Below are 61,004 nucleotides of genomic sequence, written 5' to 3'. Positions count from 1 at the left end.
GATTTTGTCCCGGAAGTAAAAAATGAGTTCCAATTTCTGTTTCAGAAAAATAGGAATGCAAAAACTCATTTCTATTTCGTATCGGCGGAATTTCGAAAATATCATTAGTTTTTATAATTTCTTGTTCCAAATTCAGATATAATGCAAAATTTCACAATATTTTCAATCTTTTTTCGATTTTTTATTGGAAAATGCAAGAAAAATCAAAAGAGGGACAAAATAAATACAACCACTACGAACAACAAATTGAAATAGAGATTTTCTAATAAAGAAAAATATAAGATATTTTCTGATACCAATTAATATTTTCTAAGGTCTTAATTTACTTGACCCTTCGGTATTTATATATATTTTCATATATAATATAACATAAGTTATATTATAGAATTATAAAATATATCATAAAATTATATTACATTATATATTTTAAAGAACAATCAAACATATTTAGAACTAAAATTAGATCGAAAATCGGAATTTCCAGTAATTTAATATACCATTCAGATTTTGTTCCAAATGAATTCGGAAAAATTGAAAGTCGGGACTCCGGAAATCATAATGAAAAAGACGTTCCAAGTTCGGATATTTTTTTATTTTTAGATCGGAATATTCCAATTCCGATTTCCCTTGAGTAGAAGTAAAAATTTAAATCTTGAATACTTCTATATAGTCAACTAATTTAGATGCAAAGTCACATTGAAAAAGTCATCATTTTCAACTGCAAAGGACCTTATCAACTCCAATATTTGAAAAGTAAAATATTTAATTATTGCACTATAAATACATATCCACACCAATTGTAAAATCATAAAAACAAATCTTAAACTCAAACAAACATGGCTTATTCTTTCCTTCTTCCAATTCTAGTAATCTCAATAAATTCTCTTCTCATCCAAACAGCCCTTTCAGCATCCCCACTTTTCAGCATATGTTCCAGCACTCAAAACTTCACCACCAACAGTCTTTATGAGAGAAACCTTAACAAACTCTTAGGTGATCTCTATTTCAAGACCCCTCCAACCGGGTTCGGGTTTGGATCATCCGGTCAGTACACCGACCGGGTTTACGGGCTCTCCCTCTGCCGCGGCGACGTCTCGACCAACGACTGCAAGACATGTGTCGTCGAGGCAAGCAGCCACGTCACCAAGATTTGCCCCAACATCAAAGGGGCCGTCATTTGGTACGACAACTGCTACTTGAAATACTCCGATGTCAATTTTCACGGCACGATCGATAATCGGAACAAATTCTACATGTGGAACTTGAACAACGTGAGCACGAACGCTGAGCTGTTTAACCAGAAGACGAGAGAGTTGATCGGAAATCTGTCGACGAATGCTTCTCGAACGAGTAAAATGTACGCGAATGGGGAAACTGACATCGGGATAGAATCGAAAATATACGGAATGGCTCAATGCAGTAGAGATTTATCGAGAGATGATTGCAAGAAGTGTCTCGACGGCGCAGTGAGTGAGCTACCGAGTTGCTGTGGAGGGAAACAAGGCGGGAGAGTTGTTGGCGGGAGTTGTAATATTAGATATGAGATCTATCCTTTTCTCAATTAGTTTTCATGTTTATATATATTCAATAAATGATTTGTAATTTTGATTGAATTCAGTAATTTTATGTGTTTATTCAATAAATATTATTGCCTAATTTTAATTGATTTCAGTAATTTGTTTGTGGCAATCATATATTCACATTCGTTCTATAAAATTGTACTCTACCGGTATACAGGTACGAACGTATAAACATGTTAGTTATATGAATAAACAACAACTTAGTTAAAATAAACTGAACAACAAATTAAAACAATAATGAATACATCTCACAATGCATACACAACTTACACGTACAGACAACTTATAAAACTTATTTACAGAGTTTAGTTACATTAATGAGCAAAAATTTAGAATAGAACACGTATTTCATATAATTTTATTATGAACTTAGGCAGCTTAGAAAATTATTTGCACAACTTAGTTACACAACTTAGAGGGTGTTTGGCTAAGCTTATAAGATGTTAAAAGGAGCTTATAAGATGTTTTAGAGCTTATAAGCTCTTCCAAAGTGTTTGGTAATTTTTTACAAAAAGATCTTATTTTTTTTTTTAAATAAGCTGTTGGAGAGCAAATAAGATATTTTTAAATAAGTACCTCTACCCCACCTTTTTATTTAAGATCTTTTAATGAGTAAAAATAGGAAATAAGTCCATTATCCAAACACTTTAAAAATTATCCTAAAAATAAGATGTAACAGCTTATCAGCTCTTAAAACATCTTATCAAACGTAAGAGCTTATCAGTTGTTTAAAATAAGCTTAGCCAAACACCCTCTTAATTACACAGTTTATTTAAAATGAACTGAAGGAAAAAAAAAAACCTTAAATCTTTGGTGCGTACATCACCACCAACATAATCATCTGCCATTACCAAACAATTCTTCATATTTTTCCTTTTTGGTTTCCATAATTATTAGGTTACAATGAAGGGGAAGAGGAGAAACCAAAATTGTATATGTGTGTGGTTATGTGTGTAGAGCTTCGACGATGACAGCGACGAGAGCAGGGATAGAGTGAAGCGGGGTTGTACGAATCTGACAATGTAAAGCTGCGTTAAATGGATTAACGGAATAAAGGGGAGATAGAGAACAAATAACTTTTTAGCAACTCGCCAAAATCTGTCTGGCTTGATTTAAAACAGAATTAATCTCCAGAGTGTTATGCAAATTACCCCCAAAAAAATAGTAGAACCCGATTGTACGATTTAGCCTGTCCAAATGATTTTAAAATTATCATTTATTAATGAGAGTTGAAAATAGTAGTCAATGATGCCACGTTATAAGTAATTTAGTGACGTATTATTTCTAGAGAAAATTATTTTAGAACTAGAATCTTATGATAAGACCATTGCAAAATAAAATAAAGAAATCTTTGGGACAAAAAGAAAAAGTAACAATTAAATCACTTTAAATAAATTAATAGAGTTGAGGCTAATAAATTTTTGTTAATTTGGTGCAGTATTAAATTATTGAACTAATAATTTAATATGTTTTTATTGAATTGAGACCAAAAGAAAGTACTATTTAAGCGACGTTATTAATTTTTCAAACATTAATTTATCGACATTATGCTTGTATTTTAATTTGAATGGTTGCAACTTCACATGGAAAAGGTCATAAAAATCCAACACCTGATTACATCTTTAATGTCATTTAGAAGAGATCAAGTCATAGGTTTGATCTCAAGTTAGAACTAATGGATCTGAAATGGCTTTTCCGATTTTTTTTTTTTTTGAAGTAAAAATGGTTCCAATTTCTGTTTCAAAAAATAGAAATGCAAAAATTCATTTCAATTTTCGAACGCTTCGGAATCGGTGGAGTTTCGAAAATTTTATAATCTCTTGTTCCAAATTCAGATATTATGCAAATTTTCAAAATATTTTTCATATCTTTTTCGAAAATTTGCAGGAAAATACAAAGAAAAATCAAAAGAGGGGCAAAATAAATACAACCATGTGTAGGAACAACAAATCAAAATAGAGACTTTCTAATGAGAAAAAAATGCAACACAAACTTCTGATACCAACTAATAGAGTGGTGATATTTCCACCTCCAAAGTATTTTAATTAACCACCAAAATTATATAAAATACCATAAATACCCCTCAAATTTTATTCCACCACCCTTCTTTATATTCTCGGTTAACCCTCATGTGTTTTAAGTTATTTTTATTGTTTTGCCAATGAAATATTTATTACAAGATATTTAAACTTTCATATCAGATGACGTGCAAATTATGTAACTTTTTTTTTAGGAAACGAGATTTTATCAAGCCAAACTGCCCATTTTTCGAGGAAGTTCAGGACCTTCCATACAACCACTCTTAAGTTATTTCATTAAGAAAGTGAAATCCTGCTATTTTTTTTTTATCTTCGGAGATGTTTTTTTCTGACGAAGGTATTGTTCACTTAAGGTAGAGATAGTGGGATTTTGTATCAAAGATTTCAGTGAAAAAATGTAAATTTTTTTATAAATATTTTAATTAGTTTAGTGGTGGACAGTTGATGAATTTGTACAGAACATAGGTGAAAGAATAAGAAAATGGGTAAAATAGGAAATATATTTAATTTGGTGGTGAAATAAGATATTTTGAGGGTAGAAATAGAAAGTCTGCAATTAATATTTTTTAAAATTTTAATTTACTTGACGCTTCGGTATTTATATGTTTCATATAAAATATAGGGACTATTAGTGAGAACCCCCTCTAATATTATTTTAATAAGGATGGATCTAGCTCCTTTTCCTTTATTAGTGAGAGACCCATTACTTTTTTATTTTCAAATTTACCCTTCAACTATTCTCTACCAATTATCCACTAGTTTGATGTATTTTAAAAAAAAAAATATTTTAATTTTAATTTTCGATTTTTTTATTTATTTCTTCTTTAAAATATAATAATAATAATTAAATTTTCTTTTTTATTTTTTTAATATTTTTATTTAATTATTTTTTTACTATATATATTTTTTTGTTTTTCAGTTAAACAACTATATTTCAATAAAACAACTATTATTAAAAACAACTGTTATTAAAATAATTGGTATTAAAACAACTATACATTCCAACAACTATTTGTTAAAGTAACTATTTATTCAAAACAACTAAAAAGTAATGAAAACAACAATATTGTTTTGCGAAAACAACTATATTGAATCAAATGGAAATTATTGAAACAACTATGCATTCCAACAACTATTTGTTAAAGTAACTATTTATTCAAAACAACTAAAAAGTAATGAAAAAAACAATATTGTTTTGCGAAAACAACTATATTACTATGCGAAAACAACTATACTGAATCAACTAGAAATTATTAAAATCAACTAAAACAAAAGCAAAAAAAACACACTAGAACTCCAACAAAAACGACTATTATCGATACCAACTACAACCGTAACAAAAACGACTATTATCGATACCAACTACAACCGTAACGAAAACAACTATATATTTTTGACTAACATGAACACAGTTTCAACAAAGTAACATACATTCTACAATTAATTGAACGATAATCAGCCTCCCAAACAATACCAAACATAACGGACGAAGCAGATCCGCTTATGTTAAGCGCGAGGTTACGGTTGAGCGTCGGCGTTTGCGATTCTCACATGAAAATGCAGCCCAAGGAGATAAAGTAGAGAGGTAACGAGCAAAGTGCGAATAAAACGGTATAAATTCTGTGAAAAAAGGAAAATTAAAATTAAAATAAAATAAAATAGGAAAAAAGGAGAATTGAGAACAGCAGACTGATGAACAGTATACCACGGATTTAAAAAAAAAATCTAATCTTTCAAAATTCCGTAGAGAAATGGGAAAGAAAGGCAATAACAAAAACAAACCCCCAAAATAAAAAAAAAAAAAAAAAAAAACAGAGTACACACACAAACACGAAGAAGTGAGAGTAAAAATTACCAGTTCCGATGGAGATATAGATACAAAGGAGAGGATTGTTGAGTGAGAGAGCAGAGCTGCATAAAAGCTATGGTGTGAAAATTGAGAAAAATGAATTTAAAAGCAAAATAATTGGGAGTGTGATCAGCAATCAGAAGAAGAATGAATCAGACGCGAGAAATGAAACAGAATATATATGGCCGTTTGTGATGGACGATGTGATTCCTGAAAAGAAGAGAAAACATGAGGGAATTAGAGAACGGTGGTTTGTGATGGACGATGTGGCTAGGGTGTAAATATAAGATTTGGTAATTAGGGATAATATAGGTATAATATTTAGGGGCCTTAAGATATAAGTCCATCGTGACAAAATTAATTAGAACTAAATGACAAGTCCAATTAAATCTTTGCTTCACATCCTTTATTAAATTCATTCCAAAAATGCCCCTCCACTTACAAATTTAAAATTTGCATTAAATAAAATTCAAACTGTATTTATCATTTTTTATTATGCATTCCATCTAACATATTCTTTTTCATTTTTCACTCTAGCATTTTTACATTATTATAAGCAACTTACGTTTTTTTCCTTATTTTTAACATTTTATTAAAAATTACGAAAAATAATATTTTTCGTTTTTGTTAAATAGTACTGCAGATTTTAAAAGTAGTGTACTATCGTATACTATGGCGTACTATAGTATACTAATATTGAAAATTATGAATGTTTTTTAAACAAAATCGGCCGTAGTCATCGATAGACACATGTAGTAACCATAGTAATCCGTAGTCACATACTCTTAAAACCCTAGCTCCCATTTTGAACCCTAACCGCTACCCATTCGTAGACACTCATAGTAATCCATAGACATTAGTAGTCATACGCACTCATCCAATATGAAACCCTAGATCCGCCACAACCTCCACCTATGAAAATGGATCTCCGAAATCTGCCCATAATCATCGAACATTTTTTCTCTTCTTCTATGTCTCACTTTTCATTATAATTAGCCTTCCTCTCCTCCAAACACAATATCAAATTACGACTACGTTGGAGTATTAAAGAATACACTAAAAAATCTAATTCTGACCTACGCAAACTGACTAATGTGGCGAAAAACAATCTTGAAATCAAGAAATGATTAAGCTACATTTAAAAGTCCCAAAACAAAAAAAAAATAAAAAAAACTCGTCGGCGTTGAAGAAAATCACCACCGACGTAAGCGTCCAAAACCGCCTCCGCCTCTAACGACCACAATCACCGCCGCTACCCGCGACTAAAAACTGCCGCCGTTCGCCGCCCCACATCGAGATCCGATCTGAATAACTTCTCCTATAACGAGTACCTCCAAGTCAGGACCACTACTCCAGAGAGAGAGAGAGAGAGAGAGAGAGAGAGAGAGAGAGAGGGGGGGTGTGGGGCCGATGAAACAGAGAAGAGGCCATGGTGGGATGAAAAAAAATTGAAAGAAAGAGAGAGAAGTTGATGGTGGGCGGCGGTTTAGAGAGAGAGAGAAATAGAAAATGACGGAAAAAATAAGGGTTTGTTTTTTATTAGGTATAAGGGTATTTTTGGGTTAAATAAAAATAAAAGGATGAGAGTCAAATTTTATTTTCACGTAAGGATTTAATTAAAATGTTTTATTTGAGGTTGTGCCCCACATCTAATTATGTTTGGTTTGAGGGGTGTCTCCAATATTAACCCTAATATTTAATAATTGTAATATTATAATTTAATTAAATAATTAAGGGGGTTCTCACTAATATTCTAAAAGGGTATAGATCCGCCTTAATATAACCTAATTAGTTGGGGGTTTTCACTAATAATCCATAAAATATAACATAAGTTATATTATGGAATTACAAAATATATCTTGAAATTATATTATATATTTTAGAAAACAATCAAAATATTTGGAACTAAAATCAGATCAAAAATCGGAATTTCCTCTGATTTTATATACAATTCCGATTTCGTTCGAACTGAATTCGAAAAAAATGGAAATCGTGACTTCGGATATCGAAATAAAAAATAACATTCCAAATTCGTATATTTTCTGATCGGAATCGACAGAATTTGGAGATTCCGTTCCAATTTCCACCATTAATTAGAACTAAAAATTTAAATCTTGAATACTTCTAAAGTCAACTAATTTAGATGCAAAGTCACATAGAAAAAGTCATCATTTTCATCTGCAGACCTTATCAACTCCAATATTTGAAAAATAAAATATTTAATTTTGCACTATAAATACATACCCACATCGATTGTAAAATTATAAAAACAAATCTTAAACCCAAACAAACATGGCTTATTCTTTCCTTCTCCCAATTCTAATAATCTCAATTAATTCTCTTCTCATCCAAACAGCCCTTTCAGCATCCCCACTTTTCAGCATATGTTCCAACACTCAAAACTTCAGCACCAACAGCCTCTATGAGAGAAACCTTAACAAACTCTTAGGTGATCTCTATTTCAAGACCCCTCCAACCGGGTTCGGGTTTGGATCATCGGGTCAGTACAACGACCGGGTTTACGGGCTCTCCCTCTGCCGCGGCGACGTCTCGACCAACGACTGCAAGACATGCGTCGTCGAGGCAAGCAGCCAGGTCACCAAGATTTGCCCCAACCTCAAAGGGGCCGTCGTTTGGTACGACAACTGCTACTTGAAATACTCCGACGTCGATTTTCACGGCAAGATCGATAACCGGAACAAATTCTACATGTGGAACTTGAACAACGTGAGCACGAACGCCGAGCTGTTTAACCAGAAGACGAGAGAGTTGATCGAAAACCTGTCGACGAATGCTTCTCGAACGAGTAAAATGTACGCGAATGGGGAAACTGATATCGGGATAGAATCGAAGATATACGGAATGGTTCAATGCAGTAGAGATTTATCGAGAGATGATTGCAAGAAGTGTCTCGACGGCGCCGTGAGTGAGCTACCGAGTTGTTGTGGAGGGAAACAAGGTGGGAGAGTTGTTGGTGGGAGTTGTAATATTAGATATGAGATCTATCCTTTTCTCAATTAATTTTCATGTTTATATATATTCAATAAATGATTTGTAATTTTGATTGAATTCAGTAATTTCATGTCTTTATTTATTCAATAAATATTATTGTGTAATTTTAACTGATTTCAGTAATTTGTTTGTGGCAATCATATTAACGTATAAGCCAGTCGTGGCGTCCCATGCCAATACTTCTTCAACTACAAATTATAAGTATATTCATCATTATTGAAATACCACTCATCTTGCTTCCTGAGCTGCAATTTTTTTTTTTAATAGATAACAATATAACATAGCCAATCCATTTAATTAATCTCTCTTGACTCATATCATTGACCGAAGTAAGATTTAATGAATTTGAACTTTGAGAAACTTCTTTATACTTACTTTAATCAATTTCCACTTTGAGAAACTTCTTATGCAGGGGTAACTATAACTCATTAACCTATAAAGTTGAAACCTAAAATACACCATATGGTTTTACTTCAATAAAGTGATTGGTGCAATACATATATTACACAATTTCAGCTATTTTAATTGTATTTTCAAAGATTAGTTCAATGAAGTGATAAGGAGAAGGATTTGTGAAATTTGAGTTGTGAAGAATGCGAAAGATGATATAGGGTGAAAAAATAGAGATTATGAAGGGAAGTATCGTTATAAAACTAACTAATGGATAGTGATTCTTATCTTTATATTTAAAAGAAAGGTTTGCCCCGAAACCCTAAAAGTAGGGGTTGTCTAGTTTGTACTTCTCGAACCGTAACGATTGAATCTGGGACATAGAAATTAGTTAAATTTTTATATCATCCGTGGATTGACTTGTACAACATAGTACGACATAGTACAACACTAGGGATTTGAAAATTAGAGTACGAACACAGTAAATATAGATTCGTAGTACGATCTATTAAGAAATATTATAATAATTGATAATTAACAAAATTATAAGTGAAATAAAAATCAAAACCTCCCAAATCTTCTTCCCAAAACTAAAATATGTTCATCGAGACTAAGGAGCCCTAGTTTCTTCACGCTGCTTCATCTTGCCAACCCTCAGTTTTGGTTCCGTTGAGCAATCTCGATGTAAGTCTCCGTGTCTTCTTATGTCTGGTGGATTTCGACAAGTCTTTTGTCCCCATTTTTCGAGCATTCAAAGAATGAACCTAATGACAGGGATTACTTATGAAATGATTCAAATGAAGGCTTGTTGTTGCACATAGCCTGAAATTCCGTATATAGAGTTGGGATGATCAGTTTCTGGCCAAGGATATTTATTTTCATAATGAATATGCAGTTTCCGAACGTAACCGTTGATATAAAAAACGAGAGATAAAAGAAAAATAGATCCACATTGAATGCAATAATATATGCAACAAGTTTCATATGTAACAAACATATTTTACCCTCATGATCCAAGGAAAAATCACATCATAACTGGGTATATTATATGCAAAACTCAGGCCGATGCAGCACACCCTGCTCCAGCTTAGACATTCTGCTGACTGAAACTGATTTAGCTTCTTCACAATGACCTATATACAATTTGTTATATTAGATCTAATGAAGGATTATTGTTCTTTTTTCATTTATCTAAATATAATTTTTCATTCAATGAATATTAAAAGACTGGTGATGATCATAATTTTTTTCAGAAGATCCACGATGATAAATAGAAAAAACAATAATGAAGATTATGGTTTAAAGTTTAGGAAGAATATACTTAATATGATTTTACTTTTTTTTTAAATTTGTAATTAGCTTTTAAATTATTGATTTTCTAATTACAATTTTATGTTTAATTAAAAGGGTTTTTTTAAGTCATTTTATTTGTACCCTAAGGGTCCTTATTTTTTTTTACTATGTACGTATTAATCCTATGAGGCACATTCTTATTGGTTGATTACGGTTCGAGAAGTAAAACCCTCTCGGATCCTAGACAATCCCCTAAAAGTAGGGATGACAATGGGTACGGATTTGCCGGCCTTAGATCCAGAACCGGCCCGTTTGGGGCGGATCTGGGTAAATTAAATGGTTTTGGGTCGAGTAATTGATTTAAATTTGTAGAATCGGATAGTTCTAGGTCGGGTTACAGTCTTATTTGAACCGACCCGTATAAATATATTATATTTTATAATTAATCTATATATACAAATTAATTTATGATTTCATTTATCAAACTTTCAATTTTTATCGTGTCTATTCTAAGTAACACATTTTTCACTATTTCATTTTTTCTCAATCTCGTTTCTCGTAACTAAAATCTATCACTTGTCAACCACCGCTAGCCGTCTTGCATTTTGAACTTTACTTATCATAGCAGTTATATATAATTAATTATATAATTTTATTATTCACTTTATATCACTTGTAGAAGTATTTAAAATATTGTATTTTAATTTTTTGATTATTTTGTTAAAATATAGAAGCAAAATATTATGAAAGTTAAAAAATAATAATTATTTTTTATGTTAACGGGTCTAGTGGGTCTGGCGGGTCAGAACCGTTTAATTCGGGTATGGGTTGGGGCGGGTATGAGTTTTATATATTTTTTACGGGCCGGGTCTCGGGTTTTAGGCAAATTACCCAGCCCATAACCGACCCGTTGCCATCCCTACCTAAAAGAAGTTTTTTTTTTTTTTTTTTTATTATTTTCGTTAAATATTTGTTTCCTTTATTTTCTCCTTTTTTTATAGCACATTCAAAATTATTTTTTTTCTACCTTGTTTATAGAACACGTTTAGGTTTTTTTTATGGTTTAATGGCAAAGAGGCCCATGACAATGTCATTTAATTAAAAAAGGGACATCCAACTTTCTTCTCTTTCAAATATTTCCAGCTCAGTCAAACTTATTTGCAAATAAGGAAAATTCTTTTATATATACCAAAATTACCCCAGTTCATTGAAACTCAATTCAACTCCAATTTCATGATTTACACCCCAATTTCACCAATTAACCAATTTTGACCCCAATTTTGACCCGCCACCACCGATGCTCGGCAATGTCCGACGGTCACATTTACTTTTTTTTTTTGAAAACTTTTTTTTTCGGTAGGTCAACCGCCGTTGACCACCGGGTCACGGGCGTTGACTTTTTTTTTTTTCCTTAAAAAAAATATTTTAATTAATATTATTGTCTTGAGTGCTAAATTACTGTCTCCAGTAGTTATTTAACAGTCGGATACAGTAATTTAACTGCTAATTGACTTTTTTTTTTTTTTTTGAAATTTTGTTTTTTCTGAAAAAAAATAAATTTAATTAATATTATTGTCTTGGTTGCTAAATTACTGCCTGAGATAGTAATTTTACTGTATTAATTAATTTTATCGTCTTGGCCTGCAATTTTGTTGTCTTCGTCTGTATTATTACTGTCTGAGGCAGTAATTTAGCAGCCAAGAAAGTAATATTAATTATAATAATTTTTTCTAAGAAAAAGCAAAATTTCAAAACATAAAAATAGTAAAAAAAAAAAAAAAAACGCAATGCCGTTGATCGGCGGGGAAAAAAATTTCAGAAAAAAAAAGGATTTAAAAAAAAATAAAAGGAAAGTCAACGCCTAAATCTGGCCGAAAAAAAATTCAGTAAAAAAATTATTTCTTGAAAAAAAAATTCAAAAAATTATTAAAATTGGGATTAATGTGATATATTTATTTAAATCCGGGGTCAATGTGTAATATTATATAAGTTAGAATATAATGGATGGAATTGGTAAAAAATATATTATATACGGTATTTTAGACTAAAAATTATATTATATAGGGTATTTTAGACTAAAATGTTATAATTTTTATCAATTCCATCGATTGCACTCAAACTTCCTTAATATTACTCATTGACTCCTAATAAATATATCACATTAACCTCCGTTTTCATAATTTTTCGAAAAAATAACTATTTTTTCAGAAAATAATTTTTTTTTCTGATTTTTTTTCCCGCCCAGATTCCGGCCTTGACTTTTTTTTTCCTGAATATAATTTTCTTGAATTTTTTTCCCGCCGGTCAACCGCCGGCTCCGACATTGATTCTTTTTTAAAACTTTTTTTTACTGTTAAATTATTCTGTAAAATTGTAATATTGAATACCAAAGCAGTAGTATTACTAATATTGTAGTCCCAAACAGTAATATTACTAATAATATTACTGTCCCAAACAGTAATATTATTGTCCGGAACAATAATATTACTGTAGCGAACAGTAATAATATGAATTACTTTCTCAACAGTAATATTACTAATATTAATGTCCTAAACAATAATATTTTTGTATGAGACAATAATATTACGGTCGGGGACAGTAGATTAAGTCGAAAACAGGAACGTTGCAGGCTAAGACGACAAAATTAATCGATACAGTAAAATTACTATCTCAGACAGTAATATTATTGTCTCAGACAGTTAAATTACTGTTGGAGACAGTAATTTAGAAGCCAAAACAGTAATATTAATTAAAATAATTTTTTTTAAGAAAAAACAAGTTTAAAAAAAAAAATAGTCAACGTTGGACATCGGCGATTGACCTGTCGGAAAAAAGAATTCAGACTAAAAAAAAGTCAACGCCGAAGACCAGAGGTTGAGCTGGCGGAAAAAAATTTCTGAAAAAAGAAAAAAGTGAACGCCGGAGATCGGTGGTCAACGACGGCTGACCGCCCGTCTGCGGCGGTGGCGGGTCAAAATTGGAATAAAGGTCAAAATTTGTTAATTGTCGAAATTGGCTAAATTGGGGTGTAAATAGGGATGGCAACGGGTCGGTTCTGGGCCGGGTTTGCCTAAACCCAAGACCCGACCCACGAAAAATATATAAACCCAAGACCCGCCCCAACCCGCTTTAGCTTAGACCCAGACCCGCCCCAACTCAAACCCTAACTAAACGGTTCCGACCCGCCAGACCCGCTAGACCCATTAACATACAAAAAAATTAATATTTTTTTAACTTTCATAACATTTTGCTTGGATGTTTTTATGAAATAATTTCAATACTAAAATACAATATTTTAAAAAATCTCTACAAGTGACATAGCATGAACAATAAAATTACTATTAATTATATTTAACTTCGATAATAAGTAAAATTCAAAATGTAAGACAATTAGCGGTGGTCGACAAGTGATAAATATTACTCACGAGAAATGAGATTCGAAAAATAAAATAGTGAAAATAGGTAAATGAGAATAGTCAAGATGGAAATCGATAGTCTGATAAATGAAACTCAAAATTATATATATATATATATATATATATATATATATATATATATATATATATATATATATATATATATATATATATATATATATATATATATATATATATATACGGGTCGGTTCCGGGTCGGTTCCAATAAGACCCATAACCCGACCCAGAACCATCCGGTTCTATAAACTTAAACCCATTACCCGACCCAGAACCATTTAGCTGACCCAGACCCGCCCCAAACGGGTCGGTTCCGGGTCCAAGACCCGCCAAACCCGTACCCATTGCCATCCCTAGGTGTAAATCATACATTGGAGTTGAATTAGAGTTTCAAGGAATTAGGGGTAATTTTGGTATATATAAAATAATTTTCCTTATTTGTAAATAAGTTTGAATGAACTGGATTTATTTGGAAGATAAAAAAGTTAAATGTCCATTTTTTAATTGAATGCCTTGTTATGGCCCTATTTGCCTTTTACCCTAAAAACAAACAGTCACAAGTTTGATATTTATGATAACACCATTTATCACGAGCGAGACTTCGAAATACAAAACACCGCAAATTCTACTAATCACCTCATTCAAGAACTCAGACGACTTAACCATGCTAGATTTGATCCCCCCATTTGCGGTGCTCCATCAGAGTTTCCAAACATGGATTTGAAAGTCGAGGCCTACGTAACCAAAGAGAAACGAGCCCCACCCACGGATGGACAAGAGAAGAAGAGGACTCGAACCAATCTATCTGATGCACCGTTATGTCCCGTTTTAGGCACAACCAGTTATTTATGGCTTGGTGCTATAATCTCATCTTCCTTCATCATCGACCTTATTTTCATCGGTATTTTAACTAGTTAATATATATACCCCATTGATCATAACACTAACCACATATACCCATCTTCCTCAAGAGCATTGCTCCACGTGTTATTCTTATCCATCGGTGTATTATTCTGCCATAGTGGCTTTCTTGATGAACAAGAGTACAAATGCAAAGGACAAAATACACGGGTACACAATTCGTTGCTTTATAAAGGTGATAGAGAGTTGGAGAGTTTGCCTCAACAGTCGATATCTCAGTCGATTAATTTGCATTATGGTGAAAGACCAGACCTTAAAAGTAAGTAACTAAAGATCATGGAATGAAAATGCATATATAAATATATTTTTTAGTATTTGTTTCTTACGATTTTTAATTTTTGGTAGGATTTTTGTTCGAGCGAAAAAAGAATCGAGCATTGGGGTTCTCGTTTGCGGTCTGAAGAAACTGAGACGTGAAGTTGCGTATATATGTTCATCTGGTTTGGGTGATAATCTTCATTTTGAGTCCATTTGGTGATTTGTTTCATCATTTTCACTATAAAGTGATTGTGGTATTAGGATTCTAGGGTTATATTGTAGTTATGTTATCTAGATTAGTTTAGTATAAATCAATTAACTAGATTAATTATGATTCGATTATTTAGATTAGTCTATTACCTACTATTAATTTATATTATTTTCGTACATATAATTAATGCAAATCAATCCATAGATCATGGGAGTTTTCTATTATTTCCTCTCAATTCTAACATGGTATTAGAGCCATGACCACCACTCTAATTTTCTCTCTCCCCCGATAGTGGCCCTCTTCTATTCTAACTTATACTTTTTGTTTAACTATCTTTCTTTCTATCTTTTCCGGCATCTTGTTCGTTAGGCATGCTCTTACTCTATCGTCATAGCCGGTTAATCTATTTTCTCTCTCTGTTTGATCTTATTCTTTTTTGTTTTTTTTTAATATTTTCCTTCAGTACAAACAACAACAAAAAATAGAGAAAGAAACAAAGGTTATTTTTTTTCTCTACCCCGTTATTTTCTTCTTTCTATTTTGGTTTTATCAATTTGGCAGATATTTTCACAAAAGGGTTTCTCTACTATTGTGTTTCGTAGGTTCTTGTCTTTGTCTTCACGTTTGGTGTTTACCCGTTTCGACTGCTGGAGCGTGTTGGCAAATAATTGTCCAGTTTTCAAGTTCTCGTGTTTCGACTGCATGGGTGTGTTAGAGTATATTATATTATAGAACTCTTGTAATATTATAATTCTATTGTAATTATGTTACCTAGATTAATATGATTGAGTTATCTGGATTAGTTATAATTCAATTATCTAGATTAGTCTATTACCTTGCAATATTTATCTATATATAACCAATGCAAATCAACCCACAGATTATGGGGTTTTCTATTACTTCTCAATTCTAACATATTATTTTTTGTTTTATTTATTTTGCTTGTTTGTTTTTCTTTTCAGTTTTTTTTTTCTTTTTTTTTTTTGAGAGGAAGGAAGAACATTCAACATAAAAGAGCCTTTGTACGGCAGCCTAGCAATTTCATGGGTTGCGCGGTTTGCTTCTCTCTTACCGTGACGAATCTTGAACATTTCAAATGTGTAGACTAAGCATTACGTTTAATATCGTCAATAACATACCCATAGACCGTGCGACTACCAAACTCTCCAACAATAGCAGCAACTATAGTGCTAGGATCACATTTGAGAACTACTCTACTCCACAGGTGGTCTTAGGCGAATTTCACATCTTTGAGAACCGCCATAGACTCGGCTGAAGTAGCATCAGTGAAAAGAGGACAAAACTAGGCTAAGCAATTTCCATCAGAGGTCCTTGCCAAACCCCCTAACCCGCAGCCATGTTCCACCGAAGAAAGAGAAGCATCAACATTAATTTTCATCTCGTGTCTTAGTGGAACCTCCCACTTGATACTCGATCTTTGCATTTGTAATGGAGGTTTTGAACAAAACACTTCAGAAACAGACCCTCGCATCTCCTTAAGAAAATTCTTTGCGAGCAACATAATGCCAAGAGTCGAATGGCTGGCCTCCTCAGAAATATTTTTGTTTCTTGCATGCCAACTGGCCCAGCAAACCACAACACAATATTCAAATTCAGTTTTATCAAGCTTCTTCTTCATTTGCAAGAACCAATCCATAAGTGAGTAATTATTCGGCCAATGGATCGACCATGCCATTCCACTTAACGCCCAAACCTGCCTCGCAGACGAACATAAGGATAAACAATGCAAAACATCCTCCTCTTCAGCCCCACATATTTTTCATAATTTGTTCTCTAACATCTTCTGATTAATAAGATTTTGGTGTGTCGGAAGATGATTATTACAAGAATGCCATAGAAAGATCTTGATCTTATTCGGCATATTCAAGTTCCAAAGTCATTTCCAAGAACTCGGCAAAACGAGAGATAAACCACTTGCAATATTAACTCCCGTTTGCTCTTGCTCTAAATTAACCGTGGCATGGTAGGCGCTTCGAACGGAGAACAAGTCATTCTTATTATAATGACATATAAGACGATCTTTATTAATCGTGCTTCCAATTGGTATGGAGGGAATGCTTTTTCAATCCTCCTCATAGAATGCAATCATATTAACTTTCCATAGACATGTATCACCATCAATAAGACTTTGTACCTTCATATTATTCGGCCAATTGTCTCGATGAATGAAAATTCTAAATGTTCGTTCTCTTGGAAGCCATTTGTGTCTCCAAATGTTCATTTTCGCCGCATTTCCAATTCTCCACTGTGAGCCTTTCTCCACCAGTTCTATCCAAATACTTCTCCACTTATATGACGGATTAGACCCTAAAACGGAGCCCAAAATGTCTGAATGTGGGTATTATATAGCCTTAAAAATTCTTCTCAGTAGGCTATGTGGAGATTTCAACAACCGTCGGACTTGTTTGACTAGTAGAGCTGTATAGAAAGCGTGTAAGTCTCGAAAGTCAAGACCCCCCCCCCCCCCCCCCCCCCAAAAAAAAAAAAACAACACCAAGAAAATTACTCCGAAGAAAGCGAAGAGTTTTTGTTTTTTGCTAGTCAATTTCAAAATAATAAGAAGACTGCAAATTCGAAGAATCTTTGAGCTGAAGAAGAAAGCACATTAAGAAGGAGTGTTGGAATATTAATGCACTTTCTAGAATATCCACATGCATGTACAATGTATGATAGGATACATGAATAGGCAAATACATGAACACTTAGATACATGTATATCTAGGATTCATGATGAATATATGTAATATGATGCATGTACTTCATATGCCTAGACTAGTATAAATAGGTCATGAGTTTGTACATGTAATTAAACATATATTAGCAAGAATAAAATACGCAGGAGATACGTGTTCCTCGATTATTTCCTTTGTTAATCTTGTTCACATATTTCCGCATTATATCCAACAGCTTTTACATAATTCATGCCCAATGAACTTTTGCCTTGACTGTCTTCCCACCAAAACTTAGCCATCGACCTTTCTATTTCTTCGAGTCGAGATAGCTTGAATCACCACTTTAATTAAAATTTATTTTCCCTCTTTTGAAAGCCATTTTCTTTCCACCATTAAAGACATTGGCAAACTCGATCACGAATATTCATGAAAGCTTCTCGTATAGACTTTCCTAACCCGGAAGGCAGGCCTAAATACTTATCATGATTGTCCACCACTTCCATTAGTGGTTTTTTTTAACCCGGTTAGACTGATTCTATAGGTTGTAACCGGCGGTTAGCGGTTCCAAAAATGGGGAATCGAAACCGAACCGATTTTTCCGGTTCCAGTTCCGGTTCGGTTAAAAAACCATTGTCGAACTGACCCGGTGGTCATGTCTATTTCGGGGGTTCACCCCTTTGCTTTTAAACAAACAGTATGTTTCATTATTTTAGAAAACAAGATGGCTAGTGTATTTGGTTAACCTCTATTATACATAAATTGATGATGATGATAATTCACATAGACTGCTGACTTTATTCCCATATTTTTGACTTTAAAAATGTTACATGCATGGTGCTTTGAACTTGAAGGCGAGTGGGTGCCATCCCATGCCTTTGATATATATAATGATCATTTGATTGAAGGTTGTGGTTGTTAATTGTTATATATTATTCTATGTTTTGGGTAAGAAGCAGTCATTTGAAGGCCTAAAACAGGTGTTTATCTAATCTTGAATTGATTCATATACTATTGAAAACTAAATATATAGCTAGTAAAGATAATTCATATCATTTATTTATATGTAAAAAGAAAGAAAAAAAGAAATGAAAAAAGAGGTTTACCTTAATGAAGGCTACCCACTTAATTGAATTGTAGGGCCAGATGTTCTATTTGTGTTCAATAATCCTTTTTTTTTTCTTTTGAAAACAACGAATCAACTTTCATTTATAAAAGGGGTTTGCTATTATCATCTAACTTTTCCCAGTTACAGTGCAAAATAATTCATTTGGAGAGAAACTTTTTATTTTTTTCCAAATTCTCTCGACTTCCAAATATACCGAATTTTGTAGATTGTGATTTATTTTCGCCACAGTCAATTAGAATACAACAATTATCATGGAGGCTGTTACAGGGGTTAATTTATCACCGAAATTTTCCCACCGTACGGCCTGATTTGCCCACCAAATCAGTCAGTCTTCCTCTCGATTCTCTTCGCACAAAACGCACAAACACAAGTCTTTTCAAGCCAACGTAAACGAACACAAGAGTATGCAGCGGAAATCAAACACACAATCACGTTTACGGGCAATGCCCAACCTTTATATTAATTCCCACAAAGAATACAAAGGAGACTAAGGTGCACACACAAAATCCTCACTCAGAATGCCCAACAATTGCAATCTGAACTCTCTTATGCTAGATTATGCTAGATGAGTCGGATTTGTGCACTCATAGCCAAATAAATACAAGGAAAATGTAGTTTTCACATAAAACTACCTAGGGACAAATGGCAGCATACAAACATGACACTTGGCTAACTATTACAAGTAATAAGGGGCAGTTTTCATGCTTTTCCAGGCCTCAACCGCTCCGTAACTTCCCTCAAATCCGCCCACAAGGCTGATTTTCGAAGCCCATCTTGATCGGGCCCGCGGGCGCGCGCCAAACGGGCCAAACAGCCCGGCCGGTTGCTAGGCAGCCCATCTGCCGAGCAACGCCCGTGCCAGCCACTAGTACTTTCGATCACCGTTCCCACTTGAATCAAGCCGATCCTTGCTTTCTCGGACAAAAACCCCGCGAATGCTTGCCCGACACTCGACCACTCATTGGCCGATTCTGTGGCTGCCTTGTGCCAATCCTCACTTGGCACCATTTCTCGGCCATGACTCGGCCACACTCGAGTCATTACCGATATCACCGATTAAGGGGGTAACAGACCTCCCCCACCAACGGTGTTCGACGCCCTCGTCGAACCGAAACCATCGACTTCAGCTTTCCCTCGTTTCCACTTGTCTTGCCATCGTCTTCGATTGTGCTTGATCACCAGCACCACATCGAAACCCGAATTCCATGTCTGATCCCACGAACATCCCACATATTCTTTCAGCCCTCGGAAAAATGAACGCCAACCACATTCAAACGGCAGCACCCAACCACAAGTGAAAATGCTAGTTTTTTGGCACAACTAGCATTTTATCTCGATTGCCTCTCCAATCAAGAAAGGAGACCTCCAGCCCACGGAAATCACCCAAGCACGGCTTCCATTTCATCAACAACAGAAACCAGCCCAACAAAAACCCAACAACACGCACCCGAAATTCAGAAGATACCACATTTCGAACCCACGAGTTGTGCCACACACGGCAGCAACTTGGAACAAAAGTAAGGCCACAATGCCCATTCATAAGCCCAAATGAATACCTTAACTTGCCTTCGGCCCTCGTCTCATTTCTCGGCAATGCACGTACAAGCAAACCAGCCCGAGAACTCACCGTCTTGTTTCCAACGGCTGCAATTAGGCTCGATGACTCCTCGTCGTTCGATTCTGCCTCCAATTGCACCGCAGCCAACATTGCCACCGGTTTCTTTCCCACCTTTGCTTTAGTCACGTACGAGCATTCGACAAAGCATGGACACTCTTCGTCCATAATCATCAACCCACCGAGAAATGGTATCACCGCAGCCTTAGCAGCAAGTAGGAACTCTTGCCCCAATATCACATCGAAATCGTCTAGTGGTACGGCAGTCAATCCGCACTGTCCTTTCCACAAACCGATCACTAGATCGACATCGGTTCTGCCTTTCACCGGCCCCGCCTCTGAATTTACAGCCTTCACTTGACTTGCATGTTTTGAGAGAGTCAAGCCCAGCTTCTTGACTTCTCTCTCGGCAACGAACTTATGAGTTGCTCCCGAATCAACCATCGCCTTCACTTCTTTGCCATTGATCAGCACCGAGGCATACATCAAGCCCTTGGTGCCGTTGGGTGCCTTGTCCACGACCAAAGCACTCAGCAACTGAATCGGATTGGCACGCCTCGTCTCGTCCGAATCCTCTTCACTATCCGACTCCCGCATCAAAGCATTCAACTTGCTCCTCTTCGGACAGTCCCTCATCCGGTGGTTGCCATCACATAGAAAGCAGCCACGGTTTTGTTTGTTGACGACGGTTTGTCCACCGGTCTTGACCTGCACCGTGGATCCCTCGCCATCACCGCTCTCTTTTTGCTTCCAATTCCGGCCACCCTTGCCACCGAACTTCTTCCCCTTGGATTTATCCCTCTTCGAGCCTTCCTTATCGGAATCATCGGCCCCCATCACCTTGTAATCGACAAGTCGATCTGCTGCCGAGATGGCACTTGGCAGATCCTTCACACCTTGCCTCCGCAACTCGGTTTGGGCCCATGGCTGCAATCCAGCCATGAAGTTGAACAGCTTATCTTCATCGGACATATCTCGTATGTCAAGGAGCATAGAACTGAAATCCTTGACATACTCCCTCACGGTTCCCTTGTGCTTCAATTGCCGAAGGGATTCCCTTGCAATCCAGCCCACGTTGCAAGGTAGGAATTGCTCTTTCAACTCCCGTTTCAGCACCTCCCAAGTCTCGATCTTCACTCGGTTGGCACTTGCATCGTCTGATAAACGAGCACGCCACCACAACTTTGCATCACCCACAAGATACATACTTGTAATGGTCACTTTCTCACGATCCGGGACCTTGGCTGCCTCGAAGTAATTCTCCATCCACACGAAGTTCTCGACTTCTTTGGCACTTCGCACACCATCAAACGCAGTCGGTTCCGGCACACGAACTTTGGATCCCGATGTTCTGCCCTCGGAACTTGATCCTTCGTTTCGAACAGCCCTTTTAAGCACCGTCAAATCTGTAAGCATTCCCTCAAGCTTCGTCACAACGGCATCAATGAGGAGTCCCATCTCCTCGGAAACGGACGTGAATCTGTCCTCTACAAATTGGGGCAGATCGTCCAACGATCTTACCAAACGATCGATTTCTCGTTTCCCATCAGCGAGCCTTTGCAAGATTGGTTGATCCGTTGGATCTAGGGGCGGCCCAACCAAGGCTTAAAGACGTTGCAGCCTTGATTCCATCTCTAGCATCATCACACGAGTAGGATTTGGACTTGTCGAAGATCCAGAATCTTCAGCCATGCCGAACAGCAACACGTTCAGAACCCTTGAACCGGGCTCTGATACCAACTGTTACAGGGGTTAATTTATCACCGAAATTTTCCCACCATACGGCCTGATTTGCCCACCAAATCAGTCAGCCTTCCTCTCGATTCTCTTCGCACAAAACGCACAAACACAAGTCTTTTCAAGCCAACGTAAACGAACACAAGAGTATACAGCGGAAATCAAACACAAAAGCACGTTTACGGGCAATGCCCAACCTTTATATTAATTCCCACAAAGAATACAAAGGAGACTAAGGTGCACACACAAAATCCTCACTCAGAATGCCCAACAATTGCAATCTGAACTCTCTTATGCTAGATTATGCTAGATGAGTCGGATTTGTGCACTCATAGCCAAATAAATACAAGGAAAATGTAGTTTTCACATAAAACTACCTAGGGACAAATGGCAGCATACAAACATGACACTTGGCTAACTATTACAAGTAATAAGGGGCAGTTTTCATGCTTTTCCAGGCCTCAACCGCTCCGTAACTTCCCTCAAATCCGCCCACAAGGCTGATTTTCGAAGCCCATCTTGATCGGGCCCGCGGGCGCGCGCCAAACGGGCCAAACAACCCGGCCGGTTGCTAGGCAGCCCATCTGCCTTGCCTTTTCCGCACTTTTGCTTGCCTTTACCGATTACTTGCCAGTTCTTTGCCCACACGGTCTTCAGCACGCCCGCACATCGGGCTGCCTTCATCGACTTGCCAATCGGTCGTGCCACTTGCCCACACTTGTCAAGTCGTGGTCGATTTCCCTCGAACGTTCGTTTGCCCAAGTTATCGGCCACATGCCGATCACTTCCCACGCTTGTCCGCATTTGCTGCCGAGCAACGCCCGTGCCAGCCACTAGTACTTTCGATCACCGTTCTCACTCAAATCAAGCCGATCCTTGCTTTCTCGGACAAACACCCCGAATGTTTGCCCGACACTCGACCACTCATTGGCCGATTGTGTGGCTGCCTTGTGCCAATCCTCACTTGGCACCATTTCTCGGCTATGACTCGGCCACACTCGAGTCATTACCGATATCACCGATTAAGGGGGTAACAGAGGCCAACATCGATCCCGTTAATGAGGTAAAAATTACGTTTTTGTCTAATAATTGTCGATTTTTAGTCGTTTCATGTAAGATACCACGAAATTCTTCAATATATTTCGTGGTTTTCTGCACGAAATTAACATCATATTCTGTTTTACCAATAATTTCGTACAAGACACTACGAATGTTAACTCATAATTCGTACAAAACAATACGAAACAAACAGTAAACTATTTTTGTTGTGTGTTTCGTACATTTGTACACGAAATGTACACACGTAGTTCGTGTACTTATTCACGAAATTCCTAGTTGTTGTTTTTTTTTTTTTTTTTTTTTTTTTTTTTTTTTTTTATGTGTGTGCAAGTATCTAACTAATTTATCTTTTTTTAAGCAGCCATATGAAGACAACTAGTATTTTGATCCCGCAGTTTTAGAGCGAAACGAATATGAAGATTTCTCTCACTTGTTCCAAGTTGATATTGTGTTCGATAGTAGGGAAGAATTAATCAAGTGGGCCAAAGGAACTTCAATTAGTTTCTCACCGTTTGATTTGTCAGTCTAGTAGGGAAAATGCACCGCATTTGACGTGTGACAAGTACGGACATGGCCGACAAACGAATATCGATGTGGAAGATGCTACAAACGCTTGAACAAAAAATGTGGTTGTCCGTTCAAATTGATTGGCAAAACGTCAAGGTTTGATGAATTATGGCGGTTGACTGTCAGCGATGGCAAGCATACTCATCCTCCGGCTTTGTTTCCTTACGGACATGGTACGACTAGTCGTATAATTCCACAACAGAAAGAAAGAATTAAAGAATTGAGAAATTCTCACGTGAAGCCAATGTTAATCATGGATAGATTGAGAAAGGATGATCCGACGATACAAACCTCTATGAAGCATGTTTACAATGAGTTGGCAAACATTAAATCTGAGGAAATGGAGGGGATGACTGTTATTCAGTTTTTGATGCGTACTTTCAACCAGGCAAGTATCGATATTGGCATCGCGTCGATAGTGAAACGAGCAAACAACAACGGATGTTATGTTTGCATATCCCGAATCTATTAAGTTCTACGGCTATTCCCGTATGTTATATTGATGGACTGCACATACAAAACCAAAAAGTAAGTAAGATTTTACGATTGTTTAAATTATGATTGTTGGTTTATAATGTATTGTACTTAAATATGTAAAACAAACATCGATGTAAGTATGGAATGCCTCTTTTGGAAATAATTGGGATAACTCCTGTTGGGAGTAATTTTACGATTGTTGTTGCATTTATGTCGCATGGAGATACAGACACCTACAAGTGGACTTTGAATTGTTGAGAGAGTTGTTAGTTGGTGTCGAATCTGATGTGATCCTGACAGATAGGGAGTTGGGTCTCTTGAAAGCACTGCCAAATGTCTTTCCAGTTTCGTATCATATGTTGTGTATATTCCATATAAACAGAAATGTTGAGGCAAATGCTACAAATTTATAGGAGGCAACAAAAACCAAAGTCTAATATTCTGACGTGGGGTGTGGGCTAAGCTGGTGAAGTCAGAAACGGAAGAAAAGTATCATTACAATAACAATGAAATTGTTGGACGGTATGCAGGATATTCTAGACTAATACAATATTCGAATCATACGTGGTTGATATACAATGAGAAGTTTGTATGCGCCTATACCCGCAATGTGTATCATTTTGCCAACACGAGCACCAACAGGTATTACATGTTTTAGTAATTTAAATGATAAAATATATTATATAAAAATAATATGTATATTGTATTTTGATTGTCATTGTATAATTTGATTGTCGTTGTAATCGGATAGGGTGGAGAGTGCTCATTCTTATGCAAAGGGTTGGTTAAATGCTTTGACTGGAGATTTGGATAACGTGCAAGACAAACTTCGGGACAAAGTTTATATCCAAATTAGCAGCTGAAGTGCGATTTTTCATCATCATCCAAGATAAGGAAGCATACTGCAGCGTGGCCGTGTTTTCAGGGTTTGATTTGTTATGTTACGCATCTGGCATTGAAGAAATTGGATCAAGAGATGGAGTCCCCGGCGATGCAAGATCCGAGTATTTGCTCACACTGCCTTTGGAACACTCATGGGCTCCCTTGCGTGTGTAAAATTGTGCAGAAAATGGAAGATAATGACACGTTCATCATTTCAGACTTGCACCCATTCTGGAGTATCATGACAGTTGAACCTTCGGAGCTACCTAAGTATCAAGTAAACCGCGAGGCGATTGTGGATAGACAGATTGACGACTTGAATTGCCATTTGAAGAAGATGAATTACACGAGCAAGATAAATACCGTGGCCTCATTGTGTGGCATCGTTTATCCGTCTACGTCGCATCTGTCCGAGATATGATTTGTTAAGACCAAAGGACGACCAAAGAATAACTCGACAAAGAGAGACCCTTCCGGATGGCAGTATCGTATTGATGAGGAGACAATCAAGTCTTCTTGTGGTTCCAAGGGTTGCCAATCCTCTCTTGGTGCAAAGATTCCTAAAGCAAATATTGATAGAAACACTGACGGAATGCCTCAATCGAATATGAAAGGTCGTGGTTCTCGTATTCCCACACAAGAATCTGGTGCCCCTACAATACTTGCACATGAAGGAATCGACTTCTATTCTTTCGTGCCCAGATTTATGGTCCGTCTTATTCAAGATTATGCTAACATGACGGCAGATGGCAACTGTGGGTACCGATGTGTTGCTCAAGCCGTGTACAGGGATCAAGAAAGATGGCCGCAAGTGAGAGGGGAGTTGCTTATTGAGTTATACTAGCATGATAATGTGTACACGACGATGTTTGGCAGTACTGAAAATGTTAAGGTGATGCGCAAGTGTGACTGGCCTCAGGCCCTTGTCCACAAGCTTATTGGATAGACATGAATGAAATGTGATTGGACATTGGTACCAAATACAGTGCATTAGTGATACTTTTGACCCAAGTAGGGAGTATGAATTAACTTCCTATGTTTGGCAGTGGTCACTTATCATGTATGATTGTTGTGACATTGCACAACAATCATTTCATGGTTGTTAATTTGGTCGCGAATAGTCCTCTACCACTTACTCATCCGGCACGGGTACATCATAGAGCTAAAAACCTAAGGCACTTACTCAAAATTTTCAAACCCCGACTACTCTTGTACGAACAATTAAAGTCTGGCCGGTAGTTTACAAAATGTTCTTTTATTGTAATTTATATTTGTATTTGAATTTTAGTTCAATTTGTATTTGTATTTGAATTTTAGGTCAATTTGTTTTTTTACTTGAGTTTAAGAATATTGATGTTAATTTAGCATTTATTTGAGTGTTAACAGATAAGTTGGTTAAATAAAAAAAAAAACTCAATTAGTGATTTCGTATTATATTGTATGAATCTTTAGCTTACATTTCGTGTAAAAGACCACGAAATGTAAGTTGCTATTTTGTGTTATTTGTCACGAAACTAAAGAACGTTTTCAAACCCCTAGTTTCATCCTCCTTGTTCTATACTTATAAACATGTATACTTCGTGTACAAATACACGAAGTTCTTGAATGCATTTCGTAATATAACCCACAAAATAGCGGGGGAATTTTAATTTTTTTTGGGAAAGTTACAAATGAAATAAATTACACTGCAAACATGTAAAAAAGTTCTATGAATAGCATTTCAGTTTATAAAATGCTTTACGGATTACAATATCGGTATTATTGTTCAATTGTCATATTTTTTATTGAAAGGGGAAACTTGAGCTTAGCAATTTCATATTTTTTTCAATTTACTAAATATATATATACTCCATCCTTCTCATTTTATGTGCCTTTATAGAGATTTTTATTTATTTTAAAACAATTGTCACTTTGAATTTACCCTTATTACTCTTAATAACATTAGGTGAAACAATTGATGAAAGTGATTTAAGTCATTTTATTATATTTTTTCAGAATCCATGTACGTTTATTATTTTTTTTAATACGCGTGCATCAGTTCGAAACAACAAATAAAATGGGAAGGATAGAGTGATATATTTGCATGTTAAATCGAGTTATTGTTCAATTGTGACGATCGAATTTTATTGACTGAATAACTTCATACATCCCGCTTTAAATAATATTTTAGGTTGTCGCGCATATATTAAAAAAATCAATAAATATGAAATTATAGTAAAAAACATAGATAATTACTAAAATATCTTGACATTAATTGTTTTATAGATAATTAATTAGGAGTGATAAATGATAAATTTGAAAATATTGCAATTCATGCTTCATTGAAAATCTAAAAAGAAATAATTTAGGACAAGAAAAACTCTCTAAAACAAATAATATGGGACAAAGGGAGTAAGTAATATATCCATCCACACTAGTACAAAAAAATAGTTTTTACTACGATCATTAACCGTAACAAAATGTACCAAATTTGTAGTAAATCGGCTTTTGCTACGCACTTGCCCCGTAACATATACGGGCGTGATAAAATTTTTGTTACGGTAAACCGTAGCAAATACTTTTTTACTGAAATAAATCCTATAATTTATTTCGACTCAGAGATTTTCTCGTAATAAAAGATACCTTTTATTACGACTTTTTACCGTAGCAAAAAATATGGTACTAAAAAACCATTTTTCTACTAATACCAATTAGCAAAATCCACATTCATTCTTGGTAACAAATTAATTCAACTCATGCAAACAAGACCCCATTCCAATTACAACCACCAAAATATAGAAGAAATTCAAAAACAAAATTGGGGGCTTTTTTTCTTTCTTTCTTTCTTTCTCTTTTTTTTTTTTTTTTTTTTTTTTTGTTTTTTTTTTTTTTTGAGGAGTAAACTTGAATTTCATTAAGAACCAGAATGATTGAGTACAATGTTCAACATACTATCCAAAAGAACATATCTGGATGAGTTAGAAGCCTAGAAGAAATGAAATATGGTATTTAGCTAAAGAATGGCTAAACAATTTGCTTCCAAAAAATGGGACTGAGCTTCGAAATATCCACAAATATAAAATATAGGGCCCAAGTAACTGAAGTCGCGACTAGGAGTGTAAATGGAGATTATGTGTGTAAATGAGCCGAACTCGAATCCATTGTGACGAGCTTGAACTCCTCGAGTATTTTTTTTTTGGCTCGAGCTCGATCCTAAGCCTTTGTGTATTTTTTTTATGGGCGAATGGCAACAAGGCCCATCACATGGGACTTAAATGCATTTTGGTCCACAAAAAAAACAGTCTCTCAATTAAACCCATCCCCATGTGTTTAGTCTAAAATACCCTCAATAATATAATTCTTATCAATTCCACCCATTATGCTCTAACTTCCTTAATATTACACATTTACCCCGGATTTAAACAAATATATTACATTAACCCCCAAAACTTTTTTTTTTCAGAAAATAATTTTTTTTCTGAAATATTTTTTTTCCGGACAGTTTCCGGCGTTGACTTTTTTTTTTTTTTCCTGAAATTTTTTTCCGGCCGGTCTCCGGCGTTGACTTTTTTTTTTTTAATTTTTTTTTCTTAGAAAAAAGAATATTTTAATTAATATTACTGTTTTGGCTACTAAATTACTGTCTCAGACAGTAATATTACTATTTGGGACAGTAATATTATGAATATTATTTTCCCGAACATTAATATATTTAATATTATTGTCTAAGACAATTAAATTACTGTTGGAGACAGTAATTTAGCATCCAAGGCAGTAATATTAATTAAAATATTTTTTTAAGAAAAAAAAAAGGTCAATTAACAGTTAAATTACTGTCTCCGACAGTTAAATAACTGCTGGAGACAGTAATTTAGCAACGAATACAGTAATATTAATTAAAAATATTTTTTTTAAGAATAAAAAAGTCAATTAAAAGTTAAATTACTGTTTCCAACAGTTAAATAATTGTTGGAGACAGTAATTTAGCAACGAATACAGTAATATTAATTAAAATATTTTTGAAGAAAAAAAAAAGTCAATTAACAGTTAAATTACTGTCTCCGACAGTTAAATAACTGCCGGAGACAGTAATTTAGCAGCCAAGACAGTAATATTAATTAAAATATTTTTTTAGGAAAAAAAAAAAGTCAACGCCGGAGACCTGGCGGTCAACGGCAGTTGACCGGCCGGAACAAAAATTCAGGAAAAAAAAATGGTTTTTCAAAAAAAAAAAAAAAAAAGTCAACGCCGGAGACCGGTGGTGGCGGGTCAAAATTGGGGTTAAAATTGAAATTAGGGTTAAAATTGGTTAATTGATGAAATTTGGCTAAATTGGGGTGTAAATCATGAAATTGGAATTGAATTGGTTTCAATGAATTTGGGGTAATTTTGGTATATATAAAAGGATTTTCCTTATTTGCAAATAAGTTTGAATGAACTGGATTTATTTGAAAGACAAAAAAATTGGATGTCCCTCTTTTAATTAAGTGCCATTGTCATGGGCCTATTTGTCATTACCCTTTTTTTTATGGGGAAATATGCAATAACCCCCTCAAATGAAAAATATTTTGAACTAAACCCAATTGACTTTGAAGACTTTTTTCAAAACCCAAATGTCAATTTAAATTAGTGAAACCCCCCTTAAAAATATGTTATCCCTATTTTACCCTTTTTGTACACATCACAACCCTAGATCTCAAACCCACAATTCTCGTTTTTCTCTCTGTCACAATTTCCGTATCTATATCCTCTCAATCTCTCTCGGCGTCGGCGACGGGAGGTTGACGATGGCGGCCGGAGAAGGTGCAACTGCTAGGCAAGTGCACGCAAATCGATGAACGGTGGAGAAACAACAACGACGCGGGAGGCGATGGAAAAGGCGGCGGCGGTGAAATTCCCGATCTGAGGGCGCAACCGCGGTTGTTGAGTCCTCCACCGCCAGTGCTGCTGCCACTGCCGCCAAGATTCGATTCTATTTTGTGAAAATCTGCAGAATCAACCATGAGGTGTCATGTGTTTAATTTCTTCTTTTTTTGCTCTTATTTTTTGCAAATGAGTTTGATTTCAAGTGGCAATTGAAATTGAAAGGGAAAACAAATACGGTTTATTTATTTATTTATTAATTTTTTTCTCCAGATGATTAAACATGACTATAGTCATGTTCGAATATGACTATTTGTTGAATATGACTGTAGTCATATTTGAGTATGTTCTATCTTCTCGTTTCAAATTATGTTTTTTGTGTGGATGTTGATTGGATTGTTTTCGTAAACAATAGGGAATCTTGAAAATTGGTGTTTTCTCTACTTCTATGAATTTCAGATTTTCTTCCGAGTCGTAATCTCTAATAATTGTTGTTTTGTCTGAATGATGGGATAGTAACAAGGTTAGATAAATGGTGGGGTGTTTTGAACGGAAAACGGGATATACTAGTACGCGAAAAATGATTGGATGACATCAAAAAATTGAAAATTAGGCTATCTCCCATAAAAACTTAACAGTAACATGATATAGTTTGTTTATAATTATTCAAATAATAATTCAAGTACTCCCAACCCTCTTGCAAAAGATAGGCATTCAGGCAAGTTTGTTTATAATTATTTTCGATGTTTCGTTATTTTTTTCTGTTTTTTGAATTCTGATTGAAAAAATGGTTTTTCCGATTATGTTTCGTTTGTTTTGGTGGCGATAATATAGATATGGAATTGATGAAGGAGAATTTTGCAAAGTTGCTTCTAGGAGAGGATATGTCGGGTGGAGGGAAAGGTATTTCGTCGATTTTGGCGTTATCGAATGCAATTATGAATTTAGTAGGTATCTCAATTTTTTTTCCCTTAATCTTTACAAAAAGAATTTGAGCAGCATCAAGAATGTTGAAAATTCGGAAGGAATTTTTTTTTTTCTTTTTTCTTTTTTTTTGTATGTAATAGTATGTTTATGTTAATGAATGTTTAGCATCTGCATTTTTTTTTTCTCTTTTTTCTCATTGCCTTTTGTTTTATGAATTTGAGTTTGGTTCATACAGATTTGCTTCTTGTTGCTGCAATTTTGATGGAATTTGCCGCCCAGTCTTCAAGAGGAATTAACAAGGACATCCCCGAGCATTTCGAAGAACTATCTCCCATAAAAAAATAACAGTAACATGATATAGTCATATTCGAATATGACTATTGTTGAATGTGACTGTAGTCATATTCAAATATTTTCTATCTTCTCATTCAAGTTGATGTGTAATAATAAGATTCAAATTGTATTTTTTTTTCGTGCAATTTTCGTTTTTTTATATATAATTTGGTAAAAATAACTGTACTCTACTATATAATCAGAATTATTAAGTTGAAAATGTAAAAATGACAATATAAAGAAAGAATATGACTACAGTTGATATTGTCACATTCATATTAGACTATAGTCATTCAACTATAGTCATATTCGGGGAAAAAATTCAATTTTTCGTTTAAAAAGAATTTATAATATATATATATATATATATATATATATATATATATATATATATATATATATATATATATATATATATATATATATACACACGCATGCAGCATATTGAGTGGGGAAATATCTCTATTATATTGGCTATTATTAAGGAAGGTGGGATGAATTATTGTGTAAGAGATTTTATAATTTCTTAAGGGTAGTATTGGAATTAAAATTTCTAGGGGTTATCACAAAGGCAGATTTAAGGGTTGGACATATCACCATTTATTATTCATCCAAGGGGTTTATTGCTAAATGCCCCTTTTTTTATTAATATTATTATATTTTTTTATCATAAATTATAATAAAAAAATATGAAAAAAGACTTGTAGTTTTTTTTTAATTATTTATATGAATTTTTTATTTAATTTTAAAATATATTTAAAATGAAAATAAATAAATTAAGATTTAAAAAAAGGCTCGCGACAACTAAGAGGGTGTTTGGCTAAGCTTATAAGATGTTAAAAAGAGCTTATAAGATGTTTTAGAGCTTATAAGCTCTTTCAAAATGTTTGGGAATTTTTTAAAAAAAGATGTTAATTTTTTTTTTAAATAAGCTGTTGGAGACGAAATAAGATATTTTTAAATAAGTACATCTACCCCACCTTTTTATTTAAGATCTTGTAACGAGTAAAAATATGAAATAAACTCATTATCCAAACACTCTAAAAATTAATCATAAAAATAAGATGTAACAGATTATCAGCTCTAAAAACAACGTAAGAGTTTATCAGCTATTTGAAATAAGCTTAGCCAAACACCCTTTAAGAATGAGCTCAAGCTCGACTCGTCAGAAAGCTCAAGTTCGAGTCTGAGCTTTTGTCGAGCCGACTAAGCTCATTTATGCAGACAATACACGAATTAAGTGGTAAAATAAATTCTTGTTAAATGAAATTCAAGTATTATAATTAAAAATATATATAGTATAACAAAACTACAAATATATCTCTCTATCAGTTGAATTAAAGATTCCTGGTAAAATTATGAGTAGAAAGGGGATTGAATCCTTAGAACATCCTTGAAAAACAAAAGAGAAAAACAAAATCTCAATTCTACTGTACAAATCAACCAATTTGATTCAATTAATCAATAATATAAATGAATACAATCGCAGAATTAAGAATTATTCACTGGACCTGGTGTTACGGGCACTACCGGGCTAGGAGGACTGAACACCGGCGGCGGCGCCTCGGGAACCACCACAGGAGGCGGCGGCGTCTCGGGAACCACCACAGGCGGCGGCGGTGAGTACGACTCTAGCGGTGGGGGCGACACTGGGAGAGGTGGAGGCAAATCAGGAACACTTGGACTTGGATTGTCGCTCGGCGGCGGCGGCGGCGGCAAAGACAATGTCGTCGGAGGCGGAGGCGAATCCGGAACATTTTGGCCTGGATTATCGGTCGGCGGCGGAGGCAGGTCCGGAGTTAGGGATGGATTAGGATTGGTAGAAGGAGTGGGCTTGAAAGTGGAGCTACTAGGGTTTGAATTTGGAGAGGGGAAAATGAGAGGGGTGGCCTCGGGGCATGAATCGGAAGAGCATTTGTGGGAATCGCCATGAACGTGTTTCCTGAGCAGCCCAAATCCCAATAGAAGTCCGGTCACAGCCAAAACTGTCACTATGAAGATGAAGATCTTCGTTGCTTTACCCACATAACACATTTTTTTGTATTATCTTTTTTGATTGAAGAAAGAATTGAATTGAGTTGAATTGAATTGATTGCTGTAGCTTTTGTAGCTGGGAAAAGGCAATGTTTGTGGGGGTAACTGTGAGTTGGGTTATTTTTGTATTTATGTGTAGAGAGAGGAGAGAGAGAGAGGAATGGGTTCTAATAGCAATATATTCTAAGTTTTTGTACATTCTACTTTTTATTCATAGTATGATACAATACATAGATAGGCAGGCTGTATTCTACTTCTTTCTTTGTCATTGTTTGGAGAGAGAGAGAAATGCACTGTATCACGTGAAGGCCATTTTTGTAGGAGAGAATCTTTGAGCAAATTATTATTAGTTTTGTGTTGTGGTTTGCAAGTTTGGATGTATATTAATTTATTGCTAGTTATTTCTAGATGAAAAGGTATGCTTTTTTTCTTTTATAGGATTTTTTTGATAAAAAATTCTTATTACAAAATTATATTAGTATATATAAGGATACTCTTTTTTTTTTTTTTTTTGCATAATAATTATTTTAATCTCAGGTCATGATCTGAAAATATAAATTTGGATGATTTTGAAATTGATTTGGATGATGATGAAATTGAGTGTTCGTCAAATACTCAAACTCTATCATTTGATTAATATGTCTCACCTATAACACCAAGTTCAATCAGCTATGAAAATGATGATGGAGTATCTAATGATGGCTCACAAACTCCAAAAATTGCTACAAGAAGAAAAACTTCGATTCCATTGATTTATTTTTGGATGAGTTTTCAAGTGTGAGAAAATGACAATCAAGTTGCTTTGAATAGGAGATTATTAGGAGAAATGCAATAGAATAGCATAATTACAAGTTAAAATGAAAACAAAAAGAATTGAAATTACAGCAAAACAAGAACACTAACAAAAACAACATGAACAAGAAATAATGATGATGAATCCTGAATCAGTACCTATATATGAGTAGATGAAGGTAAATCTCAGATCATTAAACAACAAATAGATATCTTAAATTGTATTAGAAATAAAATTAAAATTATTGTCTACAAGTTTTTTTTTCTTCAATCTATATTTTATACTATATTTGGAGGGATGTTCCAATAAGTTCAACTTATTATTATTTATTATTTAAAAAAAATCATAATTTATTATGTATTTTGTTAATTTTATGTTATTTGGGTTTATGTAAACAATTGAATATTTTTACTGTCGCTATAAATATAGATATGAATAAAATAAAATAATATATTTTACAATATGATACTATGATAAAAATAGAGATAATAAAATATTTAATTAAGTTAATATGGAGTTTTATACAAAATTTATGTAATTAATTATAAAATGCAAACTGTAATAAAAATATTATATTTAATTAATGCATATTTTATTATTGTTTAATAAACATGGACAAAATTTTAGGGAGTATAAACATGTACATTGTAGCACTTTTTTTTATATAGGGAGTGTCTAAGTGGAGTCTCACCTTTAAAGAGTGAGTGAATTGGGTAGGTGACATATGAATCACGGCCCCGTTCTATACTATATTCGCTGGATTTTTATTATTTATATACACACATGTATTTACATTTATATGTGTAGATGAACAGTAAAAAAACCAACTGATGTAATCTTCTTCGGACGTAGGATAGAAATAACCGTGAATTATATTGTTTAGAGTGTTTTTTTTATCGATAATGAAGCTAGAGATGCTCTTATGTTTGAGTAGCCGCCGACAAATTTAAACATTTGAAAGTAAAAACTCACAAATAAAAGATTCGCAGGTTCTTCTTTTTCTTTGAATCCAATCAATAAAAAATATCTTAATTGAATTCTATGAAATATAACGATTTTTTGAAAATTCACTATTTTTTTAATTTATTATCCAAATTTTTTTGCCTTATAAAGTTGAGTGCGATGAACCTTTTTTGTACTTGTTACTTGTTACATTACTCAAATATTATAAAAGAAAAAAACGCTGGGCAACCCTAAAAAACCCTAATGTTATTTATGTAATTAAATATTTTTAATATTTTTTTCTTTCCTAATTTCTAACTATAATTTTTAACAATTATCAAAAATGAAACTAAATTTATCAAAACTGAAACTAAATCCTGAAGAATCCTATCTAATGGTACTTTTGTAATTATTTATTTTTAATATTTTTTGTCTACTAATTTTTTAATTATAATTTTCAACAATTATCAATCTCCTATTTTCATCTATATATCTTAAATATTAAGAGATAAAGATAGAAATTCGATTCGTTAAATCTTAATCTATATATTTGAATTATAAATCTTAATATGTCAGATTTAAAAAAACTAATGTTATATAAAATATGAATAATACTACATTATTAAATTTTACTATGTTAGTATACTATATTATCTTATTATGTATTATTGATTATTTTTTTCACTTTTGAAATAATATCCCGTGCATCGCACGGGAAAAAAAATGCTAGTTTATATAACTCAAATTAGACATTTTTGTACTTAGCTATCGATGTATATTTGCATTTTTAAACCTATTTTGCCTTTTCGTTGCACATTTCGTCCAAAGAGAAGATTTCCTCTAATCCTATGAACTTTTCTAGAGTACTTTTGTTCTATTATCATTCAAAAGGAACAAAATCGAATTAACCATTATTCAACCAATTAGTAATTCAAGATACAAAATAGGAGTGAATGTTTTCGTTTTTACTATTTTTCACCTGTGAATTTTAATTAACCCACTTCCTATGTAGCACCGATACATAAAAAACGCAAATATTGCAAAACGGAAAAAATGGATATGGAGAAATCCAATATTCCAGAAAAAGGGATATATATGGGAACATGGGAAAGTGTAAATATTAAAATGTAGGTATAGATTCATAAATTCTAAAAAATAATATAAGACATGCTTATCGTCAATTATTGATGCGTATCAACAAATTATTTTCAACTTACAAGTCACCATCCGCATTATCAATGCACAAAATTCATTATAGGATTAGTATCTATAAAAAAAAATATCAAATGCATAAGTAAAAAAAATGACATTTTTAAACATATGCAATTTCGAGTCTTTATTTAAATACAATTTTATTTTTTTTGGCAAGGAACGAGTTTTTGTTTTTTCATCAATACTAGAAATATCCCCAACATTTCTAGGTATTTACGAAAACGACCCTAGAACATTTCAGACATGTGTCATGGAGTTTCAGTATTCAAAACGTGGAAACACCTGTGTACAAAAGTTGTCGACTTTATGTGATCGAATATTTCTTTCAAACGTGAGTTCGAGATAAAGTATCAAACCTATGAATATATTTTATTTTCAATTTTGTTTGAATTTAGAAAGAATACATAAATAGACTAAGACTCGATTTGAAATTCGAATGAAGAAATAATAAAAAAAAAAAAAAATTAATTGTTTCGAGATACTTTAATTCATCAAAGTCTAACGAGACTTAGTTACGACGAGTGGTAAGAGTTGGATAATGCGAGGATGATGGTTTTTATCATTGCCTTTTATAAATTTAATGAAAAGTGCCAAATGTAAGAACTAATGTATTTATATGAGGTAAAATAGTCAAGGGAAAGTAGAAAAATGATCATTCGATGTTGAACAAAGCATTGGCAAATAGTGATATTTGGCCCCAAATTAAAATTTCACAAAGAGTCAACCAATCTAGATAATGATGTTTGGACATGGTTATTGAATCGGAAAATATCGGCGTATCGTTTTCCTCCATGTATCATATCGTATCGTTATCGTATCGTAAGATATTTAACCAACTATTACATATATATATATATATATATATATATATATATATATATATATATATATATATATATATATATATATATATATATATATATATATATATATATATATATACACTATAAAAATGTACAATTTAATATTTTAAAGTCAAATTAACCACTCATTTCTAATTTCTTAAAAAAAACTAATATATCATAAAATAGGATAAAAATCATAACTGATCATAAAAATAATATCAACAAAGTTCAAATTTTGATCCCTAATTTGTAAAAAAATAATTTATTATTCATAATCTTCAAGATCAATGTCACTTAAAAAAATTCCATCCACCAATTTCAAACGAGTGTCTTCATCATCATGTTCATCAATCTTTTCAACTTCATCAACTGCAACTTTGGCTTTTTCCTATTTTCTCTTTTCAATATCAAACTTGGCGTGTAAATTTATTGGATCTAATATATGTATGAAAAAAAATAATTAATATTGAAATTCGTTTTCAGGCCCTGATAACGTGAATATTTCGTCTCCTTCTTTTTTCTTTTATTTTTTTTTATTTTTTTATTTTTTTATTTTTTTAATTTTTATTTTTTTAATTTTTTTAATCTTTTGACTAATATCGTAACTATCGTATCGTATCGTGATATGGCGATACGATACGATATCTATATTTAACGGTATTTATGCATAGCCGATACATATTATGAGCGGTATCGTTTTGATTGGGACCGTAACATCTCGCGATATATATCGCGATATCTCGCGAGTTTAACTACTATGTGTTTGGATAAGAATGGCAATGGATAGGGGTTTGTCGGGTCTCAGACCCGAAGCTGATCCGTTGAACGGGATTGGGTTAGTCAAACGGTTTTGAATTGGATAATGAGTTTTAATTTATAGAACTGGTGGTTATATGTTGGGTTACGGGCCTTATTGATCGACCCATATAAATATCATATCTATTACTTGTCGACCACCGCTAGCGGCCTTGTCTTTGAACATTATTTATTATAAAAGTTAATAAATATAATTACTTAGATAAATTTATTATTCACTTTATATCACTTGTAAATATTGCATTTTAATTTTGAGATTCTTTTCTTAAAATGTACAAACAAAATATTATGAAAGTTAAAAAAAATATTAAACTTTTTGTTTGATATTAATGGGTATGACAGGTCAGAACCGCTTAATTCGGGTATGGGTCTACCCGTCTAGGCTAAGACGAGTTATGTTTTATATATTTTTTGTGGACCGAGTCTTGGGTTTAGACAAACTCATCCCAGAACCGGCCCGTCGCCATCCTTATGTTTGGGATAGTGATCTATTTATGCTATTTTCCAACTATGAAGAGAAGTTTCTAATTTCTCTAAAATACAATAACAATTAGTATTCCACTCTCTTTAGGGAAAAAAGAAGAAGAAAACACTTGAAGGAAATACAATGTATGTGAAAATCAACTGAATAAATTTCATTTATCAAACTACTATTAAAAAAAGAGAGCAACCATCCACCGATCTCATGACAAAGAACCAATAATTAAAATGATAACACATCAAAAGTCTACCAAATAAATTAAAATGTCTCAAAAAGCTATATTGAAACACTTATGAAGTAAGCCTTACAACAGACAAGTCAATTTCAGAATCAAGTTCACATAATAAGTAAACAGATGAAAAACTACTGCACAATTTGTCTATTATATATTTACTAATTTGTTTTAGGCCTTTTCTTTCTCATTTTCTTTTGGCCCAACTAATGCCAAAACGCCACCGTTTCGTTTCGTCCCACCAATGACCGTTGCCAGATTTTTTATTTTCCCTTTATTTTCCAAGCAGCTTATGCCTGCCTGCTTGATTTGTGGGTCCACATTTATCGATAAATAGGTATATTCTCAAATTTATAATTTATTGTGTCCATTTATCGATTCGATATATAAATTTTTCAGTATCAATTCTAATATTCTATGCACCCCACTACCGAGAAAATCTTGTTGCTTTTGCGACTGAAATATCTTTTAATGTTTAATATTATTTTCGACTTTGTGTATATACTCTTTCGGATTTTGTTGAACATGATTTTGTTCTGCATAAAATATTCAGGAAAACTTTGAAAGACTTCGATCTTGATTTGTGTATCTGGTTAATCTTCATCATTTAAATCTTGTATTCTATTTGATTGTTACATTTAACGTTTTTGTAGATCTTTATCGGTGTCTTTATCAAAGTACATTAGGCCAGAGTTGAGCGTTATGTTACTTACAGGTACACTTGAAGTGTGGACTGATATTCCTAACATTCTTATTGTTCGTAAATCAATTCAATATTGTTGGAAAATTGAGGTGTTCACCTCAAATTTGGAAAATATTGAAGTAAAATTCCGTGATTGTCTCAAGGAATAAATAATGGAAACATAATCTACGCTTCGAGTAGATAATTGTAGTGTGTTTAAATACTCAAATCCAATATGAGATGAATGAGGAATAAATGCACAAAGTAAAGTACTTCAATGAGCTAAAGTGAGCTCAAAGGGCTTGGTTGGAGGTGAAAAAGTCACCTAATCCACATGAAGAAAAGAGCATTAATGAAAACACTTTAAATAGTGTCAAGTGGATAGCTAGAGGTATACTCAAGTGTGAGCTTCAGTACAAATTAATTAAAATTAAGTTTTGGGGCTAAAATTTAAATTAAGTTTTGGGCTTAATTAATTATATTAAATATAGCATCATATGTGGCAGTTTAAACACGAATTGGTGTTTAACCCCTGAGAAAAGGCATAATGCTTTTTCGGCCCTTTCCATTTCCTAGAGTTGTGTCTTCTGGAACACAACTTCTGGAAACTATAAATAGAGTCCTAGTTTTCCAGCAATCTCACTCAATCATCCAACCATTCATAAGCATAATTGTTGCATTATCTTTACATGTCAAAAAGTCCAAAACGTCTTTTCGTTCGTTGTGTTCCAACAATTGTTGTGCTACTCTGTTGGAACTGTAAGTCGTTGTATATTGTGAGACAATTGCCAAAACCGAAGCACTATAGCGGGGCAATTTTGTCTTAAGGAGAAAGGACAAAGTTCTTGCCTCGACTATTCTCTGTTTCACAAAATCTCTGTTCAAAATTACCTGTCACGAAAACCTATCAATAACAAATATAACTGGTGCGGACATACAAGTATCGGTTGCATATATGGTACTGATATGACTATTTGCCCGTTATTTTATCCTTTGCTAATATTGATGACTACAGCTGCAATCAATTCAACCACTATCTCTTCTATAGCTTCTGACAATATAGCTGCCTTTGACATGAAAAAATTTCGCCCTTACAATGAAACCCTCTCTTCTGCAAGGACTAATCAACATTTGAACGTATTCATAAAAAAGTTTCTACATGGGATGCGATAAATGTCACTACGCTATTGATGCTGTCTACGACCATAGTTACACATGCAAGGAAAACACGCATGCAACACCAAGGTTATTACGTCGTCATCTCATAACTTTTTACATGTACCCTATGTCAACAAATCTGACACTTTGCATTTTACGGGGACTAAATTAACCTTTTCATTTCTGACGACATCGGCAGTCTTGATGTTGATGTTATTGCATTCGAAATGCATGCAGGCAAAAGATATATACTGGGACAGAACGCCGTTGCGTGTATGGAGCAGTATAATGAGGTTTTCATACTTACTACCTTATAACAAATAAATTCATTGGCCCTTTTTTCCCCTGCAAGTGATGTTATTAATGTATCATTGCATTATCGAACAAGAAATTCCGCTTGTTGTTTGAAGGAAAGCATTTTCTCATGAAAATAAGAAAAAAAGGGTCGTCGTATTCTGTTCAAGGTCTCCTGGCAGCAAATATTCTGCAGCCAGAAAACCGGTTCGTTCATATTACTATTAAAGAAAATTATACGGTTTTAGTACATTGCACTAAACATTCTACCGTGCATTGCGCCTCTTTTTGGTCTTTTGTTAGATAAGCACTTTGTATTTTGCCTTCGTCGTCTAATAATAATGTTCTTCTTTGTAAATGTAATTAGATAGCAAAATAGGTAAATTTATGATTCTTACCAATCAGAATTGAATAATGTACGTCTACAATTCAACATTACCAATTCATATTATATTTCCAATAACATATTATATTTCATATCAAATCAAATATATTTTGATTTTTAATAACTAGAATATATTTTTTTATACTATTAGTATTAGTATTAATATCAGTAGCATTAGTATCAGTATTTTTATCAATATCAGTATTATTATCAGTACCAGTAGTAATATTAATAATCCTGGTATTGATATTAGTATTGGTGCTCGTATCAGTATATATATATATATATATATATATATATATATATATATATATATATATATATATATATATATATATATATATATATATATATATATATATATATATATATATGAGATTTCCGAAAAAAGTTAAGAGGACATTTAGAATTGCTTTTACGTGTTTTTTCTCATTTTCAACTCAAATGCATTTTTTTTAATATTATTAATAAATGATTAAATATTTGCAACATTACATTTCGTTTGTCATAAGGAACAGACTATGGTTTTTTCTTTATCTTAATTAAATTTTCAATGAATATTTTAGATTTTGCTCTCTTTTTTTAACATGTTCGACTGCAAAGTTGTAAAATATTTAATTAATTTATTTCCCGATATAATCCCAATCAGAAACCCGGAAAAATACGTTAGCCGAGATTGGGCCTATAGGAATGAGGCCCGGTAGTATTTGAACTTGAGCCTAACACCGAATCCCGATGGTATATGAGCTTGCGTCGACCGAGGCTCGACTCACATGACACAATTGCCAGCTCTATCAATATGAGTTTCAGTATCACTGTGAGTATCATTATCAGTATTTTCATTTGAAATAACTTATTTACACATAATTTTGTCATTACTTTACTTTTCCAAACTTATAAATAACTTATGGTTGTTATAACTTCATCTATTACGTATGCATTAAAGGTCATTAGTTACTAATATATGTATGAGGCGTCCAAGGCCGTGCATACGATCGCCGTCTTGCCCTCTTCCATCTTCTTCATTACCATCTAATGTTGGTCCCGTCATTGGCTCCACTTCTTATTCAATCACTGCGCGTGGTGAGTTTTATTTATTTCTCACTGTTTTTACTGTTGTACACTGTATACTTGCATATATCAAATCATACCTCTATATTATTTTATGTTTGCCTCCATACATATGTTTGTGCTCCAAACTTCAAAAGACTTAATGTTGGTGTTGCGCGGTCATCCAATCTGCCTTTACTTTACTTTTTACAAAATAATACATTACCATGTATCTTCTACTTAGTATGTGAATATGATATTTTTCTTATATTTGGTGCAGTCCTTTACTCCTGCTATATCAACCTTTACTTCACATCCTATAGTACAAACACTTTATTTGATAACATTTTAGGTGCCTCTTCCTCCACTGCTATGTCAGAGAATCATTCGAGCCCTGTGGGTCAATTTTCAGCTCTTGAGCATATATATCAGGTGCCATGGTATTTACCTAAAGAAGAACCGTGTGACTACTGTGGTGCATACCGTTTCTTTCAGGAGACTCCTTCTGTTGCAGGGCCGGCCAAGTGTTTCTTCCCAAAACCTTGATTTGTCCTATTATGTGGTTCCTCTTTACCGATGCGGAGTCGGAGCTGGCAATCGAGTTTAGGCGCATGGCTAGATATTACAATGGGGCCTTTCCTTTTATTTCCATTGGTATGACAATCGACGATGATTACTGGTGGGCACGAGACGACATATACGCATTGAAGGTTGTAGGATAGGTTTCCCATTTTATGAATGCTGTTAACGGTTCTCCAAATATGTCTAAAATGCTGCAATTTATTCTTTGTAAACACTGTTGATAATTTATCTGTATCATTGCAAAAAAAATGATTTCTATCGTGACATTATGGCACTCATTATTGATGTTATGGCTACAAATCCATACACTGCGTTCTTCAAGCGTTTGCGCACATGGAATGACCTTTCCAATGCACATATTGTCCTAAGATCTAACTCTGTTCTTGATCAAAGAAATTTCAATCTTCCTAATGTCAATCAAGTTGCCACTGTTTGGAAGGATGGGTATGAGAATAGTGGTGGATTGGAGCGTGATATACGAGTTTTTATTTAATCTGGTGAAAGCCGAATAATCAACTACTATTATGGTTACTACGAGCCACTACAATACCCTCTCTTATTTACTGGGGGTAAACCTGGATGGCATGCAAGGATTGAGAAATTGCACGTGCCAGAAACATATTATGTCAACAAATGCCAGGTTGTCTGTGATGGTCAGAACATTGCTACTACAGCTATTGTTCGATCAACGGATCATTTGTTGCGGATTGAAGATGAGGATTAGCATTTATTTTGCTCGATGGTTGTTTCGTTTTGTTGCTTTCATTTTATCTTAGTGGTTGTTTTTCTTTGCAGTGCTTCAAAAAAACAGAAGAAACCGCTCCAACGTTTCGTGCAGACAATATTATTGTTACAAAGCATAGATGCGTGATGGTGATTATTCATGCTTGTTGCATGCTGGCAGACTTGGGCATCAATATGCGATTGATATGTATATTAATCTGGAAACTTCAAGATTGGACTATTACCGATCCAAGAAAGTTCAAAGGGACATACGAATCGAATCATATCAGGGTATTATTGATAGATTGCACATTGATGCTAGAGCTGGCCCCTCTAATATTGGGCAGAAGCTCGTGCTTCCATCTTGTTTCATTGGTGGTCCAAGAGATATGCGTAAACGATATGTTAATGTTATGGCTCTTGTGCAAAAATTTGGCAAATATGATCTATTTATAACTATGATGCGCAATCCTGCATGGAAAAAAATCACATGTATGTTAAAACTTGGCCAAAAAGTTGATGATAGACCGGACTTGATTGCTCGTGTCTTCCATTCGAAGCTTCAAATGTTAAAGGATGATATTATTAAAAAGGAAATCTTTCGGCCAGTCCCGACCTATGTGTATGCTGTTGAGCAACAAAAACGTGGTCTGCCCACTGTCATTGGGTTATTATTTTACAAGACGGTCATAAGATTACATCTCCACAGGTCTACGATCAAATTATTTCTGCAGAACTCCACAGTGATTCACATCCATTCATACGCGATTATGTGATCAGAAATATGATGCATGAACCATGTGGCACAGATAATCCGAAAAATGCATGCATGCGTGAAGGTAATTGTAAAAATCATTATCCAAAGGATTTTGCCAACAGCACGACAAGTTCAAATGGTTATGTTTCATATAGAAGAAGAAACGGTAGCCAGAAAGTTGTTGTTCGAAGAGTGCTTCTTGATAACAAATTTGTAGTGCCTTATTGCTCTTATCTTTATCCAAATTTGGTTGCCATATGAATGTTGAAATTTGTTCTGAAATTAAATAGGTTAAGTATATGTATAAGTATATTCACAAAGGGCATGATAAGATTGCATATCATGTTGTCCATGATGTATCAATAGAATTTCGAGATGAAATACAAACATATCAGAATGGTCGTTGGATATGTGCGTCTGAGGCATACTGGAGAATATATGGTTTCTTAATGGGTGAAATGTCACCTCCAGTCATAGTGATGCTCAGCCACTACGTTTTGGTGTGCAACAATCATTGGAGCAGCTGATGCATAATCCTTTATCGTCTAAAACTATGATTACGTGATTTTTTCATACCAATACATGTGACGAAACAGCGATACGTTTGAGGCTTTTGTACAAAGACTTTACTGAGTGTTTTTTGTGGGAGCCAATGAAGCAAAAGTGGAAAGTGCGTCAAAAACAAGTTGTAGTTGTTTGTCTATATACAGTGAACCCGATGGAAGATGAGCGATATTTTGAGCGTTTGCTTTTGGTTCATGTTCGCTGCCCTACTTATTTTGAAGATTTATTGACTTTCAACGGCTAGATATACGCTACATTTCGACAGGCTGCCACTTCAAGAGGTCTTTTGCAATCTGATAAATATGTAGATAATTGTTTGAAGGAAGCTTGTTTGATTCAGACTCCCTTGTCTTTGCGTTTACTATTTGCAATGCTTCTTGTTTACGGCATGAGTTCCGATGTTCAAGTCTTGTGGGATAAGTACTTTTCTTCATTGTCTGAAGATTTTGCTAGGGATGGAATTCTGACGACCACTCAAATTATCAGGAAAACTGTTGTTGCTATTGATTTACTGTTGAACACTATGGATAAATCTATTACTGATTTCCCAATTAGCTTCCCTTGTAGTTGTCCATTTTGTGATGATCGCTTAAGTATGGACTACAGATACGAATGTTCAATAAATGTTTCCGCCGAAGATATGGCCTCGATAGGATGTCTGAATAATGATCAACGAACTGCATTTTCTCAAATTGTTGCTCAACTTGATATTGCAGGGCACAACGCCTTCTTTATTGAATTAAGGTCCTGACGGTACTGGCAAGACATTTTTATATCGTTCGTTGCTTGCATATGTTTGGTCTAAGGGAGTCATTGTCTTGGCTGTTGCAACTTCAGGGGTAGCTACACCATTTTTACCCGGTGGTCGAATTGCTCACTCAAAATTCAAATTACCGTTTGATGTGGACGATGTGAATATTGGCAAGGTTAGTAAACAGAGCAACCTAGCTAGGATGATACGTGAGGCCAGACTTATTATTTGGGATGAGGCACCAATGGCCAACCGGCGTTCTATCGAAGCATTTGAGTTATTGTTGGTTGATTTATGTGATAGTCCGTTACCTTTTGGTGGAAACATTGTTTTACTTGGTTGTGATTTTAGGCAGACATTGCCGATTGTTGTAGGTGGTTCGAGAGATTCGATGATTGCTGCTAGTATGGTCAGTTCAACATTGTGGCAAAATATACATCGCCTCCACCTGTTCAAGAGTATGCGTGCTAAAGAAGATTCTAATTTTTCAGATTTATTGCTTCGAATTGGTAATGGAGTTGAGCCTTTTCTGTTTGCTGACAATATCAAACTCCCGTCAGATATGTTAGTTCCATTTGTTGATGCAGCCACCTCTTTGAACTGTCCCATCGACAAAGTCTATCATAATCTTAACGATTACATTAGAGATCCTCTTTCTTTTGTTAATAGAGCGATTCTCACTACAAAAAATGATTGTGTTGATGATCTTTATGATCTACTAATAGAACGATTTCCTGGTGAAATGAAGGAATACGTAAGTTCAAATAGGACAAATGATCCACTGCAGCAAGGAGAATATGAAGATTTCTTAGGCACTGTTTCAGCGGCCGATTTTTCCCCAAATGTATTGCGGTTGAAGAAAAATTATCAATTATGTTGCTAGAAAACTTAAATCCAATACAGGGCCTTTGTAATGGCACACATCTGATTTGTCGAGAGATGGGAGATTACTTTATTCGTGCTGAAATTGCAGCCGGTGAATTTAGAGGTCGTACTGTTTTCATTCCTTGTATACTTTAAGAAACATCTGGTAAACGAAAATGCCTAATTTATTCAAGAGAATGCAAATTCCAGTGCGTCTCTGTTTTGCTATGATAATAAGCAAATCTAATGGACAAACTTTAGACTTTGTAGGTATTTACCTTAAGGAACCAGTGTTCTCTCATGGTCAGTTGTATGTCGCATTGTCAAGGGCAAGGTATGCTTGTGATGTTACGGTGTTGATACATCTTGATTCTAGATTTAACCGTACAGTTGATTACACCAAGAATATTGTTTAGATTACTTGATCATGTTGATGTATAAGTAAATGGGTGTTGACTCCGGTCCTCAACCTCTTTTTGTTGGACACTAATAATAGTAGCAGTCTGTTACTGTATATTTTGATCTTGAAGAACAGCCATCACGAGGAAGCTACTTCATGTACGAATCTGTAATGACTTATGCTTTAAATATTCTGGCATGTCCTCTATTAGTTTTACTATTTCACTTACATGAAAGATGTTTGTTCAAACATCACCAAGGTGTTTGTTTGTAGTAAACCTTCGAAGGGCAGTTATGCATGAAATATTATCAAAACAGAGATACACATTGTGTGTAGTTGCTTAGTATTAAATATCCTCTCCATCCATCGCACATTTTTCCTGCTTATCTTCTTTAAAACAATAACGCATTTATGGCATTTGAAGTAATTTTTTTACTATTTTATGTCGTCATATATGATTTAGCACACAAATTTTTTCATTAATTTTTGTTGGCGAATATTTTTCAATAAATGCGGTTGTCTATTTAATGGATTGCAATATAAAATTTCCAAAAAGTGAATTCCTCATTCATTGTGCGTTGTCATTTAATTTATTTTTAGTCTATTTTTCTTGTGTTTGACAACATATTATTTTCCTTTTTCGTTCATTTATACGTGCTTTCAAGTCTGTTATATGATGGGAGATGAAAATTATTTCATTTTTTCTCATTATTACAGGTATGAATACCTTCACGTTGTACAAATTTTGGTGTGTTGAATTTACCTTTTCGTCATCTTCTGAAGAGATGGTGCCTTTCTCATGCTCGAGTACTCAGGTATAGAAAAAATTCCAATATGATTTATTTATTATTTAATTTCTTTTATAGCTTTTATCTTATGATTATTATATTTTAATCCTTTTCGTTACAGTTTGAAAACAAGGCGATGTGATGTTGGTGGAAAGTATAATTATGTTGGAAAAGGTTTTGGAAGTTACTCGCCCATTTTTGCAGATTATTTTAGGTTTTCCTAGTTGTATTTTGTTTTAGTACATTGTATAGCCTTGTTTTTTATTTTACACTTATTGTAGTCTCAATATTATTGTTGTTACATTTCTTGAGGCATATATTATAAAATAGGCAAACAAGTTTGATCATACAGTAAAAACAAAAAACAACTATACACTGACGAAAACATTTTCCAGTAGTCTTTTAGCTTAATCTATACAATGATATTATTAGTCGAACTACAGTAAATTTAGAGTTCATATGAGATTTGCTGCCATATAATTGAATCTAATTCAATTGTTTATTTATTATATTTAAAAGAAGGGAAATGATGAATACAGAACGGTTTTTAGTAAATGTAGCACATTTGTTTTTTAATTTTTATCTATATTTTAGTATCTATTGACATTTTAATATAAAAATTAGTTATCATCTAATATTTATTATATCATAAACCGTCTACAGAACTATATTTATTCTCTACAATTTCCAATCTCAAACACATCTAAAGAAACTCTTTAAATTCGTTTAAATTCGTTTGTACTACAAAATATTTTGTCCGATGGAAAAATATTCACTATAATCGACTTCTTTAAACGTCTCGAGATGATCCTGGTCAAAATTAGTAACAAAATTAATATACATTATTAAATATGGCACATAAAACAGAACAAGGGAAATTTGACACATAAAACATGAAAAACATTTCGCACCCATTTAATTTTTTTACCTCACTTTTAGCCGTATCATCCTCCGAAACCAATAAATCCATGTTCTTGGTGATTAATGATGATTAATTGTTTGATATTCTTCCAAAGTAATATCGATGGAGACTTATAAAAAAGATTTCGAAAGAAGAAGATGAAATATATTTGGTTTTGAATTTTTAAATAAAATGTCTAAGTTTACTAAAACTCTCCATGTGATATTCTGGCAAGATACAAGAAAGGGATTTGAAAAAATAAGATGGGATATATATTAACTTTTTATTTTTTAAAATATAATGTCCTACATTTACTAAAACACGTCCTGCATTTATCACCACCCTTAAATAAATTAATTTGCAAACTCAACCACGATTTTTTTAACATTTTAAGCGGATGAATATGAATCGTGTGAAATAATTTCATTTCTCTATCACTACAGACAATCTCATCTATATTATTAAAAATTTTCCATGGAGTTGGAATCAATTCGAACTCTATTTACATTACCATTCATTATATCTATCTTATTGGCTATTTTTTTCCTTCAAATTATTGATTTACGCCTATAGTTTATTCTTTTCGTTTTTTAATAACCTTTTATTTCATAGATGTAGATGAATTAAATTACGCCTATTTTCACATCTAGGATTTACATATACATTACATACCACTGTTGCACTCCGCTACGGTCTCGAACACCACCGGCTGCTGTTGCGTGCGTCCTTTTTATAGCACAATAAACAGTTTGTTACTCTGTACTATGCATTCCTTCGTGCTAGAGGGGTATTGTGCAACAAACATCAACATCAATTTTTGTTTCCATCAAATTCCACCAACAAGGATGTATGCCATTTCTAAAGTGTTACTGAAGTGTGTCATCCCTTCGATCAACTTTCAGCATTTCCTACATTATGTACTATAGAAATGTATCACTTGTATTTTTCGTGTTTCACCATTTCTCGATTACATTACTATAGATTTTCTAATGTCAAAATTAGACCTGCAGCTTGTATATTCATATTTTCGATGTTTACGAATGGTAAATACTCTAAGAATTAGTACATGCATAATACTCAGTAAATAGTAATGAATAAAGTAACAACTAAATCAATTTACCTTCTTTTTTTTTCCAGATTGAATCTTTTAACTAAAAATATAGGCTACTGAATTTAATAGCATCATTTACATATATGGGGTCATTTAATATATATCCCTAATATATAAAATATGTAAGAATGTACACCGCTGATAAAAAAATAAAAAAATTATCTACACCAACAACAAAATTTAATATTTAGATATTGATATTACATATTAACTTGTAACAAAAAAAAATTGGATGAATAAACATAATAAAAAACTGTATATGGTCTCAGATCTCACAACATCGACGGCTCGGCAGAGACTCCACAACGGCTCGTACCTATCATCTCTAAACTCCACTGAAATTCTCGTCCGACGATTTGATGTCAGCGAAAGCATTGGTGACAATGGCGGAGGAAGGAAGAAAGTAGAGCGACGGTTTGCCTAGGAAGAGATTAGCCACTAATAATAACGGCACAATAGGAAATATCACGGCGGCGACAAAAGAGAGAAAGCTAAGGTTTGTGGGAGAGTGGAGAGAATATATATAAGTACCAGCATGGTGATCATGAAAACTGCTTCTGTAAAGGCAAAACAGGTACTTCAAGTTGGTCAGGTCAAGTGTCTACCAAATTTAAACCATAATTCTGATTTTTGATTAGGGTAGAAAAATCCATGGGACCTCCTTATAGATTCTTTTAAAAAATAGGGGTATCACACATTTACCCTATATGCATGGTTATTTTTTTTTAATATTTTTTTTTGGCCAATTTTTTTTATTATTCCATTAAAATAGGCAACGCGAGGCCTCGTTAAAACCTTGTGGGCCTAACACAAGGAAAAAGATTACCCCTACAATGAAAATCAGCGGCTAAACTATCTAAACTATTACAAAGATGCCTCAAAGTGGGGTATAAAATGCTAATATCAAAGTATGTAAAGTTTATATTCTTATCCACCCCAACTCTCTATTACTTAGGCCCCTTTTGGTTGGAGGGATGGGATGGGATGGGATTGGGGCTTAATTGAAAAATGACACTGTATGGATTAGTGAAGTATGAATGGTATATCGGGTTTGGTTGGTTGTATATGGATCTGTAGGATTCAATCCGAATGAGCCAATCTCAGGAATGGTTGGGAGGATTGGGTGGGATAATTTGGTTAATTACATTACCACCCCTTGGAAGGTATTTTTTTTATTAGTTTATACATTTGAAAATTTTAAATTATTGCCAATTGCACCCATTATTTTCTCTTATTTTCCTGTAATTATAAAATCAGCCCTAACATTGTTTGTTAATATTTTCCAATCTCCATTATCTCGGCTAGTTTTTCCTAATATTTTCCGTATTATTATTATTGGTATTTCCCGTATTATTTTCCCAATTCCATGTAGTCGGCAAGATTTTCGGTATTAGTTTTTGATTTTCCTGACTTTGTATTTTGGTTTGTAATTTTAATTTTCATGTTTCGTACCCATGGGCGATAATATATATTAATATTGTTTGTTTACATTTTGTTCATACTACTGTTTTTCTTAGTTAATACATATTTATATATTTAACATTGTTTGTTTAAATTTGTTGATACAGATGTTTGTTCATATAGAATTTAAAGTTGTAATCGATCACACTATAACCAATGACCGAGCACAATGAAACTTTCGCAATTGCATAAACCAATTACTATGAAATAAAAAAAAAAAAAAAAAACACGAAGACATGCATATTGACAAAAATATGCACGAAGGCCTGCAACTATAACCTGTTGCAGTGTGAATATAACGCATGCATATTGACATAAATCTTGGAATATTACACATCCCCTGAACATGTTTCAAATTGACCAGTAGCTCCTAAATAACAAAATATTTTTTTAGCTTACCATTTAGGCATAGTAGCTCCAAACTAACAGAATATTTACAGACATATAATCGGCCAAAATTTATAAGTTCATACGGAAAAACTAATAGAAATGTCTTCAATGCAAATAACGCCGTAAGATAGGGTCCGAATACGGGAAAAAGTTTCTTCACATTGTGAGTGGATGATATTCTAGCTAACCGAAGTAGCGCCCTTCGAGGATCATTCGAACCATAACCCCCTTTTCAGTTTCATTTAATCCGAAAAAGATGTCGAGATCGGTTGGGCTATTGCAAACGGCTTTAGCGACGGTAATCTTATCCTCGACACCTAAACATAACGGCGATAGGGCATCCAACACCTTTTTACGTGTAGTTGACGCATCGTGCTCAAAACCAATACGGTGGGCCAACTCGCCTAGGCATGTTTTAGTCTCCGCAAAAGTCCTAGTCATATCCGCCATCATATCCACGATACGACCATCGAGGTCATCGTTTCGGGAACGCTTGTTGCCTTTCTTTTTACCCCTACTTTGATGTGAGGTTGAAGTCCCTTCACCTTGCATATTAGACATGTAACCTTCACCGTGCAATGAGGACATGTTCTCCGAGTCATTCTCGTTGGAGTGCATGGCAGGTTGCGGTATGTGGTCTCCACCCATTGAATCGTCGCCCGCTTCTTTATCTTGTTTCGATATATCGTTGATCGCACTGGCGAGAGCCTCGGCACTTTCCCCAGTACTTGCATTTGTTCGACTAATTCATACACCGCGAAAACTATTACTTATTTCTCACTCGTGTTCGTCATTGACATTTGTGATCCTATTTAGTAAACAACATAAAAAAATGCCACGATTATAATTATAGTAATATATTGATTCCCTGTATAAACAATATATACCACGTATATATATTGTAAAAACAATATATAACAATATTTTCTGGTTCTAACCTTATTAATTCATCTATTAGTATTAACTCTCTCTTATCATCACATCATTAAATAATCAAGGTTATCTTAATATTTTTAATGTGTTCTACCTAAAATCAAGACACATTTTGCAAAGCTAAAAACGACACCTAATAGGGAACGGAGGGAAACAACAACAATCAGAGATTACATATTTCCAATCTACCCTAGTCTCAACAGATTAATATAGTATTCTTTTGCTCCTCTAATCTGATTAAGCATACATTTCTTTTCGCAAATACTTACACTGGCTGGGGGAAAAAAAACATATTCACAACTAAATTTCACATTCTAGACCCTGTAACCTCTCTCAAACATATGAAACATATAAACCAACTCCTAGAGCAAGCAAATATGAAATAACTATCGTAAACTATTAAAAAAAAACAACTTAATTGCATTCTTTATATATTGTTTATGATAAACAATATTAAGGCCAAACAATTTATACTGAGTAACATCATATATTATTTCACCAATTGACTTCAATATTAACTAATTATAATTCACTAATTGATTATTTTTCCAAATAATGGTTATTTTCCAACCAAAAATGAGGTAATGTACTACTTTTTCCCAAAAAAAAAGATAAAATATTTTTTTCCAAATAAATGCTACCTTTCTCAATCCTTAATCTGTAATCTAAAAGAAGAACTTAAACCCATTGGAGAACTCACCTTAAATCGTCGTGTTGCCGAACCGGGATAATCAACAGCCAACCGTCAACCAGCTACAACACTGGAATCGTTCGGCCAGAACAGAATCAGCCCGGCCAAACTACGAACTACTACGAAACCAAAATCAAAAATCACCTGCGAAACGGAAACAAATAAATTTAATTACGAGATGAAGGAACGGATAATAAGAACAATAAAAAAAATCGAAACCCATACGAACCCAAAATTCTTCAACAATACTCGGATGCATTTGAAGAAATCTGTGATATCAATCTGTGATGAGTTGATTATAGGAAAAAAAAAACCAAATAAAAAAAAAAGAAAAAACTAGTGAAGTATGAAAAATAAGAAATCAATATGTGATGAGTTGATTATTCTTCAACCGGTTTAGGGGGCCTAAAAAACGAAGAAAGAAGCGTGTTAGAGAACCTAGAAGAGTTGAGTATCAGAAAAATTACCTCGGTGAAAAAACTACCACAGTGGAGAAAAGCAGAACGAAGAACGGCGTGTATTGCTATGTCGGTAAAATTCTAGGGCTAACACAATAATTTTTGGGGTAATTCATATATATATGGGGTAGTCTTGTAATTAGAAATAAATATTCAGGGCATAAAGGTAATATACTGTACTTGATTGGGCTGAGAGTTGGATGAGATTACCCAATCTCACCTCCTTCGGCCTGATGGGAGATCCAGCAAATCCTTGATCTGGACCCGGGCCCAAGTGCAATCCAGAACCCAGTTGGGCTCAACCAAAGCTGAGATCCGAGTGGATTAGAGGAACTATCCACCCGGATCAGCCCAACCAAACTGGGCCTTAACGGACATGCTCCCCAAGTGGGGGTCAATTTGTAATTTCTGGAAATCCACCTCCCTGGCTGAAATAGTTCTGAAAATTGCAGAATCAGACATATACTTACTCCATCCATCTTCCCGGCCGCTCCACCCTAATTGCAAATTTGACCCAAAAGTAGATCTTTCTTGCAATATCCTAAATATCCGCCACCAACGTAGCATGCTTCGACTCCTCCTCAGTTGTAATCGTGTGCTTCAAAGTTTACGATTCAATTCATTCGTACCTAAGTCGATTCAAATCATAAGATACCAAAAATTCCATAGGAGGGTTCCTAGGAATTACTACATCATATTTTATTCACAAATATTGTTTAGTTCTTTATTTGAAACTTCATCCCTTAGACAATCACAACCTTCCACTGTGTAATAAGAAGAATAATGGATACTACTTACTGCAACTAAAATAAATTTCGTATGTCACATCCAGTTCTTAAGCAAACATTTAGTTTATACATGTACCTGTCAAAAAACAATTAAATTGCCAAACTTTATGTCAGATTCCAAGACAAATGCACTGGCCCTTAACAATACATACATACATACTTTCAAATAATGGCGGAGGTAAAACCGAGCACTAGAAAATACGTTACAGGAATCCATCCATATCAGTGGATAATACTACACAACAACATTGTCGTCCATCTACAAACAACCGAAACTATATCTCTGAACCACATTTTCGAGCCTTCAATCTATCATGAGCCAAACCAGCCAACTACGTACCCGCCTCAATTACATATCCAACTTTTCATTATAAAACAAACACACAATTTCCATTTGTAAATATAGATTTATTGGCTATCGTTATTAGCCGGTGGTCGCAACGTTCTTTCATCATGGATGGCAAGAGGCATACTTTCAAAGAATATGCTCTAATAAATCTTTTTTTTTTCCAAATAACACATCGATGTGAAATTAACAAACTCGCCGTGTCCATAAAAAAACAGACATCAAATTGTCATACTTACAGTGTGGAACGATGCAGCACTATTACAAGCAAATTCAATCGATACCTGTGAAGAGGCCTGCATGCCCGTCATTATCGCAACAACGTTAATCGCTTCACCATGCTACGGTACTGCTTATTATTTACAAAACAAAAAATATACATATCATATTCTTTCAGTATGCACCTGCACTACCTTCTAATCAATTTCATTGACTACATACATGCAATAGGGATCGATATCCACTTCCTATCGATATTATCAACAAGCAGCTTTGTGGAAAGCTTTTTGAAATGAAAATAAAGATTGGATTGACAATTCTCAGTCACAAGGACAAACCCTCACTGATACAAACAATGAATCCACATTCACATTGTCGTCTACCTCAACGTACAAACCGAAGGTATATTTCCTGCTCTACATTATATATACGTCAATACAACAGATATTGCACAAGGTACGGATGCATCCAGTCGGCTTCCTGATTGAAATACAAACAATTATGCCAAAATGTTTGATTATTAAATTCCGTCAGTGGAATAAAAACTGCATATGGACCGTTTTTGAAATGTAAATCCTCAAGAATACCACATTCAGATATTAAAGACAATGGAGAATACTAAACACGGAACCCCATTGTTCAAGAATTACAAACTAGTACGTTTTCTTCCAAAATCAAAAGGTAAAAAAAAAAAAATCACAGCATCGCGAAAACTGGAGAATTTGCGACAGTAAGTTAAAGCGAAAGAATAAATAATAAAAAATCAAAAGAATCAAATAAAACAGAGATAATGAAATGAACCAGGTGGCCGAACAGATTGGAAACCGGGTGAGAAAAGCTCCGACACAATAGATCAGAATATTCCTCGGAATTCTCTGCCGTCAAAATCATAGACGATCTGTAATTTAGTACCAATTCAAAAAAAACCTTCTTGTTCTTGCTGTCATAGCTCTTCATTCATGTGTAACATAATCACGTTAATGCCACTACGAACAAGCTATGCAATATAACACATCATTTACGAGTTAACACAATTATTGGAGCATATAATTTCAAAATGTTGAGGCTTTCTTCTTGTCTGAATAAATAATCTTACATGGCTCTACTAGAGAGAAATAACCCAAGTCTTGATTTCCAAGAAAATCTTTAAACATCGAAAATCACCAATCTATGAAGCTCGTCTACAATAGATGAATGAATTTAATAACCAAGCTCGGATAAAAATACATACCACTTTCTTCTCCACAAGCAAGTAGCAGCATATCAGTAACCATAAATCCAACGGGAACGTACAAAATACGTATTTAATCTTTTAACCATTAGAAGGCGATGATGAAATATTCCGAATTTCAGTTTCACAAGCGACGACAACAACAACAACCACATGAACACAATGCAACTCCATCCTAGAGGTTTGGAAAAAGATTAAATCAATTTTCGTAAAACCAAAACGAAAAAAGACGGAAACTTTAAAGTGTTACGAGTTATTCTCGACAATCATAACAATCCTAGTCCTTCTCTCCCCAGCCAAGAGCACATTCTTCGAATCAACAAATCGAGATTTCTTAAACAATTTAACGATTTCATCGACTTCATCACTCCCACACTCCTCCACGGTGACCACACAAACCCCACCAACCCTCACCGTTCTCTCAATCTGGCCCACGTACCGGCCCGGAAAAAGGGCCCGATCCAAGTACACGCCGAACCCGAGATCGAAAATCCCATCAAAGAAAGGCAAGTTATGCGGATCGGCTCGGCTGACAAGGGGAGGGGAATCCACAAGCTCAACCGCGGTGACGTCATCAACACCCAGTCCAGTCAGGGCCTGAACGGGCTGGCCCGGCCCGGCAGAGACGATGAGGACACGGGAATGGTTAGAGAAGTAGTTTCGGGCCTGGAGGGTTTTGAAGAGAGAGGAGTAGGAGGAGAGGGTGGTGGTCCAGGCCTTGGTGGACCAGAGGCGGCGGTTGCGCTTGTCGATGGAGGTGTAGGTGCGGTGGGTGAAGTCGCAGGTGGATTTGGGGAAACGGGTATGGGGTTTCGGATCCGGGTCGGAAGGGTCGAAGCAGGTATCGGGTGTCTGGAGGTAGAGGAGGAGAAGGGTTAGTGTGGCTATGGTTATTGATGCGAAAGAGATCTTCTTTAGGAATTTCTCTACGTGCTTCTCCATTGATGGATCATCTGTGAGGAATCAGAATCCTCGTTTTTTAGATTTTATTTTAATTTTTGAAATCATTTTTTCTCTTTTCTTTTTTATTTTCAATACTGCAACCTGAATACGGTTGATTTATGGTTCGGTTTTTCATGGTTTCAGTCGAATTTTGGATTAGGATTTAAGAATAATGAATTCAGAGTGCGTTTGGATGGAATGATTTTTGAAATCCACCTTAATTGCTCAAAACATAACTAAAAGGAGATCCCTTAATCCAAACAAGTTCAAGGAATTTGTTATTATGGATTTGAAATCTCTTCCCCAAATCCTTCCATCCAATTGCACCCTCATATAAAATGATTTAAATGCATAATTTAAAGGGCTAATTTCACTTTTCAATACTTCGGTGAGTTTCACCCCGTTTATTCGTCTATTATTTAAACTAACAACTAGTTCTTCACCCGTGAGAAAAATAAGAATATTCAAAACGATTATCTCTTTATAACAATGTCGATTCAAATAAAACAAAATGGAAGGAAATCAAGAAAAAATATCTTAATTCAGAGTTGTAACATATGAAATTCAAATAAATATTACAAAGAAGAATACGAGCACACAAAACACGATATGAAGATTACGTGAAATCATTTAAAACATATGATATAACTCTATTTCATGGAATGCAATCTACTACACCATGTGAATCTTCTGCAAAATAACTAACTTAACAACAAACACAGTAGCAGAGAAGTGACACAATAAATATTCAAATAACCTGCAAATTTATCACTAACAAAATTCAATCAATGATGCACATTACTCAAACAACAACACAACTTATAAATGATGCAAAAGAGATAAGATGTATACGCCACTACCAATAATGATACCAATAATCATACTAATACTCATACTCTGATGTTAATACTAATACTAATACTTGTAATAATACTAATACTAAAACTAATACTAATACTGATACTGATACTGATACTGATACTGTACGGATACTCGTACTAATACGTACTCATATTGATATTAATACTAATACTATACTAATACTAATACTAATACTAATACTAATACTAATACTAATACTAATACTAATATTAATACTATTACTAATACTAATACTAATTCTAATACTTACTGATACTGATACTAATATTGATACTAATATTGATACTGATACTGTTACTAATATTGATACTGATACTGACACTGATATTGATATTGATGTTGATAGTCATAATGATACTCATATTAATATTATTATTAATACTAATACTAATATTGATACTCATACAAATATTGATACTCATAATCGATCATACTGATACTCATAATCATACTGATACTTATACTAATTGTGATACTAATATTGATACTGATACTAATACTGATGCTGATAATAATACTAATATAATTCTAATATTAATATTAATACTAATAAAACTAATACTAATACTAATATTGATACTAATACTATTACTAATAGTAATACTGATACTAATATTATTACTAATACTAATATTAATGCAAAAACTGATTTTAATGCTAATGATGCATATACTGATACTGATACTAGTACTGATATTAATATTGATACTGATACTGATATCGATGTTAATACTGAAATTGATACTGATATTGGTACTGATACTTATACTGGTACCGATACTGATACTGTTACTGAAACTTATACTGATACCGATACTAATATTGATACGGATACTTAACTGATATTAATACCAATTTTTTTACCAATATTAATACTATTACTAATACTAACTAGTACCTCACCCGTGCGATGCACGGGGATCAATTCTATGATCCAAATGAATTAAATCAACAAACTAAAACATATCGATGATGTAAATCGAATACCTTTATAAATTTTTCTATATGAATTAAAAGGGATGTTAATTTTAACTGAAATGCTAAATCACACACTATTTTTACCAAATCTTGCACATAACAAAAAATATTTCTCTCTAAAATTTTCTTTTCTCCTTTCCCACACTTTTTCTTGTTCCCTAACTTTTTCACAAAATCACACACTAAAAACATCCCTACCATTCAAAGTTCGAATTTAACAAAAATCTTCACACGTTCAAACTAAAATTATGATGGAATTTGAGAAAAAAAATCGAATTCATATGAATTTGAATAATTAAAAAGGTTTAATGAAATTGAATAAATATTAAATAAAACGAAACTCAACGGGGATCAATTCTATGATCAAAATGAATTAAATCAACGAACTAAAACATATCGATGATGTAAATCGAACACATCTATAAATTTTTCTATATGAATTAAAAGGGATGTTAATTTTAACTGAAATGCTAAATCACACACTATTTTTACCAAATCTTGCACATAACTAAAAATATTTCTCTCTAAAATTTTCTTTTCTCCCTTCCCATACTTTTTCTTGTTCCCTAACTTTTTCACAAAATCACACACTAAAAACATCCCTACCATTCCAAGTTCGAATTTAACAAAAATCTTCATATGTTCAAACTAAAATTATGATGGAATTTGAGAAAAAAAATCGAATTCATATAAATTTGAATAATTAAAAAGGTTTAATGAAATTGAATAAATATTAAATAAAACGGAACTCATTTTTTATGATTATTCACGTAAAACATTAATGAATTTTGAGTGACTTGGATAAAATCGTTTCAGAGAATTTGAGTAGAGAGAATTTTTTTTTTAATAATTTATGTGTGGGATTTAGTAAATTTTAGTGTGGGATTTAGCACGCCCCTAATTTTAATGTTATTGCTAATGCAAATATAATATGCATGTGCTAATGCTAAATATAATATTTATAAGGCTAATATTTATACTAATATGTTAATGATAATCCTAATATTGACGCTATTAATGATACTAATACTAATGTTAATTAATATTAATGTTAATATGCTAATATTAATACTAATAATAATACTAATACTAATACTAATAATATTAATACTAATATTAATAATATTACTAATACCAATACAAAGACTAATACTAATACTACTACTAATACTAATACTAATACTAATGCTAATACTAATATCTTTATATATATAAGACAGAAACGGTAGGGGTAGGGCAGCTTAAGAAATCCTAATGACATTTTTACAATTATTAATTTTTAATATTTTTCTTTAACTTTCGAACTATATTTTTCAATCATCATCAAAATTGAAACATAATCGGGTAGAATCCCTCCAACATCAATTTAGTTGTAATCGTGATGATAATACAACATATGATGTAATAATTGACAAATACCATAAAATAATATATTTGAATATCTAAATATATTCGAATTTATTACCATATGGTGTTTTGACTATTTAGTATCCTTTTTTTACTGTGTATCCAACAACTAATAAGACAATAATGCACAAAATAACATTAATTAGTTTAATATAAAATAATTGTAATATGTTTAACCATCTATTTGTATCATATGATTGTATTGATCATTTTCTGTAATGCTACTAAATATTGCATGTCAAATACAAAGTGTACGTTTTATTTGATTCATAGTACAAATTTGAAGACATGCTTGGAACTCTTTGGAGACCATGCAATCCATCATAAGCATACGGAGTAGAATCAATTTTACATATGAGATACATATTTGTAATGAAGCACGATTATCATAGTCAAACTAACCTTCAATATCTATTGTATTGCCGGTAAATGTCATACTCCTAATTCATAGATTTTTTTTCCTGAATGGAAATGGATATACTCCATTCAGGATACATTGACATTTTCCTTTATTCTTTGTAATTTTCTTTTCACTGACAATGTATTCAACATCGGTATAAATAAATTAAAATTAAATATACTTCAAAAAATAATGTACTGAAATGAGAAGATATAAATCGTATTATAGTTGTATGTCGTTACACATAAACATGTATGATATGATATGT

At 33.7% G+C, this 61,004-nt stretch overlaps 4 protein-coding genes and 1 long non-coding RNA gene across 11 annotated transcripts; 2 read left to right on the top strand and 3 right to left on the bottom strand.

The window, feature by feature from the left end:
• The first annotated feature begins 798 nt into the window (after positions 1–798).
• On the top strand, positions 799–1,612 carry LOC105951573 (antimicrobial ginkbilobin-2-like protein). Its single transcript, XM_012975028.2, has one exon. It carries the CDS (start codon positions 837–839, stop codon positions 1,563–1,565), a length of 729 nt encoding a protein of 242 aa, XP_012830482.1. The 5' UTR covers positions 799–836; the 3' UTR covers positions 1,566–1,612.
• Positions 1,613–4,854: 3,242 nt separating this feature from the next.
• LOC148768598 (uncharacterized) lies at positions 4,855–5,735 on the bottom strand. The gene is made up of 2 exons (XR_016032869.1): positions 5,475–5,735; positions 4,855–5,239 (listed from the first exon to the last, which is right to left on the bottom strand). It is a non-coding gene; the product is annotated as an uncharacterized LOC148768598 (long non-coding RNA).
• A 2,001-nt stretch (positions 5,736–7,736) lies between these two features.
• Positions 7,737–8,530, top strand: LOC105951572 (antimicrobial ginkbilobin-2-like protein). The gene has a single exon (XM_012975027.2). It carries the CDS (start codon positions 7,761–7,763, stop codon positions 8,487–8,489), a length of 729 nt encoding a protein of 242 aa, XP_012830481.1. The 5' UTR covers positions 7,737–7,760; the 3' UTR covers positions 8,490–8,530.
• A 24,047-nt stretch (positions 8,531–32,577) lies between these two features.
• On the bottom strand, positions 32,578–33,553 carry LOC105951507 (proline-rich family protein). The gene has a single exon (XM_012974965.2). The coding sequence runs from the start codon at positions 33,277–33,279 to the stop codon at positions 32,737–32,739; it is 543 nt and encodes a 180-aa protein (XP_012830419.1). The 5' UTR covers positions 33,280–33,553; the 3' UTR covers positions 32,578–32,736.
• Positions 33,554–51,314: 17,761 nt separating this feature from the next.
• Positions 51,315–57,200, bottom strand: LOC105951237 (S-adenosyl-L-methionine-dependent methyltransferases superfamily protein). Of its 7 annotated transcripts, none has more exons than XM_088821946.1 (5): positions 56,128–57,200; positions 53,553–55,794; positions 53,315–53,354; positions 53,095–53,229; positions 51,315–52,269 (listed from the first exon to the last, which is right to left on the bottom strand). In XM_088821946.1, the coding sequence occupies exon 1, from the start codon at positions 57,067–57,069 to the stop codon at positions 56,374–56,376; it is 696 nt and encodes a 231-aa protein (XP_088678072.1). In that variant the 5' UTR covers positions 57,070–57,200; the 3' UTR covers positions 51,315–52,269; positions 53,095–53,229; positions 53,315–53,354; positions 53,553–55,794; positions 56,128–56,373. The 7 variants fall into 7 exon arrangements, with proteins under 7 accessions (XP_088678072.1, XP_088678068.1, XP_088678067.1 ...); XM_088821942.1 differs by having other exon boundaries at positions 53,315–53,490; positions 53,570–55,794; XM_088821941.1 differs by having other exon boundaries at positions 53,315–55,794.
• Positions 57,201–61,004: the final 3,804 nt, after the last annotated feature.

Source organism: Erythranthe guttata, chromosome 8, assembly GCF_056151865.1.
Source record: "Erythranthe guttata isolate IM_541 chromosome 8, IM_541, whole genome shotgun sequence".
In the NCBI taxonomy this organism is placed as follows: Eukaryota; Viridiplantae; Streptophyta; class Magnoliopsida; order Lamiales; family Phrymaceae; genus Erythranthe; species Erythranthe guttata.
This window is presented reverse-complemented; position numbering and strand designations above follow the sequence as displayed.

Bases quoted from the DNA above. Each gene is read 5' to 3' on its own strand.
- LOC105951573 (XM_012975028.2), top strand. From the start codon at position 837: ATGGCTTATTCTTTCCTTCTTCCAATTCTAGTAATCTCAATAAATTCT.
- LOC105951572 (XM_012975027.2), top strand. From the start codon at position 7,761: ATGGCTTATTCTTTCCTTCTCCCAATTCTAATAATCTCAATTAATTCT.
- LOC105951507 (XM_012974965.2), bottom strand. From the start codon at position 33,279: ATGTGTTATGTGGGTAAAGCAACGAAGATCTTCATCTTCATAGTGACA.
- LOC105951237 (XM_088821941.1), bottom strand. From the start codon at position 57,069: ATGGAGAAGCACGTAGAGAAATTCCTAAAGAAGATCTCTTTCGCATCA.